This window comes from Pogona vitticeps, chromosome 1, assembly GCF_051106095.1.
Source record: "Pogona vitticeps strain Pit_001003342236 chromosome 1, PviZW2.1, whole genome shotgun sequence".
Lineage (NCBI taxonomy): Eukaryota > Metazoa > Chordata > Lepidosauria > Squamata > Agamidae > Pogona > Pogona vitticeps.
Genome location: NC_135783.1, coordinates 350,834,393 through 350,905,503, shown reverse-complemented (window position 1 = coordinate 350,905,503; position 71,111 = coordinate 350,834,393). Strand labels below are relative to the sequence as shown.

Below are 71,111 nucleotides of genomic sequence, written 5' to 3'. Positions count from 1 at the left end.
AAGGAAAGAATTGTTTTGATTGTTTAACTTCTCAGTGGCTTAAGCCAGTGGTCCCCAACCTTGGGCCTCCAGATATTCTTGAACTACAACTCCCAGAAGCCTTCACCACCACCTGTGCTGGCCAGGATTTCTGGGAGTTGGAGTCCAAGAACATCTGGAGGCCCAAGGTTGGGGGACCACTGGCTTAAGGCATCTGGCTGTGGAGCCAGTGGTTAGGGGTTCAATTCCCCCACTGTGCTTCCTTGATAAAGGCTTGGGCCCATAGGGTCCCTTCCATCTCTGCAGTTCCAGGATGACGATGATTTCAGCCTGTTCCAGAAAAATGAATGGTGCCATTGAGAGGCAAGCCCCCCTTTTTGCACCCCTTTGTATGCAGAGTCCCATGACGTGGCACAGTGGGAAAACTGCAGTACTGCAGTCAAACCTCTTCTCGCCAACCTGATTTGTCTTGACTCGGTCCTCTGTCCTTTGGAGGTTGGTGAAATGAGTACCTGGCTCACTCGGGGGGCAAATTATTTGCATAATTATGTTGTAAACCGCCCCAAGAGTGCGTTGTGCGCCTAGGGCAGGTATATAAGTCAAAACAACAGCAATGAAACACCCCACCCAGGGTTTGATCCCAACGTGATGAGTCTAGCAGGAAAGATTTTACGTCTGCGGTACGCCTTAAAAGGGCGGTCATGAGAGGTGCCTCCTTCCAGGAAAAAATGTATTCCACTCTAATGTTTTCTATTTCTGTCTAAATATTTCTAAGCCTCTTTTGAGAGCGAAAGTGGCTTACGGGATGTAGCGTAACCTGACGGCAGGATAAAACGGCAAAAATTAAGAAGATCAGTAAATGGCTGAAGCAGCCATAATGGTGGTAGTGCCAGAATATGAGGCAAGTGCCGTTGAAACCCAAAAGCGATCCGATAGGCGAAAGGAGACCAATGGGATCCTCAGCGTTTGCTCCCACAAATGTGGCTTAAATAGACTGCACAAGGCAGCTCCTTCCAGTGCTGTGGGGTCACTATGGTGACATTTTGGGCTAGAATGCTAAATAAAGCATGTTCTGTGACATGGGGAGAGCTGTGGTCCTTAACAGGAATTTTTCTACGCCCAGTGCTAGGAAACATTATTGTTTTGGACTACAACCCCCAGAATCCCCCTACCGAAATGTGCTTATTCTCTGTCCTGGCAGTGAGAATACGTGAACGGCCATGGGCCCATCTGGTAGTTTTGGAAGTCCTTGGAATTCCCTACTACAGGTTTTTAGTCCGTTCCCCTGAATTTACTGCATAGAATTCTAAGCCCCTCCCCAAACTACAATTCCCAGAATTCCTTGGGATGGAGCCATGACAGTTGCAAGTGGAATCAAACTGACATTACTCTGCAGTGTGGATGTATGTATCCCCAGGCATTGAAGCGAGAATATATGAGGAATCCATTGCCTGTCTGTATACATTACCTGGTTGCGGTACTTCAAGGAAAAGGAAAAAAAGTAATTTCCTCATAGGAATAATATAGGAATCAAAGCAGCGCTGCAGTTTTTAACACACTGGCCTCCAAGTGAATTTTGTCTAAATCAGTAAACCTAGTTTTGCAGAGCGGGGGGAAAATGTATCTTCAGGACAAGAATGTAAAGCTGGACGCGTGGACGTATAGGAATGTTCACAGCCTAAATTCCCATGCCAAAACTCAGAGCACGAGCTGTCATAAGGTGGAAATGAGGGAGAAGCTGTTTCCCCCACCCCATTGTGAAATATGCCATTATTACTCATCCGGAAAGCTATCAGGCAGGAATGACTCACAAAATAAAGAACAAGGCACCTTAAAGAACAACAAATTACATAGACTGTAACAGTCCCAGGTAGCCAGCTCAAGGCTCACTCAGCCTTCCATCCTTTCGAGGTCATTAAACTGAGTATCCAGCTCGCTGGGGGTGGGGCGGGGAAGCAATGTGTAATAATTAAATTATAAACTGCCAAGAGAGTGCTTTAAGCACTATGGAGCAAGTGTGTGTGTGTGTGTGTGCATGTGTGTATGTGGTGCTCGTGGTTGGGGAGATATATATAGATCTCTCTCTCTCTCTTTCTCTCTCTCTCTCTCTCTCTATCTCTATCTCTATCTATCTATCTATCTATCTATCTATCTGTCTATCTATAAAAGGGTTAACAATATATATATAGTATTCGTGGTTGGGGATGGGATTGTAAATAGTGAGGTCAGAGGGAAATGAAATGCCGATACTAGGGAGAGTGATTATTTCATTGTTAATCCTTGCTGTTCACAGAACTGTAGCTGATAACACAAACAGGTTGGTAAGCCATCAAAGGCCGGGAGGCCCAGAGCCTCTTGCAAAATGCCACCTGTGTAACAGCACCATTTCTGCAATGTGTGTGTTGTTGGTCACACAGCCCATCACGGCACCAGTTGTGCTCCCTGTGGTGCAGCTGTAGCACTGGGCAAAGCTGGCAAAGTGTCTCCCTCCCATGGCATGCACAGCTGTTATTGCTCAATTATATCAGGCAATAGGGTTGTTGTTTTTTAAAGCAAAGTGTGCTGCTTATATACTGCCCCATAGTCCTTAAAGCACTCTCTTGGCAGTTTGCAATTTAATTATTAAACATTGCTTCCCCGCCCCGCCCCCAGCGAGCTAGGTACTCAATTTAATGACCTCGAAAGGATGGAAGGCTGAGTGAACCTGGCTACCTAGGATTGAACACGGATTGCGAGCAGGGTTTTGGCTGCAGTGCCGCAGTTTAACCACTACGCCACGAGGCTCCTTTAAGTTGTAATGTGGCAAGAAATCCATTCTCTCAATTCAGATGTTTAGTCCGGTCCTTCACCAAAGGTTTAAAGTCAGATATTAGACTTAAAGGTACCGTAGGCACATTGCTTCTTGATGCTCTTTATAACTCTCTGCCCCCCCCCCCCCCGACTTCTCCATTGTGGGCTTTTAATCCTTTACTAAGAGAGATAATTCTATAAGGAAAGAAGGGGCCACATGTCCTCTGCAAGCTAAAGGATTCCCATCCTGCTTTAAAGAAAAAGCAGCTGTTCTGGGAGCTCAGCACTTGCCTGCCACATTCCCGATGATGGGCCACAGGGCAAGGGAGGCATCCACCCTGGTGAGCCTTTGGTTCTTCAGAGGATGCTGGCCTAAGGAGTTCTCCTATTATGACCCAAAGACTCCTGGAAGACAGGCGTAGGGTGTAGGATCCTGATGGGTTTGATACTTTTCCAAATGGCACGGCCAGCTGATTTGGATCCGTCCAGCTCTTCCCCACCTCCTCCCTGTTCCGACATTCTGCCCAAGGCTTAAGAGGAGACGCCTGTTTCCAGAAACAATTGTTGAGTGTCGCTTTATGTTTTGTTTTAAGGCTCTTAGCGGCCTTGAGCTCTCTTGGGTGGAAAGGCGGGTGCAACGTCAACGAACCAGTGCTTGTTGGAGGGATAAGTATTGGAAGGACAGCCAAGCTTAAGATCTCCCTGTCTCAGGACATGATGGTGCTCAGGACCATCTTCATCAGTGGTGAAAAAACACAGGAGCTTGGAAAGGTACCTGAATCTAAACCCAACCCGTCCACCATCTGGTCCAGTTTTGCCTGGTTTGACGGATACCTATGGCTTTCCTAGGGTCAGGGCAGGCTTCTTTCATCATCTTCCCTGGAGATCCCTAGTGATCTTCCACCCAAGAGTTAAAAAGACCACCCGTGTGAGCCCCCACCCCCATTAAAAAAAAAACATCCCAAGAAGTTTCCTTCACGCCTTCTAGCGAACAAGGGGTCCGTTTCACCAGGTTTGTCCATAACGTTCAGCTGCTTTCTTACTTTTGGGGAGAAAACAAAACACCCAGGCAGTAAAATAGCCTGGTGGCCCCCCAGGAACTTGACCAGTTGTCCCCAAATGTCCCTTAGATGACAAGGAAGGCTTTGGGGGTAAATTTTTTTTGTGGGGCCGGAGATTGCCATGGGTGGGGTGGATCAGCCATTGGACCCCATGGGGTGCACGTCGCCCACTCTCTTCTCCTCGGGCAAGCCTGGCCCGTCATTCCGAACTACGGCGCAAGCAGCGGCTGTTGTCCACGTCCATCAGCTCACTGTGGAAGCTGTCCGCCCCCCCACCCCACCCCACCCCTCCATGTCTCCCTCCTCTAATTGATGTCAGCCGTAGCCCATTAAAGAGCAAAGTGAATTGGACAGAAAAGGGATCGGGAGATAAATAGTCAGACGGCCAGCTTGGATCGGCTTAATCAGTGGATGAATCAACAAAGGCGTTGGCTAATTAATCAATGGAGGCCCCCTTTAATCGGTGAGGACATATTTTAATTGATGGCATGGAGAGGTCATGTCGGGTTATTTTTATAGAGTCGATGTGGCCTCTGGTGTGCAACTGCAGTGGAGAGAAAAAAAACACAGAGAGAGATCCATAAAGCTGTTGCTCCAGTTCTTCTACCCACTGCTTGGGTTCGCTTCTCACGTTCTAAGTTCCTCGTGTTATTTGACGCTATTTCCATCATCCCCGGAAGGTCACTTCTATGATAGAATCAGAGGGTGGCGGAGAAGAAAACAAGGCCTTCGAAGACAACTTTTGCCATCATCATCATCATTTTCTTAGAACTGCAGGGCTGGAAGGGGCCCTATGGATCATCAAGATCATCCCCTTTTCAAGGAGGCCTGGTGAGGGAATCAAACTCCCAGCTTCAGGCTCCACATCCAGAGACTGAAATCACCGAGCTAGCCGGCAGTACAAAACTAGGCCTAACTGACCTACAGTTTAATCACCCCTGCCTCTGGCCAGAATGTTCATGTCGTCAGCATCCTCGTAGTTCATTAATGGTGTCACTTTGAAGTGTCGTTTTCTGCGCCTTCAGCGGGATGTGGGTTTAATCCATGGAAGCGCACACTGAAATGAAGCAGAATCCTATTGCTGGGCTTAACTCAAGAGTAGACCCACTGACTCGATTGCTGAAGGATTGGTCAAAATGTACAAAAATCTCATTCAAGTCAGTGGGTCTACTCTTGTCAGGTTGTGATGTGCCTCCGACTCGTGACAACTCTATGAAGGAGTGACTTCCAAAGTATTCTGTCCTTAGCAGTCCCGCTCAAATCTTTTAAACTCTCAAATGGGTGGCTTCCTTTATGGTGTCAATGCATCTCATGTTGGATTGTCCTCCTTTCCTGCTACCTTCAACTTTTCCTAGTATTGTTGTCTTTTCCCATCAAGTTTCGTCTTCAGATGATGTGCCCAAAGTATAACATCTGGCTAGAGAGAGTCCTTTGATCTACAATAGGACCCCCTTGTTGATCTTTCTGGTGGTCGAGGAACTCTCCTCCAGCACCACATTTCAAACGAACCAATTATAAGGTTGCTCCCATTCTTCATGGTTCATCTCTAGGAGGTAAAAATGGACCCAGCTGCTGTATTCTGGACCTGCTGAAGCTTCCATCCCATCTTGACAGGAAGCCCCATGTGGAGAGCATGACAGTAGTCAGTTGTTGAGATTATATCGGAACTAACAGATTTGGGAAGCAATTTGTGAACCTTGTTCTCTCACTCCCCAGATCTTGTATTCTACCGACAGTGTCCATAACGTTGGCTGAAAGTAGAGTGGGCTGGTACCTATGCTGGATCATTAAAATATTGTAAAAATGTTTTACGATAAAATAACATAGAAGTAAGGTTATCCGTAAAAAATGTTACGATAGTTTAGTAGTACAACAGAGTCATTACTGAAGTTTTGGGTTTTCCTCTCTCTCTCTCTCTCTCTCTCTCTCTCTCTCTCTCTCTCTCTCTCTCTCTATCTATCTATCTATCTATCTATCTATCTATCTATCTATCTCTATCTATCTATCTATCTATCTGTCTGTGTGTGTGTGTGTGTGTATGTGTGTGTGTCTTTTCCTGGAACAATAATTTCAATTTCTTTATTGCAAAAAAGAAAGAAAGAAAGAAAGAAAGAAAGAAAGAAAGAAAGAAAGAAAGAAAGAAAGAAAGAAAGAAAGAAAGAAAGAAAGAAAGAAAGAAAGAAAGAAAGAAAGAAAGAAAAAGAGAGAGAGAGAGAGAGTTCCTTACAGACTTTGATGTGGACAAGACTTAATGCAAACTTGGCGCAGTCTTGCACAAATAGATTTTAAATCTAACAATATTCATAAGAAATGTACTGTACCCAAAGTGAATTTTATGAGAAAGAAGCTACTTAACTACAAAGACCTCCTGTTGTGACATAGGTTTTTAATTCTTCTTCCTAATCAAGCGCTGTCATGTCCATTCTGACTTATGCCAACCCTTCTTATAGCTCACACTTCCATTATGGAGCTAACTTCCCATTCAGTGCCTGAAATCACTATTTTAATAGGAAATCTTAAAAATCCAAGTTAAAAGGAAAACGTTCGGTACGTCCACGCCACTCAATCTCATCAACCACGTCTCGTTCCAGGTAATAAAGTCACTACAAATTTATTTTCTTCTGGATTACACAGATAGTAGCAGCAATAATGGCCATCACTGGGATCGTGATGATGGCCTATGCAGACGGCTTCCATGGCGATTCAATTATCGGCGTCGCGTATGCTGTTGGATCTGCGTCGGCCTCGGCGCTCTATAAGGTAGGCTGCTGTGTTTTCCTACGTGTTTTACAAACATACAGAAACCTGCTCACAAGCAAATCAAGTTCTGCGTGAAACGCCATCTTCTCCTCTCGTTGAAGACCTAATTTGCATTCTGAGCCGGGTGCCTCGGGAGAAAGTTACAGCCGAGATAATTGGTTTACGACCATCAAGGCATTCCTATTTCGAGTCTTAATGAAAACTTCATTATTCCACGGTAGTAAGATAAACATCGAAGAGTTCACCTCATTTTCTTTTCTCATGTGTTTTTGAGTTGGTTCGAGAAAGGGTCACCCCACAAGACCGGAAGGAAATGCAAAAAGCTGATTATTTATACGGTTTAAAAAGGGAAACTTCTCGTATGGAAAGCTGGAGTTTAGCAAGAATGGATTAGAATTAAGGCATTAAAATCTTTTTAGACTCAAATGAAATCAAATCAATTTATTGTCATTGTAAGTATATACATAGTATACACATACAACGAAATTCACACAGACATCCAGAGACCAGACGCACATTCACACACATTTTTTTTAAAAAATCCTCAAACACTCCCTTCCACTAAAAATCCCCAACTAAAAATACAAACATCTACACCGCAGGCTAAGTAACACTGTCCAACTGTTCACTACTGGTGGTCTTTAAATTCATATTAAGTGCAATTATAGCTTGGGATAAAAACTATTCAGAAAACGTGTGGTCCGAGTCTTAATCGTTCTGTATCTTCTGCCAGATGGCAACAGTTCAAAAAAGTTGTGAGCAGGATGGGAAAAGTCTGTTGTGTGACTTCCTCAGACAGCGGGATGTGAAGATGTCATCCAGGGTTGGTAGCTGGAGCCCAATGATCTTCTGGCCAATTTTAAAGGTTCTCTGTAGAGCTTTTTTGTCCGCTACAGAGCTGCTCCCAAACCGTACCAGAACGCCATAGGTTAGGACACTCTCAATGGTGCTAGGATAGTAGGACAGAATTAAATGCTGGGATAAATTTCACTTCCCGAGCATTCTCGGGAAATATACAGCCTCTTCTGTGCCTTCTTCACTAACATGTTGGCATTTATAGTCCATGAGAGGTCCTCTGAGATGTCAGTGCCCAGAAATTTAAAACTGCCAACCCTCTCCACTTCCTCGCCATTTACGTACAGTGGTAAATGTACATTTCGCTCCCTCCTAAAATCAGTTATGAGTTCTTTAGTTTTTTTTGATGTTAAGTGTGAGATGATTTTCTTTACACCATAGTATCAGTCTTTGTACTTCCTTTCTATAAGCAGACTCATTGTTCTTATTTATGAGTCCCACCACTGTCGTATCATCCGCAAATTTAATAATTGCATTGGTGTTATATAGTGGGGTGCAATCATGTGTGTACAGGGAATAGAGGAAGGGACTTAGCACGCAGCCCTGGGGAGCTCCTGTACTTAGTACCAGGGTAGAAGAATGGTGGGATCCCATCCTTACTGACTGTAGCCTCTCTGTCAGAAAGTCCTTTACTCATACACAAATCTTCTGAGGTAATCCCAGGTTGATCATTGTAAAAAACAACCTATTGGGTGGAGTGATATTAAAAGCAGAGCTATAATCCACAAACAACCTTGCATAAGTTCCCTGTTGTTCTAAGTGACTCAATATAGTATGGAGAACAACAAACACAGCATCATCAGTATATCTATTTCTCCTGTATGCAAATCGCCATGGGTCCAAAGAAGGTGGAAGACTAGCCTTAATGTAATCCAGCACCAATCTCTCAAAACATTTCATAATAACAGATGTTAAAGCTACTGGTCTATAATCATTGAGAGATACCACAGCTGACTGCTTGGGGACTGGCACTATAATAGATGTCTTCAGGCAAGTGGAAACAGAACACGGCGACAAGGATAGATTGAAAATATCCGTAAAAACTCCAGCTAATTCTGCAGCACAGCCCCTAACAACTCGTCCCATGATTCCATCCTGCTTTTCGAACGTTAATATTTCAGAAAGTATGTCTCACATCTGAAATCTGCAGTGGTAGTGCTTGTCTGTCGATGGTAGATTCCAGTGATGTCTTATAAATAGTTGGTGCTGGAATAATGGCGGTTCCTGTTTCCACCTCAAAACGGCTGAAGAATTGATTTGACTGCTCAGCCAAAAAAATAACTGAGCAAACTGTTTTTGTTACTTTGCCCCGTGATTTGTCGCAGGCCATGCCATACCCGAGGAGTGTCAGAGCTCTCAAGATGTGGCTCAATCCTCCGACTGTCCATAGTTTTGGCATCCCTAATACCCTTTTTCAGTTTAGCTCTGGCCCTCTATACTGTAGCACATCACCAGAATGAAAAGCAGCATTTCTGGCTTTTAGTAAAAGGCGCACTTCTCTATCTAGCCAAGGCTTGTTATTAGAGAACACTCGTACTTGTCAGGTGGTAGTAACAACCTCGATGCAGTTTTTGATCTAAAACAGTACTGTTGAGGGCTAAGTATCAATATTGTCCTCCTTAAACAGTGCCCATTCAGTGCTCCTAAAGCAATCTTGAAGTTGGTTGTTGTGGGTTTTTCGGGCTCTTTGGCCGTGTTCTGAAGGTTGTTCTTCCTAACGTTTCGCCAGTCTCTATGGCCGGCATCTTCAGAGTACAGCACTCTGTGCTCTGGTGTAGTTGGCTTGGGAGTGGAGTATTGTGGATTCAGAACACGGCCAGAGAGCCCGAAAAACCCACAACAACCATTAGATCCCGGCCGTGAAAGCCTTCGCAAATACATCAATCTTGAAGTTGCTCAGATGCACCCGCTGGCCGCAATTGTATTTCTCTAGTTGATGGTCTGATTCTGTTAACAAGAGGTCTGTAGGATGGAATCAAAAACAGAGATATATGATCTGACTATCCCAAACTAGGCTAAGGCTTTGTCTTATATCCATGCAGGATGTTACTACAGACCTGATCCAAGGTATTTTTCCCCCTAGTGGGACATTCTGCGTACTGGTAAAACTTAGGGAGGACAGTCTTTAAATGGGCTTGATTGAAATCACCTCCTACCACCAGCATGCCATCTGGGTAGGCTTGCTGCTGTTTGCTGACAGCAGTTAACAAACAACTCATAGCTGTGGTTATGTTAGCATCAAGAGGTATATAGCAGTTATTCTAACAACAGCTGGGTAGGTGGGGCTCGTCAGCCTTGGGAGGCAGCCCATCTAGGAGAAGGAAAACTCCGATTTCAAACCTCCACTGCCTTGTGGCTATATCCACTCGTGGAAAAGGCTTCAGGAGTTACCCTCGAGGCAAAATCCGGAGCTGGAGTCCTGAAGGCAGTTCGTGTCGTTCTGCCAACTCCTGCGACGTTTCTGGAACCAGTTGCATTGGCTCTTGCCTTTCAGCAATGTGGAGGGGGGGAATTTAAGGCTTGGGTAACAGCCTAACCTCCATATTATTTTACCCAGGCTTTGTGCTCTGGAGAGGACACTCGAGCTTCGCATACAGCGTTGAAGCAAAACCAGGGAGCGGGACAGGGGACAGATTGTATTAGTGTCACTCTCGAATTGGCCTTTTCAGCCACACTAGACACTGTTCCAAGTCCTCCATACAAAGCATGTTACCATAGTCTCTCGAGACTGAAGGATGTCTACATTAAACTCAGGAGGCAGGTAAAAGGGGTGGCATTACATGGCCAAATACTCCAAATCAGGAGAACAGGGAATGTCCATTATTTTAACATCCGTGCTCCAGTTATTGTTTCTGTAAACACAAACCCCTTCCACCTCTGCGCTTCCCAGATTCAGTCGTCCAGTCTGCCCGATGTACCCTGCGTCCTCGTAGTTCTATTCCCTTCCCTGGGATGGATGAGTCAAGCCACATCTCTGTAAAGATCATAACACAACAGTCCTGAATATTTTTCAGGAGTTTAGAAAGAATGGATTAGAATTAAGGCATTAAGATCTTTGCTTCTGTGTGAAGCAGGAAGGCTTCCCTCCACTTCCTACTCAATCATCATCCTCCCTTTGCTTTTCTCGTCCTGCCTTAGGTTTTATTTAAGATGTTCCTTGGAAGCGCCAACTTTGGGGAAGCTGCCCACTTCATCTCCACCCTTGGCTTCTTCAACTTAATTTTCCTCTCCTTTACTCCCATCATCCTGTATTTTACGAAGGTGGAACACTGGTCTCCGTTTTCAGCTGTGCCGTGGGGCTATCTGTGTGGAATTGCCGGACTTTGGCTAGGTATGTAGGCCAGAAAACACATCAGCAGCCATTTGCTCAATGGCTCCTTCGAAGGTTTTCCCTGTCGTAGCTGTGAACTTTCAAGGTATCCATCTTGCTTTTTTAAAAGATGTACAGTGGTGCCTCACATTACGATTGCCCCGCATTACGACGAAACTGCATTATGACGACGTTTTAGCAATCGCTTTTGCGATCGCAAAACAATGATTTAAATGGGCTTGTTTTGCTTTGTGATTATCAGTTCTCTGCTTCGGGAACCGATTCTTCGCAAAATGACAATTTTTCTACAGCTGATTGGCAGTTTCAAAATGGTCGCCAGGTAAATAAAATGGCTCCCTGCTATTTTCTGGGACGGATTCCTCGCAAGACAGGCAGTGAAAATGGCCACCCTATGGAGGATCTTTGCTGGACGGTGAGTTTCCAGCCCACTGGAACTCATTGAAGGGGTTTCAGTGTGTTTCAATGGGCTTTTAATTTTCGCATTACGATGTTTTTGTTCTACAGCGATTTCGCTGGAACGAATTAACATTTTAATCCGAGACACCACTGTACCTTTTTCTCCTAGTGATGCCTTTCCTTATAAGCAATCAGAAGAAAGTCTCTCTCCTCCATGTTGAGGATCTAATGCAACACTTACATACAACGAGAGGACCTCCTTATCCTCTGGATCAGTATTGCTGATTCACTTCTCCATGGTCTGAAAATGTTAAAAATATTAAAAGAAAAATCTTAGAAAAATGTATTTCTAAAGATGAAGTGACCAGAATGGGCCACTAGAGGGAGCTAGAAACCATGCTATGTCTAGTGTCTGCAATTATTTATTTATATAATTAATTCATTGTATTGTTTTATTTTATTGTGCAAACTCTGGGCGGTTTGCACAATACAATAAGACAATACAATATAAAGCAAAACAATACCATACTCCTTCCAACAAAGAGGAACAAAGCTATTAAGGATAGGAGAAATCCCATTGCAAGGACAGGCTGAAGAATTCAGACAAATGGTTTTTAAGAGAGGCCAGGATGATGGTTTTTGTGGGAAAGGAGATGCCGTGTATTCGATGAGGCCATTTGTCTGTCCAACCCAACCCTGGCAGTCTGCTGCCCTCCACATGGGTCTGTGGTATTCCCCATCATGGTTGACAGATATGTGCAGGATGTGGAAACAGGAGATAAGAGAGAAATGCAACAAAGCATTAGTATTTAGAGTCCTTGATGACATGCTGTTAGAAACCCAACAGATAAGACGCAACGAATATATTTTTGGGAGTACGGAGAAGACAAAGATGACCAATTACATACATACCATAAAGACAGGTTGGGCCTGTTTCAGGGACAAGGAAATGGCAACGAATGGCAATAATATATCCCGGATGAACAGAGAATGGGAACAGGAGGGTCAGAGAGTAATTCACAGTTCTCATGCATTTTGTTTTGAGCGGAGGTGGGAAAATACCGCCTGCAAGTCCTGGACCCTTATAGGCCCACCGGCACCCTCCAGCCTCTCAACTTTTATTCAGTTTTTAATTTATTTTGAAACTCAGAAATTAAATGATTTGCCATGTCTTGAAGGCCCAATCACCACCCCTTCCCGCAGCCCTTCCAATGGTTAACATTTTAGAGAAAACAAATTGGCCACTAGAGGGAGGAAGAGAGCTTTTCCCCCCCCCCACAATTTTTTTTAAAAGTTAAACCCATTTTTCAGTTAACAAAAACTCATTGGATCAACTTTTATCAAAACAAACTATAAAATATATACGCAAATTAGCCTCTTAGGTCACTGCCCCTCCCCCATGAGCGTCTGACCCTCAGGCTACGGACAGATCTGAAAAATGACCCATAGCGGTTACCTCCCTCTAGTTGAAAAAAATACATACAGTGGTGCCTTGCATAGCGACGATAATCGGTGCAGCAAAAATCGCTGCAAAACGATTTCATCGCTATGCGATATTAAAAAGCCCATAGGAATGCATTGAAACCCCTTCAATGCGTTCCTATGGGCTTCAGACTCACCTTTAAATGAAAATCCTCCATACGGCAGCCATTTTCGCTGCCCGGTAAGCGAGGAATCCATCCCCAAAAAACAGCGGGTGGCCATTTTTTTTTACCCGGCGGCCATTTTGGACCCCCCGATCAGCTGTTGGAAAATCATCGCTATGCGATGATCGGTAAGCGAAACAGCATACCGATCATCGCAAAGCGATTTTTTCCAATAGGGAACATCGCAAAGTTAATCTCTATGCGATTTCATCGTTATCCGGGGCGCCCGTTAAGCGAGGCACCACTGTATTTCTTTCCATGTTCTCACTCTGTTGGGCTGGCAGAACCTTTCCTATGCCTCATTCTCTTTCTCTTTTTCCTTTGTAGCTTTCAATATTTTGGTGAATGTTGGCGTGGTGCTCACATACCCCATCTTGATCTCCATTGGGACCGTGCTGAGTGTTCCTGGCAATGCAGGTAGAGATAATGCATTTTTCCTTATGTCTCTGTAATCTCCAGATCTCTGTCACCCAGGGGTTCCTAACAGGATTAAACAGAATGGGTGTCGAAGAGGTGTTTGCTCATCTGGTCCCCGTTCTGTCATTGTTGGCTGTGACAGAAAAGCCACAGGGTCTCCCTCCCTCTATCCATGCATCCATGTCTCTGTCCATCTCTCAGTCTATCCATTCATCCCTCCATTTCTCAGAATCTGGGAAAAGGTATTTCCTTGGACTACAGCCCTCAGAATCTCCTGGGCCATGCTAAGGGAATCTGGATTGCTGTAGCTCGAAAAGTAACTTTTCCACGCACATGAACACACTTTGGTATGAGTGGGTCTCCTGAATATCGTTCCCTCTGGGTCCCTTTGAGAGATCTTTAGTCCAATTCTACATGGTGTCCTGGACCCACAGTTAAAACGGCTTCTGAACGAAGAACAGTAATTAGGAAGAACAATGGTTCGTGAGAAAGCAGGGGGCTAAACTGATGAGGAAGCAAAGCTAATTGCCTTTGGCAGCTGCTGAGAGTGAATCTGTTCCTGACAGGGTTCAGTATGTCTCATGACTACAACCAGGGTTTGACTTATTACTTCAGATCAGCAGGTCATCGTCCACCATTCCTTCCTTCTTTGAATTCCTTCTTTGAATTTCTTAGCCGCCTAGAGTGGTCGAAATGACTAGATAGGCGGGGTATAAATAAATAAATAAATAAATAAATAAATAAATAAAATAAAATAAAATAAAATAAAATAAAATAAAATAAAATAAATAAATAAATAAATTTGATTCTCTGGGCCTCGGCCTCAAAAGGCTTCCCAGAAGCTCATGACACACAGCCCTCTGTTTTTTTGTTAACCTTAGTTCTGTGTGAGGGAATTCATTACCCCGCTCACCTCAGCACAGATAATGTTCTGCTTGACAATACGCTGTTGCTGGCAGCCTGAGCAGTCAGAATAACTGTGAGCATTCCGTAGGAATTGTGGCAAAATCTACCAATGGTTAACCGTGGATTTCCAAAGGCGATGTAGCTGGAGCTTTCCCCAAGTTAGGTCTGGGCAGAACATTTAAGCATTAAAACTTCTCGATTAATGTTGGAACCATTTCTTCTGCTACCCCTTGTTGCACAGATGCTACAGTGGCTTCTCCCAACTGGGTTGTGTTAATCTCAACAGACAGTCACTATCAACCAACATTTTGTTTTCACCTTATTGCCTCTTTGACTGATGCGACATCGTCCCATAGCAAAGATTAGAGCGATGTTCTGGGGGACAAAAAGATGCAGATGTGACAGTCCTCCATGCAGTGCTCCTTTTCTCCCTACCAAAAGGGAGTGATGACATTGGCTCGTCTCTGCCGGCTTCGTAGGGAAAACAAAATGGCGGTCACCAGCCAGTGATTGCCAAAGAACATGCCGACGGGGAAAGGTTTGCTTCTGTCCCTAAATTTGACCTCCAAACTCTGAGGAGCTACTGAAAGAGGGTCTAGGTTTTGTCCCTCCCTGCCTCATAAATGTGCCGGCAAAATGTGGGGAGTCATTTTTGTGTAGTCCTCTAATTCATATGTTTTCTTCTCCTTCCCGCTCCATGAAGCTGTCGATCTTCTCAAGCGTGAAGTGATCTTCAGCGTTGTCCGCTTGGGGGCGACCCTCATCATCTGCCTCGGTTTCCTCCTGCTTCTCCTTCCTGAGGAATGGGATGAAATCACCCTGCGATTCATCAACAGTTTAAAGGAAAAGAAAAGTGAAGACTACGCAGAGGATAACACGGATTCTGGGGTTCACTTCAGGAGCAGGAGCAGAGCAAACGGGACAGTGTCTATACCACTGGCTTAGAGCTGGTGACTGCTTACCTTGCACGGCCATGTATATTCTGTGAATATGATTTAGTAAGTTTTTTTCCCTCACCCCACCTGTAATGCTAAAAATGACCGTTATTATTTTAAAACCAGGGACAGATTGTACATTTAACGCTCAACACATCAGTGCGTAAAACCTGTTTTCATTTGTACACTGGACCAGGAGGAGGTGCAAAAATATCCACAATAAACTGCTTTTTTAAAACAAAAGGAAATCTCTTGTGTGGTTTATAAGCAGAATGAGCGGGGCATGGTCTTTCAATGCAAGCCGTGACCCCATAAAAGAGTAGCCAAAATACAGTGGTGCCTCGCTTAACGATTGCCCCGCATTACAACAAATCTGCTTTATGATGATCTTTTTGCGATCGCAATTGCAATCGCAAAACGATGGTCTAAATGGGGGAATTTCGCTTAGCGATGATCGGTTTCCTGCTTTGGGAACTGATTCTTTGCAAAACGATGTTTTTAGAACAGCTGATCGGTGGTTTCAAAATGGCCGCTGGGTAATTAAAATGGCTCCCCACTGTGTCTAGGGATAGATTCCTCGCTATACAGACAGCGAAAATGGCCGCCGTATGGAGGATCTTCACTGGACGGTGAGTTTTTACCCCATTGGAACACATTGAACGGGTTTCAATGCTTTTCAACGGGGGTTTTATTTTCGCTTTATGATGTTTTCGCTTAACGGCGATTTTCCTGGAACGGATTATCGTCGTTAAGTGCGGCACCACTGTATTTCCTGTCCCCATGGATTTTTGAAAGATTGAGATAACATGGACAATCCAGTTCCACAAGAGAATAAGTCTTATTGAATCTTTGGGACTTACTTCTGGGTAAATGGGCCTCTGTACCTTACCGTGTGCTGAACTGAGTCCATTCTATGGATGTTTGAATGCTCTGCACTGTTTGGCAGTGTTTCTCGGACAAGGCCATGGTGCTTATCCAGGGATAGTTACTCCAGTTTCTCTGGTGGTGGAAGCCATGTGAATTGCCACCAGTATAAAACCATACAGATATACTTTCTTTTTAAAAAAGTATACCATGCAGCAGTGGCACAAATGTTGTGCTCTCTTTTGTAATCAAATATATACAGTGGTGCCCCGCTTAGCGATTACCTCGTTAAACGACAAATCCGCTTGATGATGAGGTTTTTGCGACCGCAGAACAATGTTTTAATGGGAAAAATTCGCTTTACGATGATAGGTTCCCTGCTTCGGGAACCGATTTTTCACTTTACGATGATCAGAAAACAGTTGATTGTCGGGTTTCAAAATGGCCACTTGCTGTGCAAAATGGCTCCCCACTGTTTTCAGGACTTAATTTTCACTGTACAGGCACTGGAAAATGGCTGACCTATGGAGGATCTTCGCTGGATGATTAGGTATTTAGCCCAGTGGAATGCATTAACCGGTTTTTAATGTGTTTCAATGAGTTTTTTCCCCGCTTGACGACAATTTTGCTCTACAGTGATTTCACTGGAACGGATTAACGTTGTCAAGCGAAGCACCACTGTACATGTGTATAGGTGTACGGTAAGTTGCCCACATAACTGGGGGGTGCCACGGAAATGTCCTAAGTCAGGAATGGACAACTTCAGGAGCCTGAGGGCCATAGATGTACCCACTTCTCAATCGCCCCCCCCCCCCATTTTTCTTTTGAAAATGTATTTTAAGGGGGAAAGCTGTCCTTGAGCTTTTTGGTGGTAGATTTTTTAAAAACGTTTTGGGAGGTGCTTGGGGTTAGTATTTGAGCCCCTGGGAGCTTGAGGTAGTCTGGCCACTTCTTACCCATCCTTGCCCTAAACACACACAGAAGCTCAAGTTCATCGGTCACCCCTTACTGGTCACCATAGCCCTCGATCCCTTGGCCGCCATCCGGCTCCCGTTGAACATGTGACAGTGGCACGCCCTCGTCCCCTATGTTCCGTCTCTGTGCGTGGGTCAGAAAGGAGGGGAAGGGCTCGCTAGACCCACCTCCGGGAGGGGATCTGATCCTTAGGAAAAAGCTCTGTTCCCCAAAGCTGGGAAAGTGAGCTTTCAAAAATAATTTGCCTTGTTAACATCTCGAGTAGTCCAGATAGGCGGGGTATAAATCAAATAAATAAATAAATAAAATCTCATGGAGCCCCAAGGGTGACTGAGGGTGTGATAAGAGGGAGAAACAGCTCGCCTTTTGGACCGCCTGTGACATGGTCCACTGCAAACGGTTTTCCAGCAATCATGTGATGCACTGGAGATGGTGACCCAGCCGGACCCAGCTCTGTGCCCAAGCTGAAGCTTTTTGGTCCAGGAGCAGGGCTGCTGTTTTTTGGAGCCGAAGGTAGAGTGATTCAAGCAGCAGTGGATAGGTCACTTCCTTCCTTCTGTCCATCAAGACCCATCCACCTTCCTTCCTTCCTTCCTTCCTTCCTTCCTTCCTTCCTTCCTTCCTTCCTTCCTTCCTTCCTTCCTTCCTTCCTTCCTTCCTTCCTTCCTTCCTTCCTTCCTTCCTTCCTTCCTTCCTTCCTTCCACCCATCATCAGCTTTCTTCCTTCCCTCCTTCCTTCTATCCATCATCAGCTTCCTTCCTTCCTTCCTTCCTTCCTTCCTTCCTTCCTTCCTTCCTTCCTTCCTTCCTTCCTTCCTTCCTTCCTTCCTTCCACCCATCATCAGCTTTCTTCCTTCCCTCCTTCCTTCTATCCATCATCAGCTTCCTTCCTTCCTTCCTTCCTTCCTTCCTTCCACCCATCATCAGCTTTCTTCCTTCCCTCCTTCCTTCTATCCATCATCAGCTTCCTTCCTTCCTTCCTTCCTTCCTTCCTTCCTTCCTTCCTTCCTTCCTTCCTTCCTTCCTTCCTTCCTTCCTTCCTTCCTTCCTTCCACCCATCATCAGCTTTCTTCCTTCCCTCCTTCCTTCTATCCATCATCAGCTTCCTTCCTTCCTTCCTTCCTTCCTTCCTTCCTTCCTTCCTTCCTTCCTTCCTTCCTTCCTTCCTTCCTTCCTTCCTTCCTTCCTTCCTTCCTTCCTTCCTTGCCTTTGCTTGCTTGCTTGTTTGCTTGGTTGCTTATTAAACTTCTAAACCGCCCATCTGACCCATGGTCACTCTGGGTGCTACACAACAATAAAACACTGGAAACATACGCATTTAAAGTTAATTTAAAATCAGGTGGGTGGGGATATATGTTAAACAGACATTGACAGTGGAGCATTTAAAGATGACATGGTTTAGAAAAACCTGCCAAAATAGGAAAAGTTTCCAAGATTTCTTGAAAGTCTCAAGAGAGGGGGCTTGGCGAATCTTGGGCGGCCCTGCATTCCAGAGTCGAGGAGCCACCACCGAGAAGACCTGGTGGGTTCCTGGTCTCCTTCTAGGCTCCCTTCACTCAGTGAAGTGACCAGAAGGACATGAGGTGATCGTTTCTCACCGTCTGTTTGCTCCTTGACTTTTGCCTAAAATTTCTAAGATAGTACTAAGTTGTTCCTTTTTCATGGGAAAATTATTCTGAAAAGGAAGGAAAGTAACTGTTGGAGGGGGGGGGGAATCTATTCAAAATGCCCCCCAACAAAGCATGTTATCCTCCCCAGAAGAAACAAGAAAAACATTACTTTTTTTACAAAGAGAAAACGAGTGGCCATTAGCAACTTTGCCAACGGCATGTCGTTGTGCCCTCACTCACTCCCCGGCCACAGCCAGCACTGAGCGATGGGGAGGGGAAGAAACATGAGTTGAATGGAAAAGATTTACACAGCACGCAAAGCAGAATCGCTCCACAGAGAAGAATTTCACAGGCAGATTTAGATTGTGTAGCTGGCAGCTTTCCACGGAGGAAAAATCTCCATTTGAAGGATAGTCGTGGAACAACACTTCATTCAAAAGGATATCCAATCTAATTTTAAATTAAAGGTAATGAAACCTAAAGGGGGGGAGCAGAGACTTTAAATGGTCCATCGGGGGGGGGGGGGAATATTACTGGATAGCAGCCCACAGTTCATCCAGTCATGGGCTGACCCACTTGAGTGAAATGCACCACAGTGCCATGGAAATTATGAAAACCTTTTCTCTTTGCTGGGATTTATTTTTTTTTTTTTTTTTGCATTTGTGCAGTTTGATGTAAAGATGTCTTCCCCCCTCCCCGCCAACTTGTCTTCCATTTAAGAGGGGGGTGGCGCATAGTTTTTGGAGATGCGTCTGCGGCGCACCCCTCCTGCCCTCTGGGGCTTCATGGGGTTCAGCTCCAACGGGATTGACTTCCTTCCCTCTTAAGGAGAGCAAGAACTGCCTCAGAGACCCCTCGGGTGCCGACAGGCAGGCCTGGCTCACGTGGAAGTGAAACAATCTGCTAACTTAATTTTTTTTGGTCAGGCAAAACCTGCCTTGGGGAGCCCGGCTGAGGGAAAAGTGGAGAAAAATGAGAAAAGAAAATGGAAATCTGACAAATGAGGCGGTTTCCGCTCGTCAAGGGCCATCATGCCTCTCTCTCTCTCTCCTTGGCAGGAAAGCGAGGCGTGCCATGAATAAGACTGGCTTAAGTCATTCCAGATCATAATGCATTGCCTTACACACAGGAAGGAAGCCTTGGCTGCCTGTTCCAGCAGAGGATATGCCACCAGTTAACGGCTGTTGAAACCCATCTCGCCTGCAAAAATGCCACAGAGAACAGCTTTGGCTTATACGAAAGCCTTCATAAAGTCAAAGGTCCATGCCAATGCCGTGTGACTTCGCTGAGCTCTGATTTGAAGTTCATCTCAAAGTTTTGAAATATAGCAGGGTGCCTTTTTCAAGATGGAGCAGCCTCTGAACATCATTTTCCGTTGGTTTCCCATAGCCCATGATTTAGATCTCTTGCCTGTGGAGCTAGATGTTGGGAGTTCGATCCCCCCCACTGGACAGTTGTGGGTCTCAATGATGTATGGGGTCCCTTCTGGCTCTGCAGTTCTAAGATTCTGAGATGTAGGTATTCTGCAGCAACACTGAAATGATGCATCCGACCTTGCAGGAGGCTGTTCCTAGTGATCCTTTATATCCAAGTGTAAGGGAGAGACTGTACCAGAGTGAGAAATGGTTATAGAGATGAAGAAAAAGTGGGAAACTGGATAGGGATGGGCGATAAATTTGTGGAGTTTGCTTTTTGACATGAGGTCGTCCAATCTCCACATCCCGGGAAGTAAAAGGGGCCGTAGTGTATCATTATTGCTATTGCTGTGACGTGCGGTCAAGTCGCCTTCCGACTTATGGAGACCTTATCAATGAATGATCTCCAGAACATCCCGTCCTCAACAGCCTTCTTCAGCTCTTGTAAGCTGAGGTCTGTGGCTTCCTTTATGCAGTCAATTCATCTCATATTTAGTTTTTCCTCTTTTCTTGCTCCCTTCCACCTTTCCCAGCATGATCGTCTTTTCCTGAGAACCCTGGCCTTCTCAGGATGTGCTCAAAAGTAGGACAGCCTCAGTTTCAACATTTTTTTTTACTCCAGAGAAAATTCAGGCTTGATTTTTGATCTAGGACACCCTTGTTTGTCTTTTTTGGCAAGTCCAGAGTATCCACTAAGCTCTCCTTCAGCACCAGATTTCAAACAAATCATTCCCCCCCCCCCGTCAATGTTCTGCACTGTCCAGCTTTCACACCCATACGTGGTGATCACAGATCTCAGTCTTCTGCTTTCTTGGCTGCAGTCTCCATTGGGACAGATGGCTGGACTAAGATAGACAAAATCTTAAACAATTTCAATTCTTCATGGTCAACATTCAAGCTGTCTCGTTCTGCACTCTGGAATTCATGCACTTCCAACCCTGTGATAACTTTTGCAAAAATATAATAATACAATGGCTGAAATCCAGTAGAAGCTAAACTGTAACTTTCCTTCCAATCATCCCTGATAGACTATGCGGGCCGCGATTCTCGGGGCATGGTGTGTGCATGCCCCCAGGCCAGCAGGTGTGCTCCCCTCTGAGAATGGTATCAGGGATAGTTTGCTTGACTGGGGTGCAATGGACAGAAAATTACACTCTGGCTTACACTAAGCAACAGGATTTCAGCCAATGTGTTCCAAAGGTTGACCTCTTTAAAACAGGTGCATGCAAAACCATAGGGACCGAACTCTTCTTTACTTGTGCCTGGAGGTGTTAGCAGAAACGATATCACTTTTAGAGGCAAACTGTGTCAAGCTAAGAAATCAGCATAGCCATTATCTGTTGAGTACTGAGCTGTGTGACTCAGCGTGCAACAGGTAATATCTATGGTGATTCCTAAACTGCAGGCAATTCACCTCCACCACTTAATGCTCTTTACATTATGTCTCTTCTGTGCTGTTAAATTGGACCCAACACAGCATGGCCCTAAATAGGACTTTTAAAGTAATTGAAATATTTAAGGAGTGATTTTTACCGCTTCCACTCCTGGCCTTATAAATCTCCACTGCTGAGCAGGGATTTAAATTTAGGTCTGAGTCTGTCTTTCCACTATACCATGCTGGATACCACACAACCAGAGGTTCCCAAACTTGGGTCTCCAGATGTTCTTGGACTACGACTCCCAGAAATCCTGGCCAGCACAGCAAGTGGTGAAAAGGCTTCTGGGAGTTTTAGTCCAAAATCATCTAAGGACCCAAGGTTGGGAAGCAGCACCATTATAGCATCAGCATTATCCCAACATAAAATTCCAATAAGATTTTGGCATATGTTTTATTTCATGATCCTTTTTGTTTTTTTTTCACTCAATGCATTTTTAAACCTCTCTCTAACCACATTTCCCTCCGACGTGTACAATCTGTTGAAAATACAAAATACTTTAAAATACAAGAGCAGTGCATTAAAATAATGCACTCTTTAAAAAGCAGGACAATGTACAAAGAGGTGAAGAACTGAAACTTTTTAAAGTTTGTAACAGCTGTGAGACAGAAAGCTTTCAAAAAAATGTGCACACACAGACTTGTGTTGAGGGGGGGGAGTGCAAACCATAACTACACCCCTGAGAAAATAGCACTCCAGGAAAGATGCACAGTTTAATGCAGAGAAAGCAAAATCTTTAAGCAATGGCTCTACATGCAGAATGTCTCTGCGCTAGATTTTGGCCGATGAGGTAGAATTTCCTCTGTTGTGCCTGCACCTCTGGAAGCAATGCATTGCACTCAATGGGCCTGGCACTCCCCACACTCCCGGGGCGTGTCGCTCAATGCTTTTCAAGTCGTTGAGATAAGTTTATCAATGTATCGGCACTCCAGCCACAGAATTAAAAAAAATATATGGAAAGACGTGAGGGACGTGGTGGCGCTGCGGGATAAACCGCAGAAGTCCTTGTGTGCTGCAGGGTCAGAAGACCAAGCAGTCGTAAGATCGAATCCACGCGACGGAGTGAGCGCCTGTCACTTGTCCCAGCTCCCGCCAACCTAGCGGTTCGAAAGCATGAAAATGCAAGTAGATAAATAGGGACCACTTTGGTGGGAAGGTAACGGCATTCTGTGTCTCATCACGCTGGCCACGTGACCACGGAAGATTGTCTTCGGACAAAACGCTGGCTCTATGGCTTGGAAACGGGGATGAGCACCGCCCCCTAGAGTCAAACACGACTGGACAAAAAATTGTCAAGGGGAACCTTTACCTTTTATATGGAAAGACAGCTGCTTGGCAGTAATGGCGTCTGCCTTCCCTGGTGAATTTGCTGTGAAAAAGTATTGATAGGATCATACATACATGCCATACCTCTAAGGAATACATGGAAACCCCCTCAGAAGAAAAGACCAGAAGACCCCCCGGCAAGTGGGAATTGAACCACAGTTACACCGCTGGCTACTAAAATGAATTGCTCATGGCTCTGCAACGTGTGACTGCAAAATTTAGCTACCATCTAATTTGGGCATAAATAGGGAACAATTTGGTCATTGGATTACAGCTTTAGTCTTCAAGAACCTTTTTTTTATTTCTCCATCTTTAAGCCACAAGGGCCGGGAATAAAAAAAGCTTTCACTAGAGGGCTGGTGGAAAATTAGAAGCAAACGTAGTGTTTTATAAAGGGCTAACCGTGGCTAATTTAGCATGTTATCGCTCCATCTGATGCTGTCATCCAGATAGTTCTGCATCACACTTTTCATTTCAGCGTTCTATTGTACTGTGTTAGAAATTTCTGCGTCCATTTTATTCTGATCTCTTGAGCCTACATTTCATGGATCTTGCCCTCTGTTTAGCGGCTGTGACTTAAATGAATCTTCAAATGAATTGTGCCGGCAAAGAACCTCAGATCACGGCCTGCAGAAATACCTCCCACAAAATGCACACAGCCACTGCAGCTCTTCTCATCATTCCTGCTTAGGATGCTGGTTCCCAACATTGGGTCCCCAGATGTTCTTGGACTACAACTCTCAGAAATCATGGCCAGTGGTGAAGGCTTATTGGAGTTTCAGGCCAAGAACATTTGGAGACTCTACATTTGCATCTACCGGGTTTGCAAACCATATGACCTTACCAAGGGTGATTTTCCAGGTACTGGAGCTGGCACTTGCAGAATACTCTAATGAGAAGGCTCATGAGTTGCGATGCTGGTGCTCCAGCCCCAGACTTGCTCTGAGTGGCACAATGGACTCAAGTGTATCCTCTTGCACTCGCCCTGGTATTGTCCTCTTGTGCCTGGCTTTTTGGTGGGCTGATGTAAGCCCTATGGACTATTTGGTTCAGCCCAGTGGGTGGGAAAATCTTAGGAAGGGGCTGTGATGCAAGATTTCTCTTGAGAAAGAGCAGGAGAGGTGCAGAGGCAGGAGCGGCTGTTCCCACGGAGGAGGAGAAGGCCCTTCCCGCCTTGGTTAAGGGAGTAGAATTTCAATATGTTTATGCAGGAGGGGCCCTAGAAGGATGAATCCACAGAGGGATCTCATGCATTCACATTTGGCTTTGTGTTCGACTTGCAAACTTAATCCGTTCCAGAAGATGGTCGTAACTCAAAATGGTTGTAAGTCGAAGCACCATTTCCCATAGGAATGCATTTAAACACAATTAATCCGATCACCAAAAAAAATCCATCAAAACCAAAAAACACTGCAAGACCCATCGGACATGCGATTAATCCGTTGCGGCTGAAGAAAAAGAAAAAAACCCAAAAAACAAACAAACCCTGCAAGACCCATTGGAAATGCAAAAAAAGAAGCTGAAAAAGCAACAAGTCCTGCAAGACCCATCGGAAATGCAAAAAACAAACAAACAAAAACAAAATGAAACAAAACAAAACCAAAAAGCAAACAAAACCTGCAAGACCCATTGGAAATACAAAAAAAAAAGAAGCTGAAAAAGCAACAAGCCCTGCAAGACCCATCGGAAATGCAAAAAACAAACAAACAAACAAAAACAAAATGAAACAAAACAAAACCAAAAAGCAAACAAAACCTGCAAGACCCTCTCACAATGCAACAACATGTGATTTTTTTCATGTTTCCTACTGGTTACATTTCTGATTAGCCAAAAGTAACTAGTTACTGAGAACTCTATCATGCATAACCAGGTGATTCCAGGGATTTGGGCTGAAACATTGTGAAAATAAAGTACGATAGCAGAAATATATCAATAGTGTTATCTGTTTTCTCCATAAAAACAAGGATAAATAAAGAATAGTGATTCGGGGAAGAACTAGTATGAGAGCAACCACAGTATGAGGGTGTTAATGGTTAATTGTGGCTTGGTGACCAAGACGAGAGGAATGCCTTCAAAATCCAGTTATTTGATACTTAACACGGATCTACCGGAATGCCCTGGGCCAGTTTAATGTTTAGTGGGAGGCCGACTGTGTCATTTTTTAATATGAGGCAGTTCCCAGTCCAGGTCAATGTTTAACTGGACTCACCAAGTAAGGAGGTACAAGAAGGGTTACCATGGAAACGGGTGCCCCTTTGACTTTAGAGTATATGTTTATGGAAAGAAAAACTGCATGTGGAAGAATTGTGTTGATTGTGTCACGATTTGTCCTGGAAAACAGTTCAAGAAATGGATCCGGACAACGATGTAAAGTGACCTAGACCTTCTCCGAGCATCATTCGTCAAAATGTTTCAAGTGACCCCTTTCTCAAGGTCACCCCCGTGTTCAGGGCTCCCACTCCATACTTTTTGTGCCTGAGGACTGATATATTTATTAATGATTTCATCGAGACGCGGCCTTTCTCCTCATGAAGGGAAAATCATATCCTTTACTCCCATCCTTGGCGGGCTTCGGCTCTTCTTCCTACTGAAAGCAACTCCTCCGAACTCAGGGAAATGGGCTTGAACGCCTCGAAGACGCGGAGGAATGTGACCAAAGTCGCCCCGATGCCAAACAGAGAAGAGGGACCTCCGGGCTGTGTGGCGGTGTATACTTTCCACAGTCCGCTCCGAGAGACGGGTCCGAACTCATTTGCCTCCCAGATGGGGAGAAAGCCAGTCCTGGAAAGGCACCTTCCACCTCTGAGAGAAACGCAACATGGGAGATACCCCACAGGTAACCAGTTTCTTTCCTTCTCTGAACTTCCCTTTCTCATACTGCTACTATGTGCCATCAAGTCTGTTCTAATTTAGGGTGACCCTGTTGTTGTTTAGTTGTTAAGTCGTGTCCGACTCTTCATGACCCCATGGACCAGAGCACGCCAGGCCCTCCTGTCTTCTACTGCCTCCCGGAGTTGTGTCAGGTTCATGTTGGTTGCTTCAATAACATTGTCCTACCATCTCCTCCTCTGTCGTCCCCTTCTCTCCTCTCGCCTTCACATTTTCCTAACATCAGGGTCTTTTCCAGGGAGTCTTCTCTTCTCATGAGATGGCCAAAGGATTGGAGCCTCAGCTTCAGGATCTGTCCTTCCACGGTGGCCTCAGTAGGGATTTAATGATGTGTAAGATACTCAAGGAATGGTTTATTATTCTCATCCTTGCCCACAAATGTCTATGGTTGAGCAGGGATTTGAACTCAGGTCCTGGCCCAGCACTTCACCCACTATGCCATGCCAGCTCTCTTTGTGTATCTTTTATCTCACAATGCCACAACCTGTGATTTTTCTCCTTAAGGCGTTGCTATTATTGTGAGAAAACATGGAGAACCGATGTGTCATTTTTCTGCTCCCATCGCCAAAGCCATTGGATGCAGTGTCCCAGCAAAATAAATAAATAAATAAATAAACTAACAAATAAACAAATAAATAAATAAATAAAACCAGATCAGACAAAAATTGTAAGCTTAATAATTTATTTAAGCCCTCTTTCCCTGCCGCCTAATGGACTCAAAGCAGTTTGCAAAAATGACGTCTTAAAAAAGAGACGATCTCCTTTCCCTTCTTTGCTTTTACCAACAATAACTTTTATTAAGTATTAAAAAGAGTGGCCCTACTGGCATCATTTAAATGCACGGGGGGGGGGCAGGGGTACCTCACAGAGTTAGAAAGGGTGGCCCTATTGCTGAAGCTTGAGTTATATGGGATTCGCAAACGCAAGGCAAGGATGGCAAGATGCACCTGGGGTGGATTGTGCTATTCCCATCTCAGTTCTACTTTGAACCCTTCTGCTTTGTGTGCATCCCCTTGACCTACAAGAGAAGTGGTTGGAGATGGTAGATGTGCTCATAATAGGGAATCCCGTTGCAGAGTTTTGAATTTCTTGTAAAATATCTTTTGCTAAGCAGTAGAAGTACGGAGACTCACAGAGGAGAGTAGCTTCAAATTCCCCAGAGAATCTCCTTAACTGGCACTTACAGTCTCGATAGCTCGCTCAGACGTTTGTAGGAGGCAAAATGAAAATCTCTCGTTACTTACAATTGTGAAGAGATCAACAGCAAACAAAGAACAGACTGACGTCTGACAGACTAAAGAAAGGGAAAGGAACACTCGGCAGAGAGGCAAGGTTCTCTTTGAATTCAGAGGCGAGAAGGAATGATTGACAGTAAATCCAGCCCAGAAAGGTCCGTCCTAGTGACTCACAACATAAGCAGCATCGGAGATTGTAAGACCTCCGACAGATCAATGCCCTTCTGGCAGTAAAAACCTAGGGCAGTTTTGCACCCTTCTAGCCATAAGTATTTGCTCCCTTCAAATTTCACAAATCTGGGTCAAAGACCCAGTTACCCTGGCCATGTTGTGGCTCCGGTTGCCCATCACATCTTAAGACAGCCATCTAAAACTGCTGTATAATAAACTGTTGAAGAAAATAACAATCTTGCATGCAACCTAATACTGGTTTTCAGTGGGAAGGGAGCTTTAAAGCCTAATGTAACTATGTCTTGCTATTAGCAAAGTTCTTTCCCCCACCTATGGCTTACCTCTCCTCTCTTCCTGTTGCTTTCTTTCTTTTTGTTTACTCTTCCTCTCCCTCTCTATTTTTTGACCCTGAACAGATGGGTCACCCTCTGCTCATGACCTCTGACCATGCAGCCAGCATGATAGATTCAGTCTCTCAGCATGATTGAAATAGCATTTTCTTTCTTTTAATTTTCTTTTATACATCTGACTGTAACTGAAGATCACAACTGTAAGTTAAGATCTTTTTTCAACTTAAGATGCCTTTAGAGTAATTTTTAATTATATAAAGTGCTACTGTGAAAAGGGAGCAGGTCTGAGATTTGAGATCCTCTTATGCTTTCTCTGTGCAGTTGTTTATATTTTAAACTTTGCTAATTATAAAGGAATATCCAAGCTCCCCAACATAAACTCCTGTTCAAATGAAGCTCCTTTCCTTCTTTTCAAGAGCCCAGGACTGTTCCCCCAGATCTCACAACACCGGGGGGAGAAACCAGCATCATCAAGCAACATCCTCCACGCAGGTTGCAGGTAAATTGTATTCCAAAACTGCTACGCTAGTAGTTGCCGACAGCAAAAGCTCAGGGAACACTGAGAACCCTCTGATAGTCGGAGTGTGAGCTTTCTCACCCCCAGTATCTTGCACGTTACCTAGATTTGTTTTGTGATGGCTCATCACTCAGGATGTAAACACAGGAACCGGTTTTATGTCTGATTGCACAAGGCAAGAATCTCTGTGGATGAACAGCTATCTGTTGGGTCTAGTTTGGCCAAATGACTAAAGCCTTGGCCCCAAACCTGGTTTTCCAGAAGAGCAGAGGTAGCCATGCTGGCCTTTTAAACAGCCACACTGGCCAAAATCCATCCTGGACTAGCCTGTGGCTCATTGTTATGTGCCGTCAAGTTATAACCAACCTATGGTGACCCTAAAAAGGTTTTCAAGGGAAGTGAGGTATTGACCAATTCCACTCTCCCAGCGAGATTCCATGGCTGAATGGGAAATTGAACCCAGGCCTCCTGAGTCCTTGTCTGTCCTTCTATCCACTACACCACAGTGGAAAAAAATATTTATTTATTTGATTTATATACCGCCCATCTGGCAACCAAGGCCACGCTGGGCGGTTTCTACATTAGGTGAAATTTAACAACTTTGCATTACATCTCAACACAGTACAGAGATCACGTGGACGAGATCAAGCCTTTCCTCCGTCCTTTCCTCTCCCCTGCCTTTTAAACATCTTATTTGAAGAAGAGAGCCGCAGTGTTAAAATCTTGCACATGCTTAGTGCCTCTACAGAGATCTTGCCCCTGTCTGGCTCCAAATCGCTGGCGCGAATGTATAACCATTGGCAGATTGGTGATACAAGGTGGGGAAGCCTTCCCCAGTTTGTGGCCTTCCGGGGCCGGCTGGACTACAGCACCCATGGCTGGGTGGGGAGAATGGGCACCGAGGCGAACGAGATTGTCCCAGTCCTGAAGCATTTTGCTGAATTATTTGTCAATGTAGTTGCCTTCTTAGTCTTTAAGGTGTCACAGAGCTGGTTTGTCTGCAAGTATCTTCTCTAAAACCCTGTTCATAATGTAGTTCAATCAGCTGGAGCTTTTACAACCTCACAGGCTGCCTGTAGTTTGAGTAACATGGGCTGAGATGACTGTATACAAGTATCTATCCAGCACTAATTCTTTCCTGTGGTGCCCCTCGGTCTCCCTAAGGAGCGCCTGGCACTCGGTCAGAGAGCTCAACAGACCACTGACCTACCACCTTTGCCCAAGACCTCAGCAGTGCGTACCGTTAGCCCTTCGAACAAGTCTGACCTTAAAAGAACACTTTACTTTTACCCAGTACTTTGCAAGTACAGGCACATGGACTTTGTGATTCGTTAGAACTCACAACAACTCAGTTAGGTAGGACTCTTAAAGATATCTAGTTTGTGGCCCTCTCCACTTCCTGGATTTAGCCAGACCCTGCTGTTCAAGAGACCAGTCCTTTTGTAAGAATTTTTTATAATTAATTTGCATTAGAAAAATAGTGTTTCATTAGAAACATTTATATTGCACAAGCTTTAGCATAAAGAGCATATTCAAAGATCATCACCATTAAATAACTATTTCCCGTTAAAATAGCAAGCACTACTAAGCAGGGTTCAGGTGGGCTACAGTGGGCGAGCCCCATCTCCTTCTTTCACTTTATATCCTCTCTCAATCAAGTTCGTTTTTCTCCCATCATCATAGAATACTATTCAATCCATTCTATTGCAAGCAATGAAACCTTTTATCCTTTCTATTGTTATTGTCTTATAGTGAGAGACTGAGCCTGTAGGTGCCTGTTGATGAAAGAATGGGGTGGGCCCCATTTAAAGGGCTGCTCAGGCTAAGATAAAGAACCACAAAGAACTATATCATGGAGCTTGGCAGTGCCCATCATCCACAGTGACCTAACTTTGTGCGAACTTGACATGTGGGCTCGGTCCTCGAGAGAAAGACATTATATTTCTGCTAAAATTAGAAAACTCATTTTAAATTTTGCATTCATGTGTAGAAATGAACAAGAACTAATAATCATGTGCCAGCAGCAGCCTTCCTCAGGGTTTTCTCCCTATAGAGGAATCAAAAGGGGCTTCCCATTCCCTTTTTCGGGAGCTACTTGTGGGACTGTGCAGCTGGCCCAGGGCCACCCAGGTTGGCTCTTCTTCCAGGACGCATGTTAGGGACTCTGACCCCTGGCTCTGCAGCCAGCTGTTCAAACTCACTGAGCTGCTCAGCTACTGACGTATACAGTGGTGCCCCGCATAACGAGCGATTCATTTAACGACGAATCCGCATAGCGACTGAGTTTTTGCGATCGTTTGTGTGATCGCATAACAATGTTTTTCCAACAGCTGATCGGCGGTTCCAAAATGGCCACCAGGTAAAGAAAATGGCTGCCCGCTGTGTTTTCGCGCCCTTTCCTCGCTTACCGGGCAGCGAAAATGGCGGCTCTATGGAGGATTTTCACATAACGGTGAGTTTTTTTGCCCATAGGTATGCATTAAACGTGTTTTAATGCGTTCCTATGGGCTTTTTTGTTCCGCATAGCGACGAATCCATATAGCAACGATTTTTTCGGAACGGATTATCGTCGCTATGCGGGGCACCAGTGTATAAGGCAGGTCCTCAAATGCCACTGATTCAGTGGGTCTACTCTAGTTGCAACATATTCCTGCATTTCAGCCATTGTGTCTTTAGATGCACAGCCTGGAGAGATTGGTGGCAAAAGCCACCCTCTGTTAGATTTAATGTTCTTTTAAAACAGCCAGAAGCAGGCAATGAATGAAAACGAAGATTGAGCCAGGGATAGCTTGTAGTGTTACGTACCACCATCTAGTGGCCACACTGCAGAAAGCACCTTTTATTCCAAAAATTCTAAAACCACTAGTATGTGCAGATGAGGCTGTTCAAAATCTTAAAAGTGGCCCCGGGTGCTCTTATTAGGGCTAAAATTCCTGGCACACTTTACACCTTGGAGTGGAACTTTATTTTGTAGTAGAGTGGTGCACAGGACTGTGATGAAAATTATTATTATTATTATTATTATTATTATTATTATTATTATTATTATTATTATTATTATTATTATTATTATTATTATTATTATTATTATTATTATTATTATTATTATTATTAATCTAATTTATATCCCACCTATCTAGTCGTGGTGGACTACTCTAGGCGGCCAACAACAGAGATAAAATACAATAACATAAAACAGCATAATTACAACAACAATTAAAAATAGGGAAACAATAAAGGAGAGAAGAAAATCAAAAGTAATCTGGAGAGAAGGCCTGCCGAAACATCCAAGTCTTTAATAGGTTCTTAAAGGTGCCCAGCGAGGGAGCTCCGCGAATGCCAGGAGGTAAGTTATTACAAAGGCGAGGAGCCACCGCCGAGAAGGCCCTATTTCTTGTTTTCTCTTTTCGGGCCTCCCTTGGCGTTAAGCTCCTCAGCCTCACCTCCTGGCTCGCCCGTGTGACCCAGGTAGAACTTGGTGGGAGTAGGCGTTCCGCCAGGTATCGAGGCCCTAAACCGTTTAGGGCTTTATACATAAGCGTTAACACTTTGAAGTCGATGCGGAACCTGATGGGCAGCCAATGCAATGTGGCCAGAGTGGGTGAAATATGTTGGAATTTTTTCACTCCACTGAGTAATCTGGCCGCCGCATTCTGCACCACCTGTAATTTCCGCAGCAACCTCAAAGGAAGCCCCACGTAGAGCGCATTACAGTGGTCTAATCTTGAGATTACGAGCGCGTGTACTAAGATGGTGAGCGCCCCCACATCCAGGTAGGGCCGCAGCTGGGCTATCCGCCTGAGGTGAAAAAAGGCGGTGCGGACCACCGACGCCACCTGTGACTCCATGGAGAGCACCGGGTCCAGATGGATCCCCAAGCTGTGTACACCATCCTTTGCAGGGAGAGTCACCCCCCTAAAAGAGAGGGAGTTTCCCAAATCCCCAACTGTGGGAGGGAGGGCCCACCCTCAGTACTTCCGTCTTGTCCGGGTTCAGCCTAAGCCCGTTCTCCTGCATCCATTCCAGTATAGTCCCCAGGCAGCGCTGAAGGCACAGAATGGCTTCTCCTGCGGTTGGCGAAAAGGAGATGTAGAGCTGCGTGTCGTCCGCATACTGGTGACATGAAGCACCACACCCCCTGATGACCCCACCCAGCGGCCTCATATAGATGTTAAATAGCATTGGGGAGATAATCGACCCCTGTGGAACCCCACAATTGAGGCTCCACGGGGCCGAGACTCTCTCCCCAAGCTGAACTCTCTGGGGGCAGTCCTCCAAGAAGGAACGGAGCCAGGACAATGCCAGGCCACCTATTCCCAACTCGGAGAGCCTCCCCAGGAGGATACCGTGGTCAATGGTATCAAAGGCCGCTGAGATGTCGAGGAGGACCAACAGGGACACTTTGCCCCTATCGGCCTCCCTCAATAGGTCATCACACAGGGCGACCAAAGCCGTTTCTGTGCCGTGGCACGGCCTGAAGCCCGACTGGAATGGATCCAGGGCATCTGTTTCATCCAGGAGCGCTTGAAGCTGGTCGGCCACCACCCTCTCGACTACCTTGCTAAGGAAAGAAACATTGGCGACGGGCCTGTAGTTGCCAATTTCGTCCGCCACCAAACTAGGTTTCTTCCTGATGGGCCTAATGAGTGTGTCCTTCAGGGCAGATGGAAATCTGCCCTCAAGGAGAGACCCATTTATTATAGCCGTGGCCCATTCCGTTGTTAGCTGCCTGGCTGCTTTGATTAGCCAGGCCGGGCAAGGGTCCAAAGAGGAGGTGGTGGCACGACAGCGGTCAAGCGCCCTGGAGACAGTGTCAGGCGTAACAGGCTGAAAGGTGTCCAGAATCACCGGGCAAGACGGAGCGCTGGACATCTCAGCTCGACTCACGGTGCTCAAAAAAGGAGAGAGGTCCCGGCGGATGGCCTCCACTTTTGATTTAAAAAATGCTGCAAATTGGTCCGGTGAAAAACTAGGGGGAGGCCCATCGCCCGGACCAATTCCGGAGAGGTCACGTACTATACGGAATAACTCCGCCTGCTGGTTGGACGCCTCGCTTATCCGGTTAGCAAGGTATGATCTACTAGCAGCCTTTATCTTAGCAAGATAAAGGTTAGTAGCGACCCTGACAGCTATCCTATTGAAATCCGTCGGGACCTTTCTCCATTTGCGCTCTAGCCGTCTCCTGACCCGCTTCCTCGCCCGGAGGTCCCGATTAAACCAGGGTGCCGGGCGGTCTCTGCAATGGAGAGGGCGTTTAGGTGCGATCATGTCAACAGCCCTAGTCGCGGCAGCAAACCAGCCATCCACCAGAGCCTCGACAGGAGCGCCAGCCAGGTCAGCCGTAACACCTCTCATGGCATCCTGGAATCCAACCGGATCCAGTAGCCTTCGAGGGCGGACCATAACAATAGATCCCTGCTCCCTGCAGGGGGGGAGAGCCATTTTAATGGTACACTTTATTAGGTGGTGATCCGACCATGACAAGGGTACCGACTCAAGGTCAGTCACCATCGGACCACTCTCGCTCCCATTAGTGGAAAAAACCAAGTCAAGTGTGTGGCCACCCACGTGGGTGGGGCCATTAACATGTTGGGACATGTTCAAGAAGGCCATGGTCTCCAAGAACTCAAGAGCTGGCCCGGAGGTCTCTGCCCCCACATGCACGTTGAAATCCCCCAAAACCAATAGGTTCAGGGAACTCAGCAGTGCCGCGGAGACAAAGTCCACCAGCTCCGGTAAGGAAATGGCTGGGTCGCGGGGAGCTCGGTAACCCAGCAAGATCCCAATACCATCCCTGGCCCCAATCGACACGTGGAGGGCCTCAAGACCCGGCTTTACCACTGAGGAGCGCCTAGCGACCTCCAAGTTGGATTTGTGGACAATGGCTACTCCCCCCCCAACCCTCCAGTCTACCCTGGTGTTGGACAGCATAACCGGGCGGGCAGATGAGTGCTAGAGGGGGACCCCCCTCTCCACCGATCCATGTTTCGGTTATGCAAGCCAGGTCTGCATCCTCCTCCAGGATAAGGTCGTAGATTACCTGGGCCTTATTGGATACAGACCTGGCATTCAACAACACCAGGCGTAGGGTGGAAGGCTGACTGGTCTGGCTGCCTCGATACTGGGGGCTGGTCATGGTCTCAGAACAATGTACAGCCTTCAGACATCTGTTCATCGTTCTTCTTGCACGAGTGGGGACCGTGCCAATGCCATAACGCCCTCTACCCGTGACCACAGAAATGTTTTGGGGTCCCTCGCTGGGACGGCAGGCCGTCCATTCCATGTCAGAGGGGAAAGGAAGGGAGGGAAAAAGAAAGGGGGGGAGAAAAACAGGAAAGGAGGGGAAAAGGAGAAAAGAAAATTAAAAGAAAATTTACTTAATACAAGTAGGTCAAATAAAAAAAAAGAAAATTAACCATATACAGTAAGACAGTGCACAAAAATGATATACATAAAGTAAATAAACATAAATTGAATACAGTTAATAATAATACAAATAAATCAAATAATAAAAGAAAAATAAACCATATACAATGCATGCAAATAAAATACATGGCATACCACCCAGGGCCAGGCTTCCGGCTTTTATGGCCTCCCTCCCCTCCCAGCCAGGTGGCTGATGTTATGGAAGGGGGTGGGGTGGCCTGAAGCAGCATCAGCAGTAGCAACAGGGTCCCAGTCCTGAAAAAAGGCCAGGGAGTGCAGGCCAGAAATTCTCCCAGACACGTCTCTCACTCCGTGCCTGGGGATGGCAGATATTGCAGGCAACTCCCCCGACGTCAGGAACGCTGGTCTGTGAGGGCCCTGGCACAAGCTTCTGGCTTTTATGGCCTCCCTCCCTCCCAGCCAGGTGGCTGATGTTATGGAAGGGGGTGGGGTGGCCTGAAGCAGCAGGAGCAGTAGCAGCAGGGTCCCAGTCCTGAAAAAGGCCAGGGAGTGCAGGCCAGAAATTCTCCCAGACACGTCTCTCACTCCGTGCCTGGGGATGGCAGATATTGCAGGCAACTCCCCCGATGTCAGGAACGCTGGACCCTTAAATTTTAGTAACGCTGGACAGAACGTAAGGGAAACGTGTCTTATGTCCAAGCAAGCAGGTAGATCTTGAGAGCAATGAGATTTTAAGCAATGATGCTACACAGGACAGATCCTGCTCTGGACATGAAATAAAGTTGTGACTGGCTTTGGAAGCTAAGCCGGGTCAGGCCCATTTAGTGCGTGGATGGGAGACTAGACCACCCAAGAATACCAGAGGCACCCGAATGAGAATTTATACAAAGAATCTGGAATCTCTGGCAGCATCTGTCAGTGAAAGATCACAGTTCAGACATCAACGGAACAATGTTTTGATTGATTATAAGCACAGTGTGTTCTTTGTTTTTCTGTTGGGGGCCATGAAGGCAGCATGGTCTTCATTAAGAGAAAAAGCAAGAACAGAGGCAGAAACGAGCTGTTGGTTTTTTAATAAGTAGCTTTTTGTATTACCTTTTTTGGGGGAGTAAAAACCTTTGAATTGTGGTGCTGGAGGAGGACTCTCAAGAGTCCCCTGGACTGCAAGGAGAACAAACCTATCCATTTTGAAGGAAATCAACCCCGAGTGCTCACTGGAAGGACAGATCCTGAAGCTGAGGCTCCAGTACTTTGGCCATCTCATGAGAAGAGAAGACTCCCTGGAAAAAACCTTGATGTTGGGAAAGTGTGAGGGCAAGAGAAGGGGACGACAGAGGATGAGATGGCTGGACAGCGACCAACATGAATTTGACCCAACTCTGGGAGGCAGTAGAAGACAGGAGGGCCTGGCGTGTTCTGGTCTATGGGGTCATGAAGAGTTGGACATGACTTAACGACTAAACAACAAACAACAACAACAAACCTTTCTGGATACATTTTTAGTCCCTCTGCCCTGATTTTATGCCATTTTATCATCATTTTAGATGGCACTCTCAAAAAATATAACGAGTACCATGAAATTAAGCATCATCATAACAAGTTACTACTACTGAAGAAAAAGACTTACTGTGCGTTAGTTTGAAGTGTTTTGCAATTAGCTACATAACAAATTATTTGTAAAAACAAAAACCCTAATTTGGTTGTTGCTGTTTAGTCATTTTATTTGTGTCCGACTCTTCGAGACAGCACAGCTGACAGATTACTTTAATTGCCAGTCAGCCCCTCCTTCAGATAATTTTGGAACAGAACACTAATGCAGGTAGCAAGCAATATACATCAGGCGGTGGAATAAGACAATACATGGTGAGTTCTGCCCTGTTGCCTTTTCCAGATCTATGCTTAGACTAGGAATCTTAGGCTTCCTTCTGCCTTCTCTTTGGGAGGTCACCACTTGTTTTCCCCTCCTCTTCCGTCTGCCATAGGCAGAGGGAAGCTTGCACATATGAAAGCCAGTTGTAGGGGATTTCTGTGACCAAGTTTAGATATCTATTATCCTGTATTGCTTGCAATTTGATTTTTCAGACAATGAAGAGTAAGCATCCTTTTCTTTCCTTCCTTCTTTCTTTTATACAGGGTACTACTTTTTGATTTATTATTCCTTCTTTACAGTTTCACTAGCCTTCTGTAGCTCATAGGTAAATAACAAATGCATCTCTGCCTGACCAACATTTTTTTGTGCGGATGGCTGGCTGTTAGAATACCCAAGTGGGGCCGACCTGATTCAGGCGGATGCTTGTGCCTGAAAAATCAGATTTCAAAGGAATTCTGTGGTCAAATCCTGAAGACCAATCACAAAACAAAGCAAGAGAATTTGCAAACTACAGGAGGTGAGAAAAATGCACTCAGATGCTTGCAACAGTTGAGAAACCCCTTCTTCTAATGATGGGTTATTAGTAATACCTGTTTTTGCCCTGATACTTGGTTAACAAGATTTTGGTGAGGTCTTGCAAGAGCCTGGGGGGACTTCTCTGTGGTGCTCTGACAGCGTGGGGAACCGTAGCAGCAGGAGGCAGAAGTGGGACCTGCCTTGGGTAGCAAAATAGCTGAGTAACTAAGGAGAAGTTAATGAATCTAAATTTTCTTGACTTTTGCAGAAGCTGGAGCCCTTCATTTTGGCAAAAGACGTTCTTCCTGATAAATACTGCAGCCTGCAAGGTGGGGTAACAGGACACAAAGCAAAAGTAGGTGCTTCAAGAATAATCAAGGTGGGAGGAGACACACAGTTTGATCTCTTAGGATCCAACGAGATGCTAAATTAGGCAATCTTTCAATTTAATGCTGGCCATTAATTCCTTCCCCACCCCTAAAGAAGTCATGGGGGGCTCTTGAAACTGAGCAGGACTTTGACACATGAGGTAGGAGCGGCCCTTTAAAAGATCGACGCCAGCACAGTCTCCTCCTGTCTCAGCTACAGATATCCCACAGGGGTGGACAGGATGCTGATGAAATTGTGACCTTGTCATATAAAAGGTCTGTGTATCATTTCTACCCTCTTCTGCCCTGGAAGGAACTAGAGAAGGGAGGACCGGCCGTAACACACCCCAGAGCAAGGCGGCAGTATTTGCTTCAGATGAAGATGCTGGAAATACGAAAAGAGGTACTGTAATGGGAAAGTAACTTAAAGAAAGATGCTGTTGATCCATTAAAGAGGAAGAAACAGGGATGATCCAGTAATCGTACAGAGGAGAGGCAGAAACTGTTCTCCATCATTCCAGAGTTCAGGACACGTCAAAAGAGGAAGCCAGATTTAGACTAAGTATCAGGAAGAACTTCCTAACTGTTAGAGCAGTACGACAATGGAATCCATTCAAAGAAAATTTAGACAACCAGCTGGCAGATTTGCTTGGATTTGAATTCCTGCCCTGAGCAGGGGCTTCAATGGCCTTATAGGCCCGCTTCTATCTCAGTTACAGTATGATAGGATTCTATTCTATGGGTCTAAGTAAGTTGATGGGGTGTCTGTTTTGAGGAGCTAGGTAAGGCAATCACAGGCTGAAGTTCTCTAGGGCAGAACTTTGTGGCTGGGATGCTATTGAGTCTCTGCTGAAGTAAAATCAGGATGGATCAGGCTTAAATCAAATTGATTTAAATCACTACGACAATTTTAAAAATCTGATTTTTTTTTGACAATTTAAATGAATTTTTTTTAAAAATTAAATTTTGTTCTAAACCATGACTTCAATCAATTTTATTTGTAAACATTATTGATCCATATCCACTCTTCCGCTAGCACAGTTAGCATGGGCGTGCCATCAACGTGCCCTCGGTGTGGGCCAGTGGTGTAATCCATGCTATTTATTACGCTGGTGGGACTTTCCGCTCCGTGGAGGCTTGATAATATACTGGCCTATAATATTTCATCACCTCTACCACCTGCAGTGCTTAGTTGGTCGATCTTAAATTAATTTTAGCAGGTGACATAATTTCATCTAGTTAATGGATTCATCATCTGACTTTTAGTCAAATAGACTGCAGTGTAAACATTGCATAAACATGAGTTAGAATCTGTATTTGTCTTATCTGCGATGCTAATTTGGTTTCCTGCCTCTTCGGCTGTCATGATTTCCCCCACGAAGATTCCAGAGATGTGAAGGATGCAGATATTTCTGTTAGGCATCCCCTTGATAAACTACAGTTCCCAGATTCCCTTGGGAAAGGAAAGATGGTTAACCCACTGTTTACATACCTCCAGTGAAGAGTTACTTATCAATGCAGGCAGAACTCAAGAGACGTCTGCAGGAGGAGGCAAGGTTTAATCAGCCCCAAACACGGGATCTCAACATACCGAGAACCCTGGGATGTTTGCAGGGTGATCATGGCTCTGATGATGAAGATCTGCTTGGCGTAGTAGAGGACCACCAGGCATTGAACAGAAACCATGGTAAGTTCGGTCAAAAACTTGCAACACACTGTTCCACTTTGGTCCGCGTTCATCTAGAAATCCGGTGTTCGGTTCCAGGCACTGTTTAAGAAAGACATTGACAAACTGGAACGTGTCCAGAGACGGGAAACCCAGCGGTTAAACGGTCTGGAAAACAAGCCCTACAAGGAATAGTTAAGGGAATTCGGCATGTTTAGTCCGGAGAAGACTGAAAAGGGATAGGATAGCCCTCTTCAAAATATCTGGAAGAAAGAACAAGTTGGTTTACTCTTGCTCCAAGGGGTTCAAAGCACAAAAAGGGACATTCTGAGTAACCGTTAGAAGGTCTGATCGGTTCCACGTGGGAATGGACCACATCAGAAGAAAGCAGGCTCAAACTTGCTGGAGGTTTTTGAACCACAGTTAGACAGCCAGCTGTATGCCATGGAGTTCCTCCACTGGTAAATACTGAGCTAGATGGAGCTTTGTATTCATATACGAATACCCACACACAGTTCAATTTAATGAAGGTCCAGTCAACTGGGCACACTGGAGCAATTGGAAGGATGTGCAGGGCTGGCAGCAGTGGCCGCGGACACGTGAGTGGACGGTGTGGCCCTGGGGACCGGACCCTTGCTCATTTGTGCAGTGGATACAAATACCTCCATCTCTAGCCATAACCCATTCTGGGAGTCTTGGGCATTGGAGAATTTCAGTTGGACTCCCTTATGCACAGGAGTATTATCCGCTAATTCAATTATCCACGGTCTGAAAATACTAAAAGAAAATTTTACCAAAACATGTTTGTAATGAAGTTACCAGACCTGGCCACTAGAGGGAGCCAGAGATCATACATTCACTACAGAAATACTGTAGAGTTTAAAGATTTCATTACCAAAACTGGTCACTAGGTGGAGACAAAGACCATGCTATGTATAGCGTTCGCTATTTTAATAGCATTCTACATTTCTCAGCATGTCATGGAGGACTTGGAATTGATCCCCGACAGATACGAGGGTATTGCTGTAATTTCTTCCTTCTTTTTCTTCTTTCCTTCCATCAGAACTGTGGAGGACGCCTATGTATGTCAGATGCAGAAGGATGCGAGACCGTGGGCACAGTGGTCCCGGTTAGCCACTGTGGGAACCAGTCTAGCTTTGATTCCATATTCTCCTTGCTTTTTCTCTTCCATCCATTCTCTTTCTCATTTTCTCTTGGTCACCCTTGTGCTTGCATGCACGCACGCAATGAAGGCAGAAGCATATTTTTGGTACTTGAGGCAATTGGCAGCATCTCTCACCCACCCCACCCTGAGGCACAGACACAACGTCCTCTGCCCCCATGAAAAAGCAAGAGGAGAATGTGGGGCGAAGGTTTAGTCTTTCAAGAACAGTCATTGGGCCTGGAGGTGCTGCCATTTATTTTCCTATTTCCCAGTAGGTTCATCCACAGATTTTGGACCCTCTAAATTCTAGTTCCCTGGGGGGCAAAAGCTCCTTATGATTCTCCCGTGCTCAAGTCCTACTTGAAGAGTACAGGTCCCAGAACCTCTCCCCCCAAAAAGATTCAAAAAGAAAGTCCATGGACATTTAGTACATAAGGGGGGCCTGGTAGATGCTGAAAAACACGAGTTATAGACAATGCTATTTTAATAGCAAACACGATACATAGCATGGTCTCTGTCTCCATCTAGTGGCCAGTTCTGGCAACTCCACTTATAGAATCATTTTTAGGATTTTTCTTCCAATATTTTTAATATTTCCGCACGATGGCTCAGTGAATCAGTGCATATGGATCCCGTGGATATTGGGCTCCTACTGTACTTGGTCAAGGGTGATAGTCCCGGTGAAGACTAAGTAATCCAAGATCATCCGTGCCGTTCAAGTCCACCCCAGCCAGGGTCGGTGTGCTTCCTTTGACTTGCTATCCACTCCATGGGAGTTTTCTTTTGCTTCTTTTATCAGCTGATCTGCGGAGCAGAGGACATTTTAAAGAACACGAACCCTTTGAATCCCATCTTGGACAGCAGGGTAAAGTAGAGGCATGGCTGCTGAGTCAGCAGTCAAGAAGGGAATCTTCTTCCGATGAGAGCAGCACAGACTCGGATATCTGGGAATACCCTCGCCGAAAACCAGCCTTAGTGCGAACGAAGACGGAAAGAATCACCCTTTTTGATGGTTTTTTTGATCAAGAGTTATGATCTGAAGCCCAGCCTTCTAAGAATAAGTGACACTCGTTTATCCCCAGATCAAAACAAAACAAAACCCACCACATTTTGACTATATAGAGTATTTTTTTGGGGGGGAGAACACACAAGATTTATTTTCTTGCAAGGACTAGCACCTGCATTGAAAAGTAGAGGAAGGAGGGGTTGGGTTTCATTTCAGCGAATCAATAAATAATCATTTAACCTCTAAGCTCCAGAAGCTGTTTGCTTTCCTTACAAGAGGGTTTTAGTAATGCAACACCTGATGAAGGAAGCAGGAAGCTTCGTCAGATAAGGGACCAGAGGCTAAATGGTTTAGAAGGCCAAGATGAAAGAGATAACTTACTGTGCTGAAGATGTGCAAATACTAACCTAGATCATTTAATCTTTTTTTACTTGCCTTCTTCAGCCCTAGAGATGGGCATGAAATGAGCCACAAAGCAAACATGCACACACACCCCTCCCAAACTGGCCGTTTCATGGTTTACTTTAGGACGCTTCAGCCAAATGTGCCTGCCAGAACAGAAAAAAACCACAAACTTTTGTTGGTGTTGGTGATTTGTATGCTTCGTTTGGGGGCTGGTATTTTTTTGGGGGGGCTATAAACTTGGACACCCCAAATCCAATCTTTGTCAAATATGGAGGGGGCAGGGAGGAGAGCCAGCTGATGACTTGCTGTAAGTTTTGTGTCTCTAACTCATGCAAGGTCCATTTCACCACTCCCCAAAGTACACATTCCGCACGAACCACGAAACAGATCACTTTGTCACAAAGTTTGCAGTTCGTGAATAGCAACAAACCATCACAAACTGCTTTTCCCCCGGTGGTTGCCCATCTCTGTCCAGTAGTGACACCATGGGCTTTCCTAAGATTGTTTAAACAGTCTGGTTTGATTAGGTGGGCCGAATCCAGTCTACATAGTGCTTCCCTGCACCTCAGGGTACCTGGAACTGGACTAAGCAAAAGACACCAGAGTGACTTGAAGGAAATGACAGTTTTGCTCTGTGGGATGCTGATCGTGCCTAATTAATAATTTTTATGCAATCAAGCCAGTTCTGACTTATGGCAACCCTTTATGGGGTTATAGAGTACTTGGAAAGTTGGCTGGACAGCTCAGTGAGTTAGAGACCTGTCTGAGGAAACGGAGATTGGAAGTTCAATTGTACATCTTAGAAGAGCCAGCCTGTGTAGCCTTGGACAAACTGGACAGTTCCGGGATATCCTTAGAGGTCGGAAACTGTAAACCACTTCGGAGTATCCTCTGCCTGGAAAACCCTGAAAAATGGTGGCCAAAAGTCGGAATTGACTTGACAGCATATGAGAGTACAGTGGTGCCTCGCTTACCGATTGCTCCGTTGAGTGACGAAATCGCTTTGCGACGCTGTTTTTGCAATGTTTCCTATGGGAAAAAATCGCTTTGCGATGATTGCGCGGAAGCGATCACTGCAAAGCGCTCATTTTTTAACAGCTGATCGGCAGTTCCAAAATGGCTGCCGCAAAAACAAAATGGCCACCGCCGTTTTGCCTTGCTCTAGAGACACCCAAAATGACCACCGCTATGGAGGAATTTTGCTTAAGGTTAGTTTCTAAGCCCATAGGAATGTATTAAATATTTTTTAATACGTTCCTATGGGCTTTTTAAAATCGCTTAGCGATTAAATCACTTAGCAACGTTTTTCCTGGAACGGATTAATGTCGCTAAGTGAGGCACCACTGTACTCTGAAGCACTTTAGCATTCTGGGACAGTGCAGTTTGGCCAAGATTATCCAAACTGGCTCTTTCTTTTGGGATGCATAATGGGGGGGTGTCAATCCCCCCACCTCTACCTATTTCACGCACCCTACTGGTAATTTCTTAGTCCATTCATGTTCAAAATCCAGTTGGTAAATCCCACCTAGGCTAGACTCACTGAATCTATTGTTAAATGGCAAATCGACAAAAACCTCATTTATTCTATGAGTCTACTCTAGTTTGGGTCTAACTAGTTAGAGTCAGGTTATTGCTTTTATTATGTACACTTGAAACGCAAATCTGCTTTCAATCCGTTCCTTCAGCATCTTAAAAGACCAATTTCAGGATGAGCTTTCATGGATGACAATTTGCTTTCAGTGCATCCCACACCATCAGTAGATTTATCCTGTTCCCTGCAAAGAAATTCCATTTTCTCAGTAAGCAATCCAAAAATAACTGTTAGGTACAGACATGCACACCCTTTCAGAATGTTCTTTATACAGTATTTTCAAATAGGTTTTACAGTACGGGGGATAGTGGTTTAGTTACCTGGATGCGGAACCAGAGGTTGGGAGTTTGATTCCCAACTTCTGGGAGAAGAGCCAGCCTGGGTGGCCTTGGGCAAGCTGTACAGTCCCAGAGCAACCTCCAAGAGGGGAAGTGGAAAACCACTTCTGAGTATTTTCTACCTAGAAAACCCTAAAAACAGTTGCTGTAAGTCAGAATTGACTTGGACGGCACACAATTATTATGGATTAATTATAGTAGGTTAATTGCCATGTTCCACAAGAAGAGGTAATGATGTCTGCTTACTTGCATGATGTTTGACAAGTCCATGAATAAGACTATCAAGCACAAATAATTATCACTAGAGGTTACATCCACTATCGAAGGCCGTATGGCCCTATATGGGCCTTATGTACCAGCTGTTGGAAAACATGCCCCTCAAGAGCGCTAAATTTTGCTCTTGCAGACTTTGTACATGCTAATGGTTGGCGGATGGGTCAAAAGAAAGAGGGGCTAGACAGATTTTTCCAGATGCACCTTGTCAGGCCCCATCCAGCTCAGGTAAGAAATTCTGATAGACAGGTGACACTTTCATCTGGCATTACCACCAGGATAGTTGCTGAGAGAAATGCAAGCCTGATACAATATGAAGCGGGGAAAAACCAACAATATACAATAGGACTCCTGTATCTGCAGGACTGGTGTCTGCTAATTAACTTATCCACTGTCGGTAAATATTAAAAATATAAAAAGAAAAATTGTAGAAATATATATTTCTAAAGATGAAGTTACCAGAACTGATCACTAGAGGGAGCCAGAGACCATGCTATGTATCCTGTTCACTAGGGAAAGATACTTCTAAAATGTCATTACCAGAACTGGCCATTAGAGTGAACCATGAAATATGCTATGTATTGCATTTGTTGCTCAAATAGTGTTTGCTATCTTCCACATTTTTCAGCATCTGTTGACTTTGAACCACTCCCTTGGGCGTACCGAGATCCTACGTGGATAGACTCTTCCTATCTGGTAATCTGTTGAGTTATGGGAAACAAAATACCTTTTACTACCTTTGGATTCCTTTTTGAGGACTATAATCCAAAAAGAAAGTTTAATAATGTTTCGGCAAATGCAGGAGCCTCTAGCAATACTGGGGTCCCATTTAGCCCATGGGCCCTGTGTTGCCGACCCCTGCTTTAGTTTCAACGGCTATTCAAATACTACAAGCTTCTCCTTGATTGCACCAATCGAGAGATCGGGTGAGACATCTGTTCGAATGCTCTCTTTGCACACAAAAATAGCACAAGGGAGATTAGCACCATAGTAGCCATTGCAGACGGCTGAAACCCACAGGATTCAAGAGGGCCCACCAGTTTAAGACAAGTTTATACCTGCAGACTAAATGGAATAGGTACACGTCTGTACATGTACAGACTCGGTACCTTCATTCAGGGCTCAGCCTCGGCAGGGCCAGCTCTTGAATCTGAGCTGCAACAATCTTATAAATGATGCAGAGACGAGACTTCAAGAATAGGGGTTTTGGCTTTCGCTTCTCCGTACATTTTGTATCCTCAGTTGACTTAACTGGACACTGGTTTCAGATGGCACGAGCCTCTTAGAACAAAGCGGACGATGGCTGCAGGAAAATCTACTACACATCAAATGTTATCTAGTAGGCTTTGTGTTTGCTAAGGCAATGGGCCCTCAGCAAGACTTTTGTCTTGCTTGTCTTGTCTCTCTGTGGGCCTTATCCACCACTGGGGGCTGGTTGCCAACTTATAATCATGCCTAGAGTTATGTTGATCCGGGAAGACTTTCCTGATATTCTTATGCTCGCCAGCGAGGACGCATGTCTGAATGCTTTTCCCTTGCCAACCACACAGAAGGAAAGCCTCCCTGTATGTAGAAATCTAGCAGATGAGAAAGCAGCTGAAGCCAGAAAGGTGTCAAGCTTCTGTGATCTACCGAACTGGGAGTTTTTAAACCACCACATCAAGTTCCATCAAATGGAAACAGGTTAAAAATTGTGACTCGGCTGAAAGAACGTGTTTTCAGTATCAAAACTAGGCTTACTCTCCTTTCACACACAAGATTACACCAACCTCTGTCGCTCTTTGCCACCTAAATCCGAGGAAGCTGTTTCGTCTCCAGTTCAGTGTCTGGTATCAGTCATGGACTGGATGAAGGAGAATGAACTGAAACTTAATCCCGACCAGACAGAGGTGCTCCTGTTTGGTCAAAAGGCAGAACAAGGATGAAGCCAGGGCAGGATGCGCTTGCGCTCCTTCTGGAAACAACGGGTGCACAGCTTGGAGGATTGCTGTAATGTTCTCCACCTGGGGCTGCCTATGGAACATGTCCAGAAACTTCAATGGGTCCAAAATGCAGCAGCAATTGCTCACCCGGGCTGGTCACAGGGATCATGTCCCGTCCCCTCCCTAAAACAGCTCCATGGGCTGCCAATCTGTTTCTGGGTTGAATTCAAGGTGTTGGTTCGAACCTATAAAGCTTCGGTCCAAACTATCTCAAGGACCACGTCTCCCTTTATGAGCTGGCCTGGATGCTAAGATGATCAAGAGAGGCTTTTATCCCCATCCTGCTACCTTTGCAGGTGTGTCTGATCAGGACACGGGAGAAAAGGGCCTTCTCGGTGGCTGCTCTCAAAGACTCTGGTACTCCCTCCCACTGGAGGCCAGGCTGGCCCCCTCTTAGCTGTCCTTCTGCAAGCAGGTCATGACCTTTTTCTTCAGGCAGGGTTTTCCTTCAGGGACTGGTGCCTGAGTGGGTTTTTCCAATGGGTTGTTGTACTTTACTGCTTTGAATGTGTTTTGCTGTTGCCTATGCTTTTCCTGTATTTGTTTCATCCTTTTTTAGTATTTGTTTGCTCACTGTGGTTAGCTTTAATATTGTCTTTTAATGATGTAAACCATCTTGGGTCCTTTTACAGAGGCAGATGGGGTAAAATATGTTAAATAAATAAATAAGTTTATTCTTGGCTCCCCACTACTCAACTTTCTTCATTTCAGCCGTGTAATGGGGGTGAGAAAAATCCTTTTGTCACTGCTCCAATCAAACATGCCTAGAGTGGTCATAATTGACCAAATAGGCGGGGTATAAATTGAATGAATGAATGAATGAATGAATAGAAATAGGCTGACTGTGGTTCATTTAAGTCTACAGCAGAGCCCCCTACCTTTTGTCAATGTGCAGGGTTTTTTCCTCCCCATGGGAAAAAAATGATAAAAGCAGATAATTCACACATACAGTCTTAATCTACAGCCAAAAAGTTATACAGTGGTGCCTCGCTTAACGAGTGCACCGTATAACGACGAATCCGCATAGCGATCCCTTTTTCGGGATCGCTAATGCGGAGGCATAGCGTCGGTTCCTATGGCAAAAACTCGCATAGCGACAATTGGTAAGTGTTTCAGCTGTTCGGCGGTTACAAAATGGCCGCCGAAGCCCCGAAGCTTACCGAGGGCTCGAAAATGGCTGCCACTATGGAGGAAACTTCGCTGAACGGTAAGTTTAAGGCCCATTGGAACGCATTAAACAATGTTTAATGCGTTCCAATGGGTTTTTACATTCCGTTTAGCAATGTTTTCACATAGCGAGGGTTAATCCAGAACGGATTAACCTTGCTATGCGAGGCACCACTGTATATCCAAGAAGAGTTATTCTAAGTACTAAATAGTTCAGTGTGTCTATGTGTGTGTGTTTAAAATCCTGGTACATCATCTTGATCTAAAATTTGCTTTCAGCACCAATTCTTCAAGAACTAAAACAATAGAGAAATAGCTGCTATTGACCATTAGAATAATCCCCGGTGTGATACCAGATCCTTTAGCATCTAGCAGGTTTACTGAGAATGTGGAAACAACACTGGCTCCTTCCATGCTATGAATAACATTCTTTTGGGCACACCTCTGGCATACGTTTCTACGAACGAGATGCTCTGCGTTGTAAGGAGTTGCAGAATTCAAGCAGCACTAAGCGAAAGGGGAGGGAGAGGACAGTTATACACATTATGCCTGGAGAGAAGGGTCTGTTTTAAATTAAAATCCTTTATTTTTTTCCCAAATACAATTCACAACTTATACATAGTGGGGGAGATGCTCCGTCTGTGCAAAATAAGGATGGCCTTCCTTTAAACTTACTAAGGTGTCCAGAATGGGTCTTTCTCTCCAAAGGGTGACTGGACGTCGGGTCCTCTCAAACATACAGTAACGTGAATCATTTTACAGAATGATCGCTTGACTCCTTAACGTACAACGTAGTAAGGCAAAGTTGAATTCTGCAGATTTCCCTCTTAACGTTAAGTTGAAGCAACTTATTGTTCTATAATTCATCTAGGGTCATTTTTAATGATTTTTGCTTATATATGTCACAGACCAATGTTGTCATTGCTGAACTGCCGAAAAGAAGTGATTAGCTTTACATATTGCACTGACAGACAAAAGTACACACTGTGTAACTGCTGGGGAGAAAATGTTGGTTTTAAGAAGCCTATGTTTGAAAGGGAAGGAAGTTCAGATCCAACCTTTGGACACTCATCTGCCAAAGAATTTGGAAGAAAAATTAAAACTGCAAGAGTTTTGGCTTTTGTAAAAAAAAAATTTTTAGAGAAAGCGAAAAGCTGACACGGAGGTGCACTTTAAAATTTGTTTTCAGGACCAAGAATTGAAGACTAAAGCACTTTAGAACACAAAAGCAGTATGATTCAAAGCAAAATGAATCCAAATCAAAGTATAAGTTGTTCCAGCTGCTTTAAAATAAATGCTTCTTTAACTATTCTAGCAATAATTTCCATTACATTTTTAAAAATCCAATTTCCATTCATTTGCTGTTTACTTTTTTTAAGCCCCCTTGATTCTCTTTAAAGGAAAAAGTGCATCTGACTCCCTTTTAGCAGCTACTCAAGGTAATTGTTTTTTTTTTTTTAAAAAAACATAGCTTACAGTTCTTTCTAGAAGAGAAGAGCTTTTCAGACCTTACATGGGAGAAGTATCCAAATCATAAATGAAATAATTTATTATCAAATTCAGAATTTAAATAAAAGCCATTCTTGCAACGACAAAGAAAAGTAATCAAGAAAAAGAAAAAAAGCATGCATTCAAAAATTAGCAGTGGAGACAAATATACGTTATCTATACAGGCACTGGCAGACGCAATTTAATTGTTACCGTTACTCGATGTAACACACACCCCACCCTACAAATACATTTTTTTCATCCACTAATCACTGAGGTACCAATATTTAAGAATGGAAAGTTCAATATTGAAAAAAATAAAACTTAAAAGTTGAAGCTGTGTTTATTTTCCCCAGGAAAAGAAAAAAAAAAACCCTATGGTGAGTCTTGTATGAAATGTTAGTATACTTATAGAATTTTACAATCTACGTTGGCTTTCCTCTCTCTCAAACAAACAAACAAACAAAAAAGAAGAAGAGTTGTGTTCCACATACACAGGTTCTCGGATAAAATGTTCATCATTTTATATAACAGGAGTCAGTAGACTTGCAAATGAAAAAAAAATGAGGAGGGGGGGTTTGGGGGTTCTTGGCTACCTGGCGGCACGTCTTCCCGGTGACCAAGAGGATCTGAAGTCCGAAACAACCTGTCGTAAATTCAGAACAAGATGCGCCATGCCACCACAGTGCAACGATTTGAGGTGTGATGCTCCACGGGATAATCACGGAGAAGAGCCGTATGGAAGTTAGGTCCACTTGCAAAGCAATTCCACACAAACGGCACTGCATGCAGAGGACGCCACCGTCGCTCCGTGGGCTGGGGAGAAACGTCCCTTCCTCGTTAACGCAGCCACAGTTTAAGGCGCAGTGCATCGACTCCGTTTAAATAGTATCTGAACAGCCTCTTGTCTCGCACAAAGCCGAGGTTTTCATAAAGTTTCAGCGCAGACTTGTTGGTGATCTCGGTCTCCAAGACAACCTGCAAAAGAGGACACGCTTTTTTGAGGGACGGAAGAATCCAAACGACTGTGCAGAAAACCTACAAAGTCAAGCTGTCATATGTGTATCTAAGCAATAGCAAGTGTCTTGACAAACGAGAGAGAGGGAGGGAGGGAGAGAAAGACAGTGTTATAATTCAACTTCCCATTCTGTGTCACTGGAAGAGAACCACAAACAGATCCCAGAACAACAGGAATCAATCTGTCAATTCGAAAGCGAATCCTCAAAAGTCTTGTAAGGCACACTTGTTTTTTTTTTTTTTTTTTTTTAAGCATGTACTTTATTTGCAAAATGGGACCATGGCTCTCTTCTATCCACAACCTGTAGCATAGTGGTCTGAATACTAGAGTGGGGAGAGGGAGAGGTAAGTTTAAATCTCCATTGGTTGTGGAGGAAAGGCAGCTGTGACCTGAGAGTCCCTTCTCCCTCCTAAGGCCACTTGTTACATGAGATGGTTGCTCGTGGTGCTTTTCTAAATAAATGTATTTCAACATCACCTTTCCTTTGGGTTGAAGGATCCGTCTTTTGAAAGGTGGGGTACAGACCATCAGGGAGGGGCTGCTGCGAAAGGGCAGAACTCATGCTTTGCAAGCGGAGGGCCACAGATTCAAACCTGACCTCTTCAAAGCAGGTCAGGAAATATGTACAAAACCCTCAAGAGTCTGCCAGTCTTGTGCAGAAGATCTGATTCATCGTCAGGCAACTTCTGATGCTTCCAATTTCAGGAAGAATAAACGAACAAAACACACCGGCTAATGGATCGCACAAAGGTCAAAATGGGAGGAGGGAAAGAATCCTGAGTGTTTTCATACATACACACAGAAAAGGGTAAGAACAGGTACTCTTAGATGCTACAAGGGTCTTCAGAGACTGATCGGGGTGTTAATTCAATGAAACTATCTCACTGATCATCAGACGATCTTACTAGATAAGACTGGCCTCATCTCCCTGTAAGCCACTCAGCATGAAAACCATGTGCTTGAGTGACAGGCAGACGGTCATGGAGGCTGAGGATTGAACGTGTTCCCTGAAAGCTCCATTTGAGACAAGCAGCTGTGTTATGAGAGACAGAATGCGTAGGTTCCAGAAAGACCAGCACCCTAGGCCTGAAAAGATGGGAGACTTGCAAGGGAAGATGGAATGGTGAGCCTTGATACCATTCTCCTGGTACTAAGTACAGGAGCTCCCCAGGGCTGCGTGCTAAGTCCCTTCCTCTATTCCCTGTACACACATGATTGCACCCCACTATATAACACCAATGCAATTATTAAATTTGCAGATGATACGACAGTGGTGGAACTCATAAATAAGAACAATGAGTCTGCTTATAGAAAGGAAGTACAAAGACTGATACTATGGTGTAAAGAAAATCATCTCACACTTAACATCAAAAAAACTAAAGAACTCATAATTGATTTTAGGAGGAAGAGAAATGTACATTTACCACTGTACATAAACGGTGAGGAAGTGGAGAGAGTTGGTAGTACTTACATCTCAGAGGACCTCTCATGGACTATAAATGCCAACACGCTAATAAAGAAGGCACAGAAGAGGCTGTATTTCCTGAGAATGCTCGGGAAGTTAAATTTATCACAGCATTTACTTCTGTCCTACTACCGTAGCACCATTGAGAGTGTCCTAACCTATGGCATTCTGGCATGGTTTGGGAGTAGCTCTGTAGCGGACAAAAAAGCTCTACAGAGAACCATTAAAATTGCCCAGAATATCATCGGGCTCCAGCTACCAACCCTGGATGACATCTTCACATCCCGCTGTCTGAGGAAGTCACACAGCATCCTGAGAGACTCTTCCCATCCTGCTTATAACTTTTTTGAACTGTTACCGTCTGGCAGAAGATATAGAACAATTAAGACTCGGACCACATGTTTTCTAAATAGTTTTTATCCTAGAGCTATAATTGCAATTAATAATGAGCTTAAAGACCACCAGTAGTGAATAGTTAGTTGGACTGTGTTACTTGGCCTGAGGTGTAGATGTTTGTATTTTTAGTGGGGGACTTCTAGTGGGTGGGGAGTGTTTGGGGAATGTTATGTGTGTGCATGTGTCTGGTCTCTGGGTGTCTGTGAATTTCGTTGTATGGGTATACTGTGTATCTACTTACAATGACAATAAATTATATTATTATTATTATTATTCTGCAAAGAGTTGCAAGAGTTAAAGTTTCTATATCAGCAAGAAACTTGAAAGAACATTCTAAATGTGAGCTTGTTTGTTCGGAGAGGAAAAGAAGGCTGGCGGGAACCAGTTGTCCAGACAAGAAAACGGGAAGCAGGCTGGATGGAACAGGGACCGAAGTCAAGGAAGCAAACTGTACATGTGCAAGATAGCAACCAGAGATTGTACCTGCCCAGGTAATCAGGGGGCTGCTCCCTGCTTGCTTAGGCCCACCCAGGTGCAGCCCACAGGCACAGCCTGTAAGGAAGATGCCCATAAGGAGGAGGACCCAGGAAGAGACGGTGGGCTTCGAAGAGCGTTGCGACGTTGCTCCCATGGCTTTCACCGAGGGACGGATCAACCATCAGGGAAGTTTTATGTGTGTGAGTATGTGTGCATGTGAAGTACAGCACCTTTGTCTTCCATTGTCTCATGAATTAAAACAATAAATGTTACATGAACAGTGTTTACACTACGAATTTCGTGTACGGTCCCCTTGTCTGTAGTCTCGCTGGGTCCCTCTCCCCAGGATATAAAGAACCGTACCCCACGGGTAACAACTGGCTGTGGTCCTTTCCAATAAATGAATGGGGCTGCGGGCAATACTGCACTTTTATTTCTGGGCGTGCACCTACATAGTCCGGTGCATATTGCCCGTCATATCCAGATGGAATACTCCCTTGCACCACTTTGAATGTGCAAGTAATATAAACAGACAAAAACACATTTGCCTTTTTCTTATAGAAAAAAACCCAGTCAACCGAGCTTAGAGCACACTGGGATTCAAATTGGCTGGAGCGTGAGAGAGAGCGGAGCCGTGAATAAACCCGCAATTTGTCCGCTAGCCGTTTCTGTGCTAGATCTGGCAACACAACTCTTCCTGATGAACAAGCCCAACTCCTTGCTGTCAAGCCCTTGACTGAAAACCATTATTTGCGGGGGACTCAAAAATGACATGCTTCTCCAAATCCTTCAAACACCTCAAGAGTGCTCAGGGAAACACAAGGGCTTTGGAGAGGAATTCTAAAGCAGGAACAGTTTTACAGCTCTCAGTTGCTTGGAAGCCTATCGAAAAGTCAGGGGCTGATCTTAGGTCATCGGTGTCTTACATCTGCTTGAGCAAATGCCTGCTGGGTCAAAAAGGGTTGCCTTCCCCATGATTTGGGTTTTTAGCTGTGCTTGGACAACTCAACAGATCCACTGCCTGCATTTGTCACATCACTAGGATAACTGGCAGGCTGCACATGTAGACATAGGTGTTCATGACTCAGAAACGGCTGCAGAAAGCATTCCTCTGTCTACAGGAAACAACAGCAACAACAGACCAAATACTAAAACCAAATTTCAATGACCTGCCACCTAAAAACCATACCACCTTTCAAGAGAGACAGCTGGCACATCCAGCTGTGAATTATATTCATTTGCAGCGTTACACACAACGGCATGGCTCTGACCTAAAAACAACCGGCTTAGAAACACAGCCAGGCAAGCGGACGCCCATAGAGTGCTCCTACTTCAGTCTTGCATCTCCTTGCCCCACAGAACACCAGGTCTAATAATAGCTGCATACTGGAATGTAGACATCCGAATTAACCCACTGTGTTTTGAAATGGGAAAAGCTCTTCTTTAGCAAACAGCTCGGTCCAAAATAATGGCTTCGATAAAACTCCCACTGCCATCTCTTACTAGAGTCGATCTTCTCTGATCTTTTGTGAGCCCAAAGGAAGATTCAGGACTTCCTGTTCTGCAGCTGACTTGGTGCTGCAGTAATAGTTAACAGAGTGGTGCTTAGTGAGCTAAGTTACACAGCCTGAGAGACCCAAGACCAGGGATTGCCATCACAAAGTCCATGCGCCCCTTTGGGCCTGCACGGCAGGGGTAGGCAATGGGTGGCTCTCCAGGGTTGAACTGCAAGTCCCATCAGTTGCAACCAGCACAGCCAATGGTGAGGGATGATGGGGAATGCAGTCCAAGAACACAGAAAGGGCCACAAATGGCTCACTTTTGTCCTGGAGGAAAGGAGTGGGAGAGAGAAGAGGCCGGAAGGAAGACGAGACAACAGGAGGAAGAGGTTGTTTCTCATAGAATTATCTTGCAAAGATATATCAGATTTTCAGGTTAAAGGTATGATGAGTTGAGTTTCATTCTGACCAAAATGCCATCTTGCAGTTATTTTATTCAAGGAGTGGTCAAAGTCACAAGAGTGTGTTATTTTTGTTCTGATCACCTGAGTGGGATTAAGGCATTGTTCTATGGACATACATGATGCCTAACACAGCCTTTGCTAGCTATTGTTTATTTCTTAAGCCTTCCTAAAACAGTACTTTTCACTTCAATTGTTTTTATAAATGTTGTGGGTTTATGCATCAGAAGGGGTGGTATGAATATTTTGATATACACCTCCTTCAGACCCCTGTCCCCATTCTGCCATTCCACGATTACCCCATTTATGACCATCCATTGAGCAGATCTCAACATAGGCATTTTCAGTCGCTGCTCTAAAATCAAACCAAGCATTCTTTTAGTTTTGTCCTCCTAAACCAGAGGCTAAGAATCATTCCCTCTGGATCCTGGAGAGATGGAGAGGCCAGGAACCCCTCTGGATAGTCACATGTGTAAATGATGTGCCTGGTCATACCAGTGCTGCAATTTTGGCTCTGCCTGCCATAAGACCAAAGCTGATTCTGGCCAGAAAAATTATGTCATGCAGGTAATATTTATACAATCCTTTACTCTGTGCTTGCATGGTAAGAAAAGAAAAATGCACTGAAACAAAACATTACAGAAGTCAGGAACTGCCATCAGCATTCTGTTACTAGCCAGGCAGCAACTTGGGGACTATCTGATATTATATTATTTGGCTAATCTGGATTTTCTGTCACCAAGATTCAGCTCTCAAGACAAGTCAGATGAAGTTAAGGAAGGATTAAATGCAGAAATACAAGTTTACTGGCATCCTGAGAACTTCAAAGGCCTTCTTTTTCTGGTTTTTCAAGAATTCTATTTGCAACGTGTTCTGAAGTAAAGATTTCAAAAAAAAAAAAACAAAAAAAAAAAACCATGTTTGGAATGGGTAATCTTGATGGGTCTCTATTTTGTAGTGAAACAAACGGGCCCAAAGCAGGGTCGATAAAAATCAACATTTTTTTTTAAGTTTGAATTTTTAAAAAATAATTTTAAAAAACCTTAGGTTGTCGAAAAGAATCAGATTTTTAAAAACTTAAATCATGATTTAAACTGTGATTTAAATCAATTTGGTTTAAATCAATTTGATTTAAATAAAATCCAGCCTGGGCAATCCTATCATGAACAGTGATAGGATTTTTGAAAAAGTAAAACAAATAACAGTGGAAAAAGCTCCAGGTAATACCTCAATTAATGCATCATGGCATGCAAATAACGAGCACACCTGATTAAAAAACAAAACACAACGTTTGCAATGGGCTCGCAAACCACAGTTTGCTGTAACTACTATTTAACCTGACACTGATGAACCGGAGTTCTGATTGTTGCTGGAGGCTGCACATACTAAGCAGACATAAAATAAAAGCAGAAAAGCAGTTTTTGAATTCTGATGAGTGGCTAGCACACAAGTCAGAGCTTCCATATGTCCAAACAGAAACACAGGGTGCAATCAGACGGGAAATAGCTTGCGCCTTGGATCACTTGTGGCACAATCTGATGCAAGCTATTTTCTGGTGATGCAGGACACGTAAGAGATTACGAACCAGCCAGACCCTGCTGCACGCCGAAGCTGGACCTTTTTTGGAGTTGGACTGCAGTGACTGCTCTATACATAAAAGGGAGATTATTCCTTGCAAAGTGATATTTTCCAGCATGATCAGACGCAACATATCAGTGAAGATTCTCAGTCATCTAGGTGAGGTTATCTGGAAGTTGAGTCATGGAAGCTGGACTTCTTTCTTATTAAGCGGAAAAGTTTTGCTGCTCATCCGAGTCGCTTCTTCAGTCTGAGGAGTTGGTAGGAGACCTCTGATACGTCCTCCACGTTGGTTCCACTTCCCCCTGGTCCGAACAGGTTCATTAGATGCACTCACCCCGGGTCCTTTGTTCATCTAACAAGCCTATTCAGACCAAGGGGAAGAGAAACCAATGTGGGTCTCTTACCAACTGTCTTCAGACTGAAGAAGCTTCTTGGATGAGCAGTGAAACGTTTCAACTTAATAAGAAAGAAGTCCAGTTGCCATGACTCAACTTCCAGGTCAGACGAGATGCTTTCTTCACATCTGGTATCATCTACAATTATCAGCCTTGGTCCCAGTTCAATGGACTAAATCAGGGATGGCAAATAACTGCATGCGGACTGTGCATCTGAACGTGAACCAGCAGAATGGTTCTTTAGGTGAGACTTGGTGCAACGGCTGTGCAATTTCAAGTTATGCAGGTGTAGCTATGCAACAGGATTTCAGCCATTGGGGACTACTAAATTTGGGCTCACTCAACATTCTGCACTCTATACATGCACCAAGGTATCTTCAATGTTCAGCGTTTAGGGAGGTGCTTTCTATAAATGCTAAAGGACAGCGAGACGACAACTCCCACCATCTTCCACACCCAGGAAGGCCTGGCCTCCTGCTGCATCATGAGATGGAGGGGAGGTTGACCAGCGAGACGTGGAGGATGGTGAGAACTATACTCTCACTGCCAATTAGCCTCTACAAAAGGTGCCTCCCAAAGAGCTATGAGTCCCAACAAGCACAGTGGTAGGAAGGGGGAGAGTGAGAAAAAATGAAGACAGTGTCAGAAATAAATAACTCAAAAACCTTTTTCTAGAGAGTTAAAATCTACTTGCCTGCAGGTCTGTGCTTTTGGGCTACAATTCCCAGAATTCTGACTGGGAATTGCAGTCCAAACCCACTAAAAACACACCACTGTTTATATATCAAATCCAGCACCTTCAGTGACATAAAAACTGCCAGTGCAACTTCTTAAAGAGCCAGTGATGTTGTAGTTCCACAAAGCTGAACCAGTCAACAGTGGTATGGCTACATTCTGCAAAAGATGCAGTCTTAAGCTGCCAACTTTGATGGGATTTCTAGCTTACCTACCTTAAATTTTCTGAACTTCACCTAAATTGAAAGAAGTCCCCCAAAGACATCTGGAATACTTCTCTTCTCTGCTTATTTATTTACAGGAAAGATAATTGAACATTGAAAGGACACAGGATTAAACTCAGATATAGTCTTGAAGAACACAGACTGAAATCTTGTTCTTTTGTGATTTAATCAATAAATAGCAACAGAGAAGATGGTCTGAAGGATCTTGATTTAATTTTGCTTCTTTTGAGTAAACTATCAGGTATAGTGAGTAAATTAACTGGAACTGCTTTGGAGGCAAAAGGTATTGTTGCATTCATTCAAGCAGAAAGACCTTACTGCTTCAAGTTCCATACAAATATATTTTTTAAAAAAATACTAAAGTAGAAATGTTCCCAAAATTTGCTGGAGTTTGAAAGAGCCTAATTAGTACTGCATAAACCCCTAGGAGAATTCCCCAACCTTTATCTGCAGGGTCTATTCCACTTGTAGCATTTTAGAATTTAATAACAGAAGAAGCCAACAGAATCATTAGAGGTGAACTACAGCACCCAACAAATCCTTTCAAAATCTAGACCTCAGTATTTTTAATACAAAAGTTACATGACAGACCTTACATCATAGGGCACCTTGAGCAAAGAACAGATAAATGAAGTAATTTTCTAAGCTTATCAAGCCTCCAATGAGGAGGGATGCCAAGAGGCAGAATGCTAGACTTCTATTGTAGATGGGAAAGTGGTGGAAACGGACAAAAGCGAATCAGCCACTCAGCATTCCCCAAAATAATATGCTGTAAAAAGCATGTTCGAAAACAAAGATATTAAGCTAACATTAATGTTTTATTGATATATATCCTGTAGGTGTCTCTAAGTCAGTAAAAAGCACTCTGGAAGCTTTTTCAAAGGGCAACTAAAACAAGAAAAGACAAGATTTTTCACCTGTCGGCGAACCTGCCTCCTGTCTGTAGCCCAGACTGAAGACAAACAAAGGCAAAATCCATAGGGAATGCATGGCAGAAAACCACGAAGATCAATGAATCAGTCAAAATGATATTCCCCTGAGCAAGGCCACAGGTTGAGGACCTGTTCTAATGCTTAAGGGAAAGACTAGGGCATCTTATACTGGGAGGAATCAAATGAAGCATTCCCACCCCTGCTCTAGCAGTGGATCGAGACACCCTAAGGACATCTAGACAATGTTTTGAGGCTGACAGGTCTTATATCAAGCTAGGGAGGGCCAACTGACAACGAGAGATGTGACTTTTTAATGGGGTGGGTAGGGGATTCCAAAAAGAGGCGCTTTCTGTTCCACCAAATTCATAATAAATACACACGGCTTATATTAACAAAACAAGGGTTCGGAAAGATTTTGGCTTTTCCATGTCCCCCCCCCCCTTTGTTTATCCTTTCCGTCATCCTCTGTCAAATTGCCCAGGGAATTTTTCATCTGATACCACAGCGAGGGTTGCTGTCAGGAGCCAATCAAAATGCTGACAGGGGATGGAAATGCTGAATCTGTAAAAGGGCCTGGGCTGGCTGGATCCCAGTGAGGAGTGCTCCCTTTGGGCTTCAGTTGTTCCTTGTAGATGGGATTACTCTGTGCTAAACTCCTGGTGCATCCTTTCCTTTTATGCCTCCCCACCCTTATTTTTAAGGTGCATTCCACCTCATTTCTTGGGATTACCGTATTTTTCGCACCATAAAACGCACTTTTCCCCACAAAACAGGGGGGTGGAAAGTCTGTGCGTCTTATGGAGCGAAGAAAAAAAGATTATATTTTCCTGTTTTCTTCTCCTAAAAAATTGGTGCGTCTTATGGAAAGGTGCGTCTTATGGATTGAAAAATACGGTAGTTTTGACACTGCTGACAGGTGGTCTGCCACTGCCAACGTGCCTCCTTTCTTTGGAGATTCCCCCCCTCTTTGGCCCTGTCTGCTGGACTGAAAGGAGGCATCAAATGGTGGGGGAGAGAGAGAGATCTCCTGATATTCTAGTCATTTTGGTGGGTGATGGAGAATTGCATTGTCCACCTTATTTGCTTTTCTTTGTTGTTGGAAGGCGGGGGGGGGGGACTTAAAAGTCAACTTTCTCCCCTGTGCATGTATGTGGGGAGTGGTTTCCCTGTCAAATTTACTTTTTAAGAATTCTTGTTTGTTCTTTTGGAAAAAGAAAAAAAGAATAGCTCTATAGAGTTCTTGATTTTCTGTTGTTTGCATATGTAAAAACGGCCTTCACAGACACCCTGGCACCGCCTCCAATGGAAAAGCAGACTCCCACTTCTTTTCTGGAGTCACAGGGAGATTTCAGAATAAAGCATATTTTCTGAATATGGCTTTTGTCTTTTTCAGAATATATTCCATGTTCTGCACTTAAATGAAGAGTTGCCTACACTGGAAACAGCATTTCAAAAAGTGGCCTTCAAGTGAAGCAAAGAATGAAGACTCACCTCATCGCAGTCTCCTTCTACCATGGCATAAATAGCTTTCTTAACCAAGTTTGTACCTAGATTGAAGAATAAAAGCAATAAAATTAAACTACAGGTACAAGTTATCTGAATGCAAATTATCTCCTACCCTGCAGGTTACGTTGTTACACAGGAAACGTAAGGATAATGTAAAATCAATAGCAAATTCACAGCAAGATCCGGCTTCATTGTGGATATTGTATAGGATGTAGGCTACTGTAGAAGACTTTCTAGCTGACCTAATAGCTTAGTGAATTAAGTACCTGGCTGCAGAGCCAGCAGCTGGGAATTCAATTCCACACTGTTCCTTGTGGGAGAAAAGCCAGCCTTGTGTGGTTTTGAGCAAGCTGCACAGACCCAGGGCACCTCCAGAAGAAGGGAAACCCACATTTAAGTACTGTCTACCTTTAAAAAAAACCCTAAAAAGGGTCACCATAAATCAGAATTGACTAGACAACATGCACTTCTTTAGAAGACTTTCACCATCTGTGCAAAAAAATACACACACCACAGCTGCATCAAGATGGAGTAAAACATTTCCTGTTATCATGTTCAAATTCAATCATGTGTCTGATTTTATCTTTTTTTTTCACCTGAGCAGGTTCAAAGACTTTCCACTTCTACTACTCCTCTGCTGGTGTTTTCATATGCAAAATAAACCTGAAGTAAGATACTTCTAGCACTCCCCAATTTGTCACATTTCCTTTGTTACTGTGGCCAGATTATTTCTGCCCATCTCATAAAGATGTTTCACGGCAAACTAGCTGCCTGAAAATTATCCACTGTATATAAATAAGGTAGGCCAGGCTTGATTCAGCCACTAATCAATGAAACTAAAAAAAACGTTTTCCACGTAATGCAAAAAGCAGGGAAACAGCTTTTGCCTCCCAAGAGTTGCTGCTGAGGGCAGAAAGCACTGAATTGCCCTAAAGAATATTTCAACCATTGCCACTATCAGCAACATCCTGCTCTGAGGGCCTGAAGCAGGGTCCCATTCATCCATTCACCATAAGTGCATGTCAAGTGGAGTCCCTCAAGCACAGACTTGAACCCAGGCCTACTATGACTGAGCGTCAGCAACCACATCCAGTGGTGGGGACAAACCTTGGCAACAGCTAGCATGCGTGCATCCTTGGTCTGAGCAAGGCAGCAGCTCTCATCACTTTGCTGAGTGGAAGTGTATGGACACGGGCAGGAAACCCCTGCTGAAAAGTTGCCAAGACAGGCAGGAGTGGGAAGATAAGATGGTTTCGGTCTCCCATCTCTCTCCAAACCAGTCTTTCATACTATTTTAGAGATTATGATGATGACTCTTAACTACTTTGTTTACTGTGGTTATTTTATTGTATCTATTTTGAATTATTTTTCTTCAGCTGTCATGATGTGCCTAGAATGTCATGTTTCAGTGGGATCTATAATATGGTATAGACAGACAGGTAGGCAGCTAGCTAAAAAGAGAATGAGATAATTAGATAAATGAATGAATGAATGAATGAATGAATACATAACACACATATATACTAGAGTTAGTAGTCATTCACGGGAAGGGAAGCATTTAATATGAGGTGGTGGTGGTAGAAAACATGATGACTGTCTACTACAGCCTGGTGTATTGAAGTGAATGGCAGTGAACTTGTATTTTCTCACACCATGTATATGGGTTATGGGGTTTGTTGTGCAGCTATCAGGGTCCACCATGCCCTAGACACTCCTCAAAATATAGCTATGACATATTCTACCAAGTTGACACCGGCTCAATCTAAATAGTCTAAGGAAATTGTCAAGATGATAAAGGAAATTAATAACCTCCAACAACCTTGATTTGAACGTTTTTGCTGAAATATTTGCCTCTGGTTGGAATATATAGTATTTGCTGGATTACCCTCCTAGGCTGTACTTGGTGCACAACAGCTTCTGCTAATTTCCATTAAATGCATATGGCTGACATGCTTCTCATTTTCATAAACACAAGATGTACTGAATGACTTTAACTATATTACAATCAAAACATGACATTACTTTATGAGGGGAAAAATTACAACATATATACCTTGCCCTTCCTCCAAAATTGATCTCAAGGTCCACACAGATAGAATAATGAAGTTGGAAGGGGCCTACAAGACCATCAAGTCCAACTTCCTGCTCAATGCAGGAATACAATCAAAGCATATCTGGCAGGTGATTATCCAAGTTTTTCTTGAATGCCTCCAGTGTTGGAGCACTCGCCCTCTCGAGGTCACGGATTCCACCGTCGCACTGCTCTAACAGTTAGGAAGTTTTTCCTGAGATTCAACCAAAATCTGGCTTCCTGTAATTTGAGCCCATTGTTGCGTGTCCTGCACTCTGGGATGATCCAAAACAGATCCTGCCCCTCCTCTGTAGGACAAGCCTTTCAGATATTTGAAAGGTGCTATCTTATCACCCCTCAGACTTCTTTTCTCAAGGCTAAACAAGCCCAGTTCTTTCAGCCTTTCCTCGTAAGGCTTGGTTTCCACCCCCCTGATCCTCCTTGTCGCCCTCCTCTGAACTTGTTCAAATTTGTTATCATCCTTCTTGAAGTGTGGTGTCCAGAATTGGACACAATATTCAAGTTTAGGCCTAACCAGTGCTGAACAGAGGGGGACCAGCACCTCACGGGATTTGGAAACTATACTTCTATTAATGCAGCCTAAAACAGCATTAGCCTTTTTTGTAGCCATATGACACTGCTGGCTCATATTGGGCTTGTGATCTATGACAATTCAAAGATCTTTCTCACTTGCAGTTTTGCTGAGCCAGGGGACCCCCCCAATCTTGTAACTGTGTGATCAGTTTCCTTTTCCAAGGTGCAGGACTTTGCACTTATCCCTGTTGAATTTAATTCTGTTGCTTTCAGCCCAGTGCTCCATCCTATCAAGGTCATTTTGAATTTTGTTTCTGTCGAGTATTAGCTCTTCCGTCCAATTTTGTATCATCTGCAAATTTGACAAGCATTCCCTGCACTCTCATCCAAATCATTAATAAAAATATTGAAGAACACCAGGCCCACAGTACAGTTTTCAGGCACTGAACAAAATCATCAATACGTCTGGCACATCCTATGCTTCCACACTGTGCCCTAAGAATCTGTGTGACATGGAAATCATGGAAAGTCGAAGGTAACTGACAAATCAATTTAGTAGCCCATTTCCCTCTTTTGTGTGAGACACAATTGTTTAAATTCAACTCAGAAACCCAATAACCCCTGGATATTCCCAGGTTAAGAACCTATGAACAACATGGAGATGCAGAAGGGCTGAAAAAGTTCCCCAACCTAAGAGCAATAAGGATCGAAATAATCTATTACCCAGAAGGGTGCATGCCAGCCCTTCATCTTGAAGGGACAACTAGACAGCAATATTACTTTTAGGAGAGTTCTAGGACAACACAAGGGCTATTCTTACCTATGCCTTTTCTTCTGTATTTGGAATCCACCGCTAACATGGCTATGTAACCTCTGCGAAACATCTTTTTGTGCATATCCAACTTGCAAACGATGGCACCTACGCATTCGGCTCCTACCATTGCCTTAAAATAAAAGAGAGAGAGAAACAAACCCAAACATATTTTTGTAGATTAAGAAGGGAATAGAAACATCATAAACTCCAGAACCCCAAAGGCTTAAAAAAAAAAAGACTGCATTCTTGATAGTATTTGCTGAAAACATGCATGCACCTGCCAGTGGCAAACAGAATACACTGCATGTGTGGTTAACTAGCAAGTTCCAGATAAAAGAGGCAACGCTACCCTCGTTTCATTGACAGGAATTTTAAAATAGGCTGAACGGAAGGCGGATTGGATAGGACTTTCTCTTTTCCTCCAACCCCTTTGTGCTCCTTGTACCTCCCCTGTAAGCCACCATGAAAGTCACAGGAACTTTCTGTAATAGCAGGGGTGAGGTCAAGTAAAGAAGCAGTGGGAACTTACAGCCCATAGAAGTGTCCTTGTGCAGTTTTGCAGCCCCTGTCATTCATTTCCAATAAAATCAAAGTACAGGTACAAGTTATTTTAATGCTAATGAGTTTAGGTGGAAGGAACCCCACTTGGGAAGCACAGGGAAGTCTTGAAAGGGGCAGAGAAGTCTCCTTCCACAAGCTTGTTTCTGCTACTTTGCATCCAAAGGCACTGACCGCAACTCTGCAGGGGTGAATCCAAGCCTTACTCTGTCCAGAGACTTCACAAAACTGTAGCTGGGATCAGGCATCACTGATTTAATATGACACTTGGGTGTGTTCCTTTAACTTGCATGAAGAGCAATGAAATTATCAGGAGAAAATACGTAGCCTAAGTATTATTTTAATTACAAAGGTGAAGTCATTATATAAAGACTGACATCTTCCCATTAGTTACTCAAACAGTCCAAGGAAGAACTCTGGAGTCTATTCTGGATTAACTGGTCTAAGGATTTGGTAGGGGGAGGGGTGGGGAGAGAGACAGGAAAAACCCTTTATACTGTACTCTGAAATAACCAAAACGGTATTTTGAAATGCAGTTGTGGATGAGCGTAATTTCACTTCTCTTTATCATGAACACCCCACACTCTTGCTCACATTCACCATTGATTCTTTTTTTGTTGTTGTTCTTGTCTCAGAGAACAATTTACTCCATTAACTCACACTCTCTCACACATCCCTCTTATTTATAACCTACTATAAACAATGGCATCAGAGTCTTTGTGCTTTTAAAATGCTATTGATCGGTCCAATCTTAAATACTAGTCTGAAGGTAACCACACTTTTCTGAATTCGAGTTTTCAATCCTTTGCAACAAACATGTAATTAAAAATCTTAAGAGACAGGAAACAAAAACACTGCAAAAGAAAACAGAGGTTTTAAGGATGTTTTAAACATGATAAAAGCATAAAGAACATACAAACAATTATTTTCAGTATAGATAAGGGGAAATATATAAATCCAAAATGATTAATACTTTCAGGCAAAATTGACACCATGTTCTTCTCAGACTTCTATTTATACCTACATACTACAGATATTTCCTGAGCAACAGGACAATATTGAAACCCACCCACAGAGTCTCAGGTTTGCACAAAGCCTTGTATTTATTTGTTCATGGTAAAGATAGTAGCCTTAAAATTCAAACTGATTTCACTCACATTTAAGAAGCAGTAACAAGTGTTATCTTGGTTTGTACAGGACTCACTTTCATGTTCTGAAGTGGAAATAATCCATATACTAAAACCACTTCAGGCAGAAACTTTGCCAACGACTGGCAAATTTTGTGTGCGTGTGTGTGCATGTGCACACGCATCTGCATAGCAACCTACGTCAAATTTCTATCACAGTGTAGACAATTCTTTTATCAGAGACACTAATGGGGAAAATACATGATCTCTTGGAATCAGGAAGCTTGATCAACTATCAACCCTGGTCAAATCACAGCTGAGCACTCTTAAGTCCCAGCAACTTCAGTAAGACAGCTTTAAGAAAGTGTTAAAACTGTCCCACTGAGATGAATGGGACACCTCCCCTGCATCATTTTGCAACAGATGTATTCATGTAACGAGTTCAAGGTCACACGCACACAGTATATAACATGCTTTCTCGCCCTCCTAAGATATACAGAATGCAAAAGTAGGGTGATCACAACTGGCTACTTGATCTTAAATTTATGTTTATGTTGGCATACACCGTGTGTATTTTGTGCCATCACAGTGGCATGGCTTTTCTATGAAATTCCATCCTTACTCCAATTAAAAATGTCAGGAATGAGAAGTGGGCACAGCATATTTTATCATGCAACAACATCCTGGCCACATTGTGATCTAGACCATTGGTTCTTAACCTTGGGTTACTCAGTTGTTTTTGGACTGCAACCCCCAGAAGCTGTGCTGGCTGGGATTTCTGGGAGTTGCAGTTCAAAAACACCTGAGTAACTCAAGGTTAAGAACCACTGATCTAGACTATATGACATTTCCAGCTGCCTTTTTAAAGACTATTCATGAAGAAGTATTTATTGTTCTAATGTGCAGGTCCCATTTAAATATAAATATACTTTTAAAATACATTAATTGTATGATTATCAACAACATAAAGACATATAACTTATTATCTTCTATCCAGATTATCCAAAAATGAAGCTAGAGCCATGTAGTGCAGATAAGACGACTAGATCTATTGAAAAATGTAATATTTTAAGAAGGTGGCACTGTACATTAGGAGCTCTGCATGACCAGCCCTGCAAATGACGTCTAATACTAGGCATGCTGAAAGGACACTAAACACTATCTATTTTGCCGTGAACGAACTTTTAACAGAGCTTCCACCCGTGGTTTGTTAGTATGATGGCCAAACCCCCCAAACATTTCAGCCTGTCTCTTCCCTATTACCCAGAGAAATAATCCTACCAACATAGTCAACAACTAACTATGGAAAGAAAGAAATGTAAACCCAGCTGAGAGCAAATAATTCTGCAGCCATGTGTTTTTCCTTTACACAGTCAACAGTTCAATTCCTGAATCACTTTGGCCTGGAAACTGGAGTTATTGGTACAGGTTTCCACTCAGGCAGCTAAATGAAGACCACTTTGGTTGAAGAAGATCAAAACTGACTTCTAAAACTTATCTTCATGCCAGACACTTCACTGGTGCCATGTATAAAACCATGGTTTAGTGATCAGAAACATGCAGCAGATTTTTATGTTCCCACTTTCTCCTTTCATCTACGCAGACTGTTGAGTATTTGCCATTATTTGCTGTGACATCTACTAAAGCAAACGATCCATGGAAGGAAAGGGGTGTCCGTGAGAAGAAAAGGAACACTGAATGTGGGGACACTTTTCTGATTCCCAAATTATAATTTGTAGACTAGGCTAATGGGACTGCTGAACCAGACTAACATTCTGAAAACTCAAGGTACAATTAAACTGTGGGTTCACAGAACTATTACCATTTAAATTCTCAATCTATTGAAAGTATGTCTATTTAAGGCAATGCCATGTTTTGTACTGTATCTGCACAAGAATTAACATTCAGTATTGATAAGACTTAGCTTCCTAGACATTTAAAGATATAAGCAACAGAAAGAAACAGTAAACTATTACCATTAATTAAATGCTTAATTAAGAAGAGGTCTGTTATATTTAGTTGTTTAAAATATTTTTGCTCCACCTCTCTCCCATACTTATTTGAATTATCATAGAGTTATTAAAACTCAATTGCAAAAAAAATTAATTCTGCTAGAGACTAATTAACATATAGACCTAAGGATCTTGCAACATTATTATTCAGATGGTACTTAACAAACAAAAGCCATACAATGTAGAAAGAACATTTATACTTTACATTAGGAATTTCCACAGAGCTATTGGTTCTGGTACACATTAGCTGAAATCCTCTTTGCAGTTGTATATGCGCAACAGTTGTGATGTCAGTAGCAGCAAACTGCTGCTGATTTAAGGCACTCTGTGGGCATTTGGGTTATATGCTATGTACGAGTCGGATACACCCCCAAAACCGCCTTTAATCAGCAGTGCCGCTCACAATGATATGTGGAGCTGTAGTAAAGTATTTCAGCCATTGAAACCGAAATGCAGTGTTTGCTTCCTATCGTCATAACTTTCTCTCTTCATAACTAGAGATTTGCTGCGTGTCCTAGTATAACTTTCTGGAAAAATCATACCTACAAATTAATATTAAGAAACTTAGCCCAATAAGCACATGAACTTTGCTGAACAACGATAGCCTGATTTAAGTTAAAACGTTTGATCACTTTTCTTAAAAGGAGATGCCTGTGAACACCCTCAGCACTTTGACAAAATTTAACATGAAGCAAGATCCTGTTTCCCCTAAAATTAGACAGGAACTTATATTATTTTTTGCTCCAAAAATGCATTAGAGCTTATTTTCAGGGGATGTCTTATTTTTTTTCATGTACAACAATTTATATTTATTCAAATACAGTCCTGTCATCATCTTTTGGTTGCTGCACAAGGGTGGGAGGCGGGGTTTCACATAATTGGGGCTTATTTGGGGGGTAGGGCTTATATTACGAGCATCCTGAAAAATCATGCTAGGGCTTATTTTCAGGTTAGGACTTATTTTCGGGGAAACAGAGTACTAAAACATGCTGACCAGTTTTGTTTCAAATGCTAAGCTAGTTATTTCCAAAATCTCATACCCAATAAATAACACTGATTAAGATCTCCTGCAGCTGTACGCAAGGCCTGTGTGATTCATATAGCAACAGCAAAAGAGATGAACACTTTATACACATGCTGCCAAACACTGAAGATTCTTCTTAAGCCACCAGTTTTATTTCCCACCCTGTCAACTATTTTCACTTGCCCATCATTGGACCCTGCTAAGTTTGTACACATCAGAAGCTGAAATTGGTCTGTGTTACCAGTGGTTCATGAGAATCAGGGACACCTCAGATGAGTCGTGCAAGATCCACAGGTAATTTCCCCTACAATCCAGTAAAGATCAAGGGAATAGTCTACTAGGACTAAGAATCACCATATTAAAAATGTACCAAGACGTTCATATGCAATTATCCATTAAAGATCAAAAACAGCCTATCACAGCCTTCTAAATAAACCTCTTCTTTATTTTTCATTTTTACTATTTATACTGATTACAGAACTACGAAAAGAACTGGCTTTCTACTGAGCATAACCTATCTCTACACTTCAGTTGTACATTCTCTAGGAATAGCCACCTTGCGTCCTTTTAAGGAGAAAGCTAGGTTTAAAATATTTTAAATAAATTATATTTTAAATAAATTATATATATAATAAACAGCAAAGATTCAGTCTTCAAATTATTGTACATATGCCTCCATAAAAATAAGGAGAACTGAGGTCTAACCATGGAGATGATTATCCAATCTGTTATTCTGTACTAAAATGGAACATCAATACTTTTTTAGGTAACAAATTCGTAATATATATATATGGGGTGGGTAATCCAGCTGTTTCTGGACTGTGACTTTCCGGTTAATGATCAATACAGCCAATGGTGAAGAAAGCTAGTATTTGTAGTCCAAGGACATCTGGAGGGCTATGCTTTCCTCACTCAATCTATAGTATACAGGAGACAGCTGATTAGGCTTGTGGGTTTTTCTTTTATCATCCTACCCATTCTTTACAGCTACACTTCAAAAGAAAGCCACCAGAAGGCCATACTCACACCCCTTGATCTAGCAGATGCACCAATATGGGCCTTGTGGCACGGTGGTGGTTAAGCTGCTATACTGCCGCCAAAACTCTGCTCACGACCTGGGTTCAATCCCAGGTAGCCAGCTTGAAGATGACTCAGCCTTCCATCCTTCTAAGCTCAGTAAATTGAGTATTCCACTTGTGGGGAGGGGAGCACTATGTAGCCTGCATAATTAAATCATAAACAGCCCAAGAGTGCTTTAAGTGCTGTGGGGTGGCATATAAACAGCACCTTTTTTATTACACCAACTCTGCTCCAGAAAACCTTACAGGTGCATCAAGTATTAACTTGCTGCTGTCTCCTATTTTAGCATTCTGAAACCTCTCCATAGTGTCGGCACTCCATCAGTTATCATACGCCCAAATAATATCAAGTCCTTAAAAATCAAATTAAATAAGCCAAAGAAGAATAAAGATAGCACTTAATGTGGAGACTGTGAAAACATACAGTTCTCAAATATATTAAAAGGTGAGAAAACAAGGAAATGTCTAAGGGAGAATATGAACTTACTCCAATACCAGTAACATTTAAAAACAGTTTTGTACAGACCAAATTATTTATATACTGTATATAAACTGTGTCAAGTGGAACTTTGGTCCATGAAGTGCCATGGCACACCCATTTTAGACATATTTAAATGAGTTTAACTGCATTTAAGATATAATGATAGATTACATTAATCAAATGCTTCAGTAAAAAAAGAAAGACTAAAGAAAATCTGGGCTAAAATGTTATGGTTTTAGGACTTACACTTCTCAAAAATCTGCTGCACAAATAAAGAAGGCATTGCAGGTGACAGTTATTAGGTTTATCAAATCAAAACTGGGGGGAGAGAATGCTGAAACTCAAATCAAATAAAGAAAACATTGACAATTTAGGAAGGTATGAACCCACTCCCACATATTTGGAGAATCAGCAGTATCAGTATTCTCTGAATGTGACAGCCATTTAGTAGGCTGGTTTCTGAGAACTGCTAGGCAGAGAAAGTTAATCTCGCACCGCTCATGAATGTACAGGCTTCTAAGCTTTACAGAATTGTTCATTAGTTGCATTTGCAATAAACTGAACCACAGGAGTCACTAAACTGCTAGAGAGCTCAGTGGCTCAGGTCTTTGGCTGCAGAGCCAGAGATTGGAAGTTTGATTCCCCATGGGGCTCAACCTGATGATGAGCCACAGGGTCCCTTCCAGCTCTGCCGGTTCTAAGATTACTATTATAAACCTATTTTTTGTACCACTGAGTTCACCAACCACAAGAGCTCAATAATAGTGGACAAATGAGGTGCGCCCTTCCGAGCACCGTTTATCTCCTGCACCCCATTCATTGTGTCTCCCCCCCCCAAAAAATCCTGCATCACATATTCTGAATCTTCTTCCCAACCTCCACCCCCAACTTACCAAAAAGCAAAGCTGAGGCCAGTTGTGGATAAAATACCTATATGTGTAAATGGAGTAGGGTTCAGACAGATCTTTGGTGATCAGTCTCATGATATCTGGCATCTGTAGCTCGGATTCATAGCGGACATATCGTATCGTCAGGTCCCCTTGCTCCTCCTCGACTTGCTGCGGGGCCCAGGAAGAGTCCGTCGGGGGGCATTTTTGCAAACTGCAGCCGGAGGCCAAGGACCTGGAGAGAAGCAGCAAGGAGTCTTCCTCCTCCTCCTCTTCCTCCCTCTCTAACTCCTGCTCCTGCTCTCCCGCGGCCAGGGGAGCCAGCCCGTTCCTGTCCCCAGCCGAGGGGGCAGAAGCCTCGGGGTGGTGGGGGTGACGCTGCGGCTGCTGCTGCTGGGGGGGCTGTGCAGTCCTTGCTGGGGGGCAGGCTACCCGGTGGTGGTTGCGGAGTGAAGGGGGGGAAGGCGACCTCTCCCGCTCCCCTTCCCCTGCCTCCTCCTCCTCCCGTTGTTGTTGTTGTTGCTGCTCCTGCTGTGGCGGGGTCTCCTGGCCGTGTCCCATCGCCTTGCCAGGGCCGGGGCTGTCGCCGCTGTGGCCGGCCCCGCTCTCCTTCCGGCCGGGCGGGTGCTGGCTCTCCCCTCCGCCGCTGTTCAGGACCTTGCCCTTGAGGGAGCTCCGCAAGTGCCTCAGGTCGGGGCCCGCGATGAGCCCGTTGAGCTGGTGGTTGCGGCGGGGAGGCGGGCGCCGGCGGAGGAGGAGGCGGCGGCGGCGGCGGGAGGGAGACCCGCCTTCATCCCCAGCCTCCTCCTCCTCCTCCTCTTCTTCCTCCTCCTCCTCCTCCTCGTGCCCGCGGGGCCTTCCTCCTCCTCCTCCTCCTCGCCGCCGCCGCCGTTCTTTTTCTTCCTCCTCTTCCTCTTCTTCCTCCTCCTCCGTGGCTCCCGGGAAGGGCGAAAGGAGGGAAGCGGCGGTGCCCGGCGACGAAGCGAGCAGGCTGCTAGGCCCAGACGGTACCTCGGCCATGTCCTGAGGAGACCGGCAAGAAGGGGGGGGGAAGGAGAGAGAGACAGAAAAGGGGAGCGGGGAACGTGAGAAGGAGAGACCCGGGTCACCCTCTTTCCCCCTCACTCCTTCACAGCCATACACACGCGAGCCGCCCCCGCCGCCGCCCCGGGCTCTTGCTGCTCTTCCTCCTCCTCCTCCTCTTCCTCCTCACCCCAAAGTCCCCTCAGCAGCGGCCGCAGCGCCTCCCGCTCCCCGTCTCCGCTCCTCCTCATCCAGCAGCCGTAAAGCAAAGCCAGGTTTCCTGTCAGGCCAGGCCAGGCCGCCGCCGCCGCCTCGGCTCCAGAACGAAGGGGGAGAGCGCGACACTTCGCGCCAACGCCTCGCTTTGCGGCCGGCTCCTCGGAAAGGCCGAGGGAAAAGGAAGGAGAAAGAGGCGAAGGGGGCGTGGCTTGGTCTGGGAAGCCTCGCTCTCCTCCCCTCCCTCCCACGAGTTGGTTTTTCTCTCTTTCCAAGGCGGCCGTGCGCGACGGTGGGTTGGCGCGCTTTACGGCCGGCTCAGTCCCGTCCTAGTTTCCTAACTCGATGGTCTTAAGGAGAGACTCTATGGTCGGCGTGAAAGAGCGATACGGCCTCTCACTTTCCGTTTATGGAAGGGCCTCGCGCAGGGAAGTGGCGCAGGCGCAGATAGCAGTCGGGGGGGCGGCGGCGGGGAACGAGGCTGAGGGGAATCGTGAGGGGAAAAGAGAG

The 71,111-nt window shown here is 44.2% G+C and overlaps 3 protein-coding genes across 10 annotated transcripts in view; 2 read left to right on the top strand and 1 right to left on the bottom strand.

Moving 5' to 3' along the window:
* The window catches only part of SLC35F4 (solute carrier family 35 member F4), a 154,235-nt gene extending 138,911 nt beyond the window's left edge, over positions 1-15,324 (top strand). For all 6 annotated transcript variants that reach the window (XM_078384039.1, XM_020814959.3, XM_020814962.3 and 3 more), the window contains 4 exons: positions 6,465-6,590; positions 10,584-10,776; positions 13,146-13,235; positions 14,845-15,324. In XM_078384039.1, the coding sequence (XP_078240165.1) occupies positions 6,465-6,590; positions 10,584-10,776; positions 13,146-13,235; positions 14,845-15,086 (651 nt within the window). In that variant the 3' untranslated portion in view covers positions 15,087-15,324. The remainder of the gene's footprint in view (positions 1-6,464; positions 6,591-10,583; positions 10,777-13,145; positions 13,236-14,844) is intronic.
* A 3,256-nt stretch (positions 15,325-18,580) lies between these two features.
* Positions 18,581-46,402, top strand: CCDC198 (coiled-coil domain containing 198). 3 transcript variants are annotated; one of them, XM_072986848.2, is made up of 6 exons: positions 18,581-25,538; positions 27,764-27,846; positions 36,906-36,966; positions 37,319-37,408; positions 38,504-38,692; positions 40,636-46,402. In XM_072986848.2, exons 1-6 carry the CDS (start codon positions 25,319-25,321, stop codon positions 40,869-40,871), a joined length of 879 nt encoding a protein of 292 aa, XP_072842949.2. In that variant the 5' UTR covers positions 18,581-25,318; the 3' UTR covers positions 40,872-46,402. The 3 variants fall into 3 exon arrangements, with proteins under 3 accessions (XP_072842949.2, XP_020670613.3, XP_020670615.3); XM_020814954.3 differs by having other exon boundaries at positions 36,906-36,992; positions 38,527-38,692; XM_020814956.3 differs by lacking the exon at positions 40,636-46,402 and adding an exon at positions 39,735-40,621 and having other exon boundaries at positions 36,906-36,992; positions 38,527-38,692.
* Positions 46,403-47,160: 758 nt separating this feature from the next.
* NAA30 (N-alpha-acetyltransferase 30, NatC catalytic subunit) lies at positions 47,161-70,850 on the bottom strand. Its single transcript, XM_072986847.2, has 5 exons — positions 70,576-70,850; positions 69,369-70,385; positions 62,201-62,324; positions 58,761-58,816; positions 47,161-49,064 (listed from the first exon to the last, which is right to left on the bottom strand). The coding sequence occupies exons 2-5, from the start codon at positions 70,380-70,382 to the stop codon at positions 48,927-48,929; spliced, it is 1,332 nt and encodes a 443-aa protein (XP_072842948.2). The 5' UTR covers positions 70,383-70,385; positions 70,576-70,850; the 3' UTR covers positions 47,161-48,926.
* Between the last annotated feature and the right edge of the window lie 261 nt (positions 70,851-71,111).

Excerpts from the sequence above, each read along its gene's own strand:
- CCDC198 (XM_020814954.3), top strand. The coding sequence starts at position 25,319 with ATGGGCTTGAACGCCTCGAAGACGCGGAGGAATGTGACCAAAGTCGCC. Across the intron at positions 25,539-27,763 it reads ACATGGGAGATACCCCACAG|AGCCCAGGACTGTTCCCCCA; the intron begins GTAACCAGTTTC and ends CTTCTTTTCAAG. Across the intron at positions 27,847-36,905 it reads ATCCTCCACGCAGGTTGCAG|AAGCTGGAGCCCTTCATTTT; the intron begins GTAAATTGTATT and ends TGACTTTTGCAG.
- NAA30 (XM_072986847.2), bottom strand. The coding sequence starts at position 70,382 with ATGGCCGAGGTACCGTCTGGGCCTAGCAGCCTGCTCGCTTCGTCGCCG. Across the intron at positions 62,325-69,368 it reads GGCCTCAGCTTTGCTTTTTG|GCAATGGTAGGAGCCGAATG; the intron begins GTAAGTTGGGGG and ends TTTTATTTTAAG. Across the intron at positions 49,065-58,760 it reads TAGAAGGAGACTGCGATGAG|GTTGTCTTGGAGACCGAGAT; the intron begins GTGAGTCTTCAT and ends CCTCTTTTGCAG.